This window comes from Grus americana, chromosome 10 (assembly GCF_028858705.1).
Source record: "Grus americana isolate bGruAme1 chromosome 10, bGruAme1.mat, whole genome shotgun sequence".
Taxonomy (NCBI): Eukaryota; Metazoa; Chordata; class Aves; order Gruiformes; family Gruidae; genus Grus; species Grus americana.
In genome coordinates, this window is record NC_072861.1 from 3,315,321 (window position 1) to 3,379,091 (window position 63,771).

General features: G+C 60.0%; 7 protein-coding genes and 1 long non-coding RNA gene across 13 annotated transcripts; 5 read left to right on the forward strand and 3 right to left on the reverse strand.

Moving 5' to 3' along the window:
* Positions 1 to 653: 653 nt before the first annotated feature.
* On the reverse strand, positions 654 to 4,969 carry LOC129210701 (immunoglobulin superfamily containing leucine-rich repeat protein 2-like). 2 transcript variants are annotated; one of them, XM_054836791.1, is made up of 3 exons: positions 4,836 to 4,969; positions 4,330 to 4,566; positions 654 to 3,806 (listed from the first exon to the last, which is right to left on the reverse strand). In XM_054836791.1, the coding sequence occupies exon 3, from the start codon at positions 3,798 to 3,800 to the stop codon at positions 1,701 to 1,703; it is 2,100 nt and encodes a 699-aa protein (XP_054692766.1). In that variant the 5' UTR covers positions 3,801 to 3,806; positions 4,330 to 4,566; positions 4,836 to 4,969; the 3' UTR covers positions 654 to 1,700. The 2 variants fall into 2 exon arrangements, with proteins under 2 accessions (XP_054692766.1, XP_054692765.1); XM_054836790.1 differs by lacking the exon at positions 4,836 to 4,969 and having other exon boundaries at positions 4,330 to 4,621.
* Positions 4,970 to 9,700: 4,731 nt separating this feature from the next.
* PML (PML nuclear body scaffold) lies at positions 9,701 to 17,669 on the reverse strand. Its single transcript, XM_054836789.1, has 10 exons — positions 17,567 to 17,669; positions 16,729 to 16,834; positions 15,516 to 16,080; positions 14,524 to 15,101; positions 14,280 to 14,332; positions 13,757 to 13,837; positions 13,455 to 13,668; positions 12,722 to 12,774; positions 10,586 to 10,742; positions 9,701 to 10,486 (listed from the first exon to the last, which is right to left on the reverse strand). Exons 2-10 carry the CDS (start codon positions 16,778 to 16,780, stop codon positions 9,912 to 9,914), a joined length of 2,328 nt encoding a protein of 775 aa, XP_054692764.1. The 5' UTR covers positions 16,781 to 16,834; positions 17,567 to 17,669; the 3' UTR covers positions 9,701 to 9,911.
* STOML1 (stomatin like 1) lies at positions 16,804 to 23,279 on the forward strand. Of its 2 annotated transcripts, XM_054836794.1 has the most exons (8): positions 16,804 to 16,899; positions 17,957 to 18,238; positions 18,416 to 18,522; positions 18,671 to 18,820; positions 19,226 to 19,429; positions 20,269 to 20,497; positions 21,109 to 21,327; positions 22,423 to 23,279. In XM_054836794.1, exons 2-8 carry the CDS (start codon positions 18,091 to 18,093, stop codon positions 22,623 to 22,625), a joined length of 1,260 nt encoding a protein of 419 aa, XP_054692769.1. In that variant the 5' UTR covers positions 16,804 to 16,899; positions 17,957 to 18,090; the 3' UTR covers positions 22,626 to 23,279. The 2 variants fall into 2 exon arrangements, with proteins under 2 accessions (XP_054692769.1, XP_054692768.1); XM_054836793.1 differs by lacking the exon at positions 16,804 to 16,899 and having other exon boundaries at positions 17,643 to 18,238; positions 21,112 to 21,327.
* Positions 23,280 to 24,318: 1,039 nt separating this feature from the next.
* Positions 24,319 to 32,964, forward strand: LOC129210846 (protein PML-like). Its single transcript, XM_054837149.1, has 7 exons — positions 24,319 to 24,414; positions 25,045 to 25,523; positions 26,445 to 27,022; positions 29,633 to 29,670; positions 30,675 to 30,909; positions 31,294 to 31,403; positions 31,526 to 32,964. The coding sequence occupies exons 1-7, from the start codon at positions 24,394 to 24,396 to the stop codon at positions 31,988 to 31,990; spliced, it is 1,926 nt and encodes a 641-aa protein (XP_054693124.1). The 5' UTR covers positions 24,319 to 24,393; the 3' UTR covers positions 31,991 to 32,964.
* Positions 32,965 to 34,290: 1,326 nt separating this feature from the next.
* On the forward strand, positions 34,291 to 37,763 carry LOC129210748 (zona pellucida sperm-binding protein 3-like). Its single transcript, XM_054836912.1, has 9 exons — positions 34,291 to 34,686; positions 35,562 to 35,680; positions 35,757 to 35,860; positions 36,112 to 36,289; positions 36,387 to 36,507; positions 36,897 to 36,988; positions 37,172 to 37,314; positions 37,474 to 37,563; positions 37,648 to 37,763. Exons 1-9 carry the CDS (start codon positions 34,291 to 34,293, stop codon positions 37,761 to 37,763), a joined length of 1,359 nt encoding a protein of 452 aa, XP_054692887.1.
* Positions 37,764 to 41,230: 3,467 nt separating this feature from the next.
* LOC129210718 (zona pellucida sperm-binding protein 3-like) lies at positions 41,231 to 44,302 on the forward strand. Of its 3 annotated transcripts, XM_054836837.1 has the most exons (9): positions 41,231 to 42,048; positions 42,502 to 42,620; positions 42,720 to 42,823; positions 43,009 to 43,186; positions 43,285 to 43,405; positions 43,498 to 43,589; positions 43,769 to 43,905; positions 43,973 to 44,062; positions 44,143 to 44,302. In XM_054836837.1, exons 1-9 carry the CDS (start codon positions 41,698 to 41,700, stop codon positions 44,265 to 44,267), a joined length of 1,317 nt encoding a protein of 438 aa, XP_054692812.1. In that variant the 5' UTR covers positions 41,231 to 41,697; the 3' UTR covers positions 44,268 to 44,302. The 3 variants fall into 3 exon arrangements, 2 of the variants coding, with proteins under 2 accessions (XP_054692812.1, XP_054692811.1); XM_054836836.1 differs by having other exon boundaries at positions 41,231 to 42,620; XR_008578614.1 differs by lacking the exons at positions 43,973 to 44,062; positions 44,143 to 44,302 and having other exon boundaries at positions 41,231 to 42,620; positions 43,498 to 43,692; positions 43,769 to 43,899.
* Positions 44,303 to 44,515: 213 nt separating this feature from the next.
* Positions 44,516 to 46,119, forward strand: LOC129210668 (uncharacterized). 2 transcript variants are annotated; one of them, XR_008578608.1, is made up of 3 exons: positions 44,542 to 44,749; positions 44,886 to 45,214; positions 45,656 to 46,119. It is a non-coding gene; the product is annotated as an uncharacterized LOC129210668 (long non-coding RNA). The 2 variants fall into 2 exon arrangements; XR_008578607.1 differs by having other exon boundaries at positions 44,516 to 45,214.
* A 3,158-nt stretch (positions 46,120 to 49,277) lies between these two features.
* LOC129210847 (translation initiation factor IF-2-like) lies at positions 49,278 to 51,915 on the reverse strand. Its single transcript, XM_054837150.1, has 5 exons — positions 51,900 to 51,915; positions 51,515 to 51,702; positions 50,664 to 50,925; positions 50,196 to 50,283; positions 49,278 to 49,738 (listed from the first exon to the last, which is right to left on the reverse strand). The coding sequence occupies exons 1-5, from the start codon at positions 51,913 to 51,915 to the stop codon at positions 49,318 to 49,320; spliced, it is 975 nt and encodes a 324-aa protein (XP_054693125.1). The 3' UTR covers positions 49,278 to 49,317.
* Between the last annotated feature and the right edge of the window lie 11,856 nt (positions 51,916 to 63,771).

The following is a 63,771-nucleotide window of genomic DNA, read 5'->3' on the forward strand; positions in this document are numbered from 1 at the left end:
TATACTGAGCATACATATTGTGTGTGCGTACGTATATAGAGCTTATACATATTGTGTGCATATATTGTATATTCTCACTGCATATGTACGTATATAGTGTATAAGCATTGGTATGTACGTAGAGACTGTGTGTTTACGTGCTGGGGGCAAATATTGTTTGTATTTTTCTATATAGGAGTCTGTAGAGAATGTATCTACAGAGTCTATATTGGGTGTATTATCTTTTCATATACATGCCGTATTTAGGTATATGGATGTTGTGTATATAGAGTGAGTACATGCGAAATGTGAGTGCGTATAACAATTATTTGTGCGTATACATAGCATATGTGTATGTATATAAAATGAGTTTGTACGGCATAGATGTGTATCTATAGATATAAAATGACTGTGAATTATATATAATATGTATATACAGAAATACAATATATACACTGCATGGGTGCATGGCGTATGGGTGTAGGAATATATATATATAATTTAGAGTGTGTGTGTGTGCGTGCCTCGCCTGTAGCTGCGGCGATGTGTCTCCGCACCGTCTCCCACCTGCTCGGGGTCCCCTCGGCTGTACCAGGGGGGTGTACCGGGCAGAGCCCGGGGGCTACAGGGCGCAACCTCCCCCTCGCCCCCATCAAGCACAGACCCGCTTCCACTTTCAATCCCTTTTATTGACTCTTTCACAGACAGAAGCTCGCAGAAAGGCGCCCGCGGCTCTCACCGATCCCGGGGATCCCGGGAACCGGAGCAGGGGGTTGGGGGGCGGCGGCGGTGATCACTCGCCTCCCGGGGCCGGGCTCCCCGTGTCGTTCCCCCCCACTCCCCACCCGCCGGCCAGCAGCACGGGCGCGTCTACGGCACAGACACTTGGCTACAAGGCTACTCTACCCAACACACATCGAGGGGTCCCGCCGGGCCGGGGGGGGCGGGATGGGACCGGAGGGGGGGGGGGGGGGGTCGGGCCGTCCCCGCCATCCCGGGGAGCGGGCGGGGGGCGCGGAGCTGTCCAGCCCCTCCGGGTGCTGAACGGGGACCGCACCGGGGTGGGGGGAGCCCCGGTACCCACCGGGGAGCGGCAGGGATCGGGGAGCCCCGGTACCCACCGGGGAGCGGAGAGCACCGCCGGGGAGCGGTGGGGACCCACCGGGAAGAGGCGGGGTTCGCACCGGGACTCGGCGGGGCCGGACCGGGGAGCGGAGGGGACTCACCGGGGACTGAGGGAGCGGCGGGGACCCGCGAGGACTGAACCGTTTCCAGAAAAAAAAAAAAAAAATATTTTAGGATAACGGGTTGTTTTTTTTTTTTTCTTTTACCCGTTTTTTCTCTTTTTTTCGTTTTTTTCCTTTAAGGGAAAAGAAAATACGGGATGAGCGGAGGGCAGAGGCGGGCGGGGGACCGGCAATCGTTGCGGCGTTGCCGCCGAGCCGGTAGCGAGGACCGCCGGTGCCCAAAACGGAAACGAAATCGTGGGAGAAACGTCCCGCTCTCATCGAGCATCCCCGGGGCGAAGTCCCTTCCCCGGGGACCTGCCGCCTGAGGGAGGAAGAAGAGGAGGAGGAAGGTCAGGCGGGCATTGCTGAGGATGCTTCGGTCTTTCCTTGGAGGAGAAGCAGCGGTGGTGCCCCGGGAGGCGGGGGGGGGGGGGGGGAGGGGGGGGGGGGAAGTGGGGACCGGGGATGGAGGAGGAGGGGGTGCGGGGAGGCTCAGCGAGGGCGCTGCCGGTAGTTGCCGTTGATCTCCTGGGAGATGGTGACGGCCTCGGCACCCAGCGGCAGCTTGTCGCTGTACTCGGAGCGGACCTCAAACTCCTCGCCGTTGGCTTTGGATTGCGACTCTGCCATGGAGCTGGCCGCCACGCTCTCCTCTCGCTCCAGCTCCAGAGCCCCTTCGGCTTCTCTCCTTCTCCTCCGCCTGCCTCCTTCGTCATCCTCCTCCTCCTCCTCGTCCTCTTCTTCCGCATCCACTTCCCCCACCTCGCTGGGATTGTAGTTCTTCTCAGACTCCAGGTAGGAGGCGCGGGGGTCAAAGTCAGCAGCCATGTGCTTCTCCATCTGGTCTGGGTTCTGGGCCTTCATGATGAGCTTGTAGGTCTTCCCGTGGTACTTGGAGAGGAGGTGGCACCACGTGGCTCCCATCAGGGGTAAGGTGGCCAGCACCAGCAAGAAGATGCTCACAACCACGATGATGATGAGCGAGGGGATCTCCTTTTTGGTGGTGAAGACCACTTGGACCTGGCAGTCCTCCCCCAGGTAGGTGAGACACACAGAGTAGTTGGTGCCGGGGTTCAAGCCCTGGAACCAGTACGAGTTCACCCCTTCCTCGATCTTGGACCACTGGACCAAGGCGTGGCCCTGGCTGCTCTCCTGGCACAGGTAGAGCATCCTGAGGTGGACCTTCTCAGGCTGCGTGTAGGTGGGTGTGAGCTGCACCCGGGCGTCACGCTCTGACACGTCTAAAGCGATCACCCCCAGGTCGAATGTGTGCTGCTTGAAGTCGCCGCTCTGGTTGAAGGCGTGGTTGGAAATGTACTTGCTGGTTTGTGTGGAGCCACACTTCTTCTCAAAGGGTGGAAGCTGGAAAGGGACTTGCCCGTCTCCCGTGGACACTGTCCCAGCTGCTGAGGATTGTTTGCTCTGCCGGGTGGGACTGAGGGGTTTGTTCCTCTCATCTGGCATGAGCACGCTGTTCTTTGCTCCCTTAGCCCCAGGCTTCTTGTCACCTGGCTGCGCTTTACCCCCCAGCGGGTCCCTCCCTGGCTGCAGCGGGTATTTCTGGGTGCCCGCCACAGCCACGTTGACCGAGGTCTGGTTGCTCCCCATTTCGTTGGTGGCCAGGCAGGTGTAGGTGCCTTCTTCCCGCTTGCTCAGGTGGGGAATCACCAACGTGCCATTCTTGAAGACCAAGAAACGCTCGGGGTCCTGTCTGGGGAGATCTTTCCCAGCGCTCTCCTTCGGATTCCCGTTGAGCTCCAGGGCTTGGCTGGAGGTGCGGATCTTCCAGGTCACTTCAGGCGGTGGGGTGCCCGTCACAGCACAGTGCAGCGTCAGGGTGAAGCCGTCAAAGAGCTCCGTGGTGTCCAGGTTGGGGTAATAGGTGAGCTGCACGGTGGGCGAGGTGCACTGCATGTCCGGGATCTTCCCCACCGGCACCCCTCGGAGCTGCTCCGGGAGGGCACAAGTGATGGAGTCCTTCTCGGGGATGGAGATGAGCGTGCTGTCCATCCACTTCTTCAACCACTGGAGCTTGCAGGAGCACTCAAAGGGATTGTTGTAGATCTGCAGGTGGGAGAGGGAAGTGAGCGAGTCGAAGATACCCTCTGCAAGGGCGGTGAACTTGTTGTTGTTGATGCGCAGGGACCGGAGGTCCTTCAGTGTGTGGAAAGCCCCCTGAGGCACCAGAGCCATGTGGTTATTGTTCATCTTGAGCAGCTGGAGAGCGCTTAGGTTGTAGAGGTCCTGCCAGGGGAAATCCACGATCTGGTTGTGGCTGATGTCGAGGTTTTTCAGCTGCACCAGGATGGCAAAGGTACCGGACTCGATGGAACGGATCTCGTTGTGCGCCAACCAGAGGGAGGTGACCTGGGTCACCTCCACGAAGGAACGCCGCTGCAGCGAGGTGATCTTGTTGGCCGAGAGGCTGAGGGTGGTCACGTTGGAGGGCAACCCCGTGGGCACCACTTGAAGATCCTTGTAGGCGCAGTCGGCGAACTGATGGGCATACTTGTCCACGCAGGCGCAGGGCTCGGGGCACGCCCGGGCCAGGCCGAGCAGGGCCACCAGCCACAGGGACAGCAGCGGGGCCATCTCCCCCTGCCAAGGGACACAGGGGGCTCTCAGGGCTCCCGCCCCCTCTCCCCACCCTGCTCCCGGCCCCGGTCCCCGCCCGGTGAGAGGCGGCGGCGGGGCCGTGCCCCATTGTCTGTGCCCGGCTCCCCCCGGCTGCCGCCCCCTCGCTCCTCGCTCCTTCTCATCCTCTCTTCCTCCTTCCCTTCCTCTCCCCCGTTTTCCTCCCCTTCTCCTCTGGCTCTTCCCACCCTTCTCACTCTCTTTTTCTTGTTTTGTTTTTGCTTTTCTTCCCCTCCAAAAAAAAAAATTAATTAAATCTCGTTTTCTTTCTTCTCTGCTTTAATTTCTCCCTTTTCTACTATTTCTTTTGCTTTTCTTTTTTCTTTCATTCTTTCTCCTTCCAGCCTTCTTGCCCTCTTATTTCCCCCCACTTTTCTCCCTCCCTTCTCCATCTCTCCCTAGTTTTCTCCTTCCCTATTTTCCTCTCTCCCCTGACCCCCCCTTTGCCCATGCCCCCCCCCGCACCGGGGGTGACCCCGCACCTTACCCGCTCCTAAGTGGCGTTAAGCAACACGCAGCCCTTCTCCTCGCCGTTACCGGTTCTCCGCATCCTTCTCCCGACTCACGTCCCTGTGGCACGGAGGAGCTTCCTCCAGCCCGGACACGACGGTGAGGGGCGCGCGGGGGGGGGGGGGGGGGGGACACGAGGGGGGACACCCCACCCGTACCCCCGCACCTCTCCGGGCTGAGCTGCGAGCCGGAGCGGGGCCGTACGGGCACTGGGCTGCCGAGGAGAGAGCGAAGGGAGGAATTAGCATTTCTGCCAGCCTCCCCCTCCGCACGGCTGCCCCCTCCCTCCTCGCCACCCCCTTTCCCATCCCACCACCCACCCACCGCCGCCGCTCGCCAGCCTCCGGCAGGGACGGAACCGGCTGCTTCCCGGGGCGGGCGCGGCACCCCCAACCCCCCCCCCCCAAAAAAAAAAAAAATTTTTTAAAAATAATAATACCCATAATAAAACGCCCTCCCCGTAGAGCAACGAGTACAACTCACAAGCACTTGGCAGCAGCCATGAATTCAGTGTGTGTGTGTGTGTGTGTCCCCAGCCCTCGGTCCCCGTTTTCCCTCCGGGTCGCCTCCCCCGCTCCCCTCCGGAGGGACCGGGATGCCGTCGGGGCAGATGCGGGACACGGTTACCCGCGTCCTCCCGGGACGTGGCGGGGCCGCAACCTTCGGAAACCGTTTTGCGGCCGGAGAACCGGGGCTGGGGAGCCAGCCCTCCCGGTAACACCCCCCCCGGTGCTGCCCCCCCCCCCCGATGCGGTATTTCTGCGGGGCGATGTGCGGCGTGTGCCGCGCCCCCCCCCCCCAGCCCCAGCCCGTCCCGTCGCGGGTGGTTCCCTTTCTGCAGGGCGTGAATGCAATGCAAACGGCTTTTAAGCATTTGAGCGGAGGGAGAAGGAAATTGGGGGGGGACGGGGGGCACGGGGGGCTGCGGGGGGTTCCCGGGCCGGGGCCGCTCTCCCTCATCTTCCTCCTGAAGGTTTCACCCCCGTGGAAAGGCGCGGTAACGGGGAGCCCCTTCTCCCCTCCGCAGTTTTGCTTCGACTTGGGGGTCTGTTCTTCTCCCCCCCCCGTCCCATCAGCCTCGGCCCTGCCCCTCGCCTCTCCCCCCGTCATGAGAAACCCGAGAAATCATTGATTTTGGGCGCGGGATCGATTCCTGCCTCCCGCCACCCCCCATCCTCCCCCCCCCATCCCTCTCCCTCCGCCGCCCGGGAGCTCTGCCCGTGGGGGGGGGGGGGGGGGGGCGGGGACCGGGGAGGGCTCCGCATGGGCTCGGATGGGTCAACCCGGTCCTCCCGGTGTCCCCGGCCCGGTTCTGTCGCGACAGCCAGCGGCTCCGCCTAGAGCTGCGGCCCTGCCCTGCGGGTTACCCCCCCCCCCCCCGCCACGTCCCGGGGGTGTCCGGGGGTGGGGACCCCCGGGGGTGTCGGGCAGGGGGATCTCGCCGTCTCCCTGCTCGCTCGCAGGCAGAGTAAAAACCCGGTCATCTCTTCTTCGGTGGGAGCCCGGCTCCGCGTCCCCGCCCCGAGGCCACGGGGATGGGCGTGTTCTCGCAAGGACGAGGAGCGGGGGGGGGGGGGGTGTGGGGTGGGGGGGAGAAGGGCGGTGATGGCAGGAGGGGCAGACAGGGGAAGGCATCTGACAGCAAAATGCCGGGCCTGATCCTCGATGCCGGCTCCAGGCACCTCTGCCCTCCCAGGAGCCATGTCCAAAGCCCCCCAGCCTGGCGCCTGGTGCCCGGGGGTCACCTCCACCAAAGCGGCTAGCCTCAGACGTGCCTCAGTTTCCCTTCAGCCCTGCGATGTGAGAGCTGGTGGGTGGCTGACACGCTTGGCTGATGTGCTGCCACCAAAACCGCCTTGTTTCTGTGCGAGCGAACCAACACCGTCCCAGAGTTGCACCGTGGCCACCTACACCACGGCTGTCACCATGCTCCCCGGCACAGTTTTGGCCCAGTCCAACTGCCATCCCCCCGAAAAGCCCTGGGCACGGTCCAGGAGACTGTCCCAAGCAGATGGACAAGGCAACCTCACTTTGAGGGGGCTACAGGGGTCTGCAGAGATGTCAAATGGGAAGGAGACATTGCTTCAAATCCAGTGCAGACATCTGCAGGGCAGCGCTTCCGTGTCTCCCTTCCCGCTGGAGCGGTGTTTGAACTGCCGTGGTGCTCTCAGCATCTTCAGGGCTGAGCCATGACTCACTCCCTTCCCATCCCTGCGGCTGGCTGGTCGCCCAAGCATGCCCTCACCCTTACCGTGACACTCTCCCAAGCACTAGCAAGTTGCAGCTCAGGGAATTACGGCATCAGACATTTGGAGTTGTGGTTTATGGGCTTTTTTTTCCCCCCTCCAGTTCTGCTCTGAACGGCCACGGGCTGTCAGCCTCTCCCAAGCCCCATAGCAGTGAGTCCCGTGGTCGGTGGGGCAGCACCTGGGGGCTCAGAATCTCCAAGCAGGTCAGATGTGCCTGCTCCTCACCCCTCGCTGCTGCGTGTCAGGTTCTTGCACGTCCCAAGCTCTCCACGCCGCCACGGGGCTGAGGGACCATGGCTCAGCCCTTGATGGTATTGACCCACGGTTGGGTGTTGGGCTGCAGAGCTCAGGTGGGAGACACAGGACTGCAAGTCTGCTTTGAGGAGCGTGAAAGTAGGTTAAAATGCCACAAGGACGTGGCCAACATGGAGAAGATGCTTGTTTTCTGGCTTGGCTGCTATCCACTGCACTACGCTGAGCTCTTCCCAAGATGCCTTCATTCATCATGTAAGAGGAAGAAACCCAAGTGTCCTAGATACGGTGGCAGCATTTCAGGAGCATTTGGAGGCAGCATGTTGTGCTAGAAATGGGTCACGGGACAAGGCACGTGTGCCGGGATGGATAACACAGCCCTCCTCCTGCTTCTGAGGGCCAGACCTCAACCTATACACTCCTGAGGTCATCGTAGCGTGAAGCTGCATGGCATGGGTTACATCATCCATCCACCTCGCCAGCAGACACAATGTGTGGGGTTCATGTCACCACTCGTGCCTCAGTTTCCCATGGGCTGAGCGTGGGGAATAACAACAGTGCTCTGTGGCAGGTTTTCAGTCCCCTCAGATGAGAGCTCCAAGAGAGGATGGTGGAGGATGGAGGCGTGGATGGATGGGTGGATGGATGGATGGGTGGATGGATGGAAGGAAGAGCAGGCTCTGTGACTGTCCACCTCACCTGCCTCAGCCCCAGACACCCTACATTTCAACATGCTCCTAAAAATGACAAGTGGAAGCTGAGGTGGGGGGTCAGGTCCGCACCTGGTGTTGCCCACCACTGTGGGCAATAAATGAGGGCAGCTTCCCAGCTGGAAGAATCACTGGGTCACCATTGTGGGCAATAAGGGTTTGCTGATTTACACCATTAACCACCAACTGGTGTCTGAGGGAGGAGCCCTCCTCACCATGCTGCTCAGGGACATTGCCTATTTAAGGAGGAGAAAGCCAAGCCCTTGCTTTAGGCTCTCCTGGCTTCTCTAGCTTCTAGCCCCAAGCCAGCTCCTCCAAATTCAGGTGAGTGCATCAAGCCATCACCCTGGGAGCATCCTGGCTGGCCAGAGATGATGTGGCTTCTCCTTCCATCTAGACAAGGCTTCCCCCAGCTTTGCCCCACTGTTCCTCCAAATATTTAAGAGTCCTGACCACCCCGCCCTTGCTCTTGGTGGTCCATGGGATGCAAACCTGTTTGGATGTGAGCAAGATGATGTTTTTAATAGAAATATCATCCAGGTGACCTTTCTCAGGGCGCATCTTGCCCTGCCTTGGATTTCCACCCACCCCGGCCAGCCAACCTGAGCGATCTCGCAGAGCGTAATCGAATGCAGAGGAACCGGCCCTTTGGCTCTAATTAGTTTTGCATGATTGTTGGGGGAAGAAATCCATTTTCATAAACAGAAAGGATTTATGCTGCTGCTTCTTGCCTTCCCCCCCCCCCGAGTCCCAGAGCACTTTGCTCGGGGCTAGCAGGGAGTCGTTTTATGAATGGTTTAGATTGAGCAATGCATTATTAATAACAGCCAATCAAGCAAGCAGCATATTATATATCATTTCAGGAGATTCGCTTAATTCAGTAAAGTTATTTATTGCTCTTAAAAAAAACCCACCACCCAGAAAAAAACAGAGACTCATTCTTTCTTATACCTTTGGCTTGGAGGGGGATTTTCGTGGGGTGGCTGTGGGTGGAAGGAAGGTCCAAGCGGGGCTCGAGTGTGTAGAAGCTGCCTGTTGGAGATGGAAGCTGGTGGGACCTTTGGGGGAGCCCTCACCCCACAGGGTGCAGCCCTTTCTGCTAGCGGTGGGGCTTGTTGGGTGCCGCTGTGCTCACCTCGCAGCCATGAACCCTTTTCCAGCCGGATGAATGAGTTTTATGGCAGCTCAGGGCAAAGAAACAGCTAATCTGGCTCCCGCAGCCCATTGACTTTGTTATTGTTTTACAAGACTTTGATGAGGCCGGTGACAGCGGACAGATGGGGTCTGCTCCCCGCGCACAACCCCGTATCAACCACCAGAGAATCCCCAGGGTGAGGTGGCACGGTTTTGAATTCGGTGACAAACCCTGCGTGCCACCACGCAGTTGCAGGGAAATCCTTTGGGATCGCTCCCTATAAGCTGCTGTGTGGTGCCGGATCCATCCCAATTGTGGCAGGACCCGAATACCCGGGGAAGGCAGCAGGCAGGACAGGCAGGGGGAAGGCAGCCCCCCTTGCCTACCGCCGCCTCGCTGGCCAAGACCCAGCTCCAATAGCCCATAGCTGCGTTTGGGCCACTGCTTGTTCCCGGGGGGCTCCCAGAAGATGGGGGGTCACGCTTCCTCCCCATCCTCCCCCCCCCAAATTTTCCAAGCCTGGCAGCTCCCACCGCACCCTCTCGGAGAGCAGAACTTCACCGCATCCCTTTCCTGCCCGTCTTCACCCACTTCGAGCCACCCAGAGGACCTGGTGGCCCTCCCCACCCCTCTCCTCCTGTGTCCAATGCAGCAGACCAGACGCCCCGGTGATGGTCGCGATACCTTCCCATGTACGGGAGGAACCACCGGTGGCTTCCAGGGGTGCGTGAGTGTGCACGAGTGGGCTGTGCGTGTGCACGAGTGGGTGCGAGCCTGCGTGCAGAAGCAACGGGAACCAGCCCTCGCACACCCGCGCGTGTGCGGCTGTACAAAGAGGACACCTGGCGGTGTGTCCCCAAAACTGCCTTGGCACACCGGCTGGGGACACCGCTGCCAACCTCTGCCTGTCACCACCGGGAGGGGGGGAGGCAGGGTATGTCCCCTCCCACCTGGCTGGGCAAAGGAGGGGTGAAGACGCCCAATAAATTACGCTGGCCTGTGCTGTGCAATTTATTTTATATAGATATTAATTTGATTGATTGGTTTCTTCCCCCTAGAGCTGACCCAGGGTCCTGAACCTTTTAAGCTCCATGCTGGGAGTGGAGAGGGTCTGCAAAAGTCCTGCTTGATGCTGCTGTGAGCATCCCTTGGTGAGCATCCCTGGAGCAGTTAGCCTGAGACCTGGCCAGCTCAGCTCACCCCATGGTTGCGCTCAAGCCTCTTCCAGCTCCCAGAGGATGAGGTTACGCCGGGCCAGGATCTTGGCTGCCCTCCTGGTGAGCAGCTTCTCCTGCACCAAGGACTGCAGGATGGTGTAGCTCTGCAGGTTGCAGTGGGTGAGCACCATCCCCGCGTCGGCGTGGGCAGGGAGCTGCAGGGTCCCCCACAGCTCCTGCAGGGCCTTGGCCGTGGCCAATGCGCTGCCCTCCTTGAGCTGCTGCTGCAGGTGCCTTCTCAGCAGGTTCTTCAGCTTGTAGGAAGGGGCCTTGGGCACCTTTTCTTTGATCAAGGACAACATATCTACGTAACCACCCACAACTTGGCAGAAGTCCATTTTCCTGCCCATGGCATCCAGGGCTTTAAAGAGAGCGGGCAGCTCTGGTGCCCAGAAGTTATAGACGATGAGGATGGGCCTGGGGAGCAGGGAGAGGTACCAGAGGAGGTGCTGCATCCCCACCTCCATGGGGACACCCTGGGAGAGCAGCGCCAGCACCGACTCAGGCGTCTGAATCAGCGTCTTGAAAGTGTGCTCTCCATTTGCTGCTGCCACCTCCGTGATGTGCTGGGCTGCGGAGGCGAAAGGACGAGGCTGGGGTAAGTATTTGGGGGTGATCCTCTCTACCCATCCCCCCCTAGCCCCCTGTGCCTGGAGAAGGCAATGCTCACTTTTCCGGTCAACCTTCAAGCTGAGGAACACCAAGTTGCTCAGCTCCAACCCGTCGTCCCAGGGACTGGTGGGGCCAGTGCTGCGGTGGGGTGAGGTGCTGCTCTCGAACCATGTGGGGCTGGAGGGCTCCTTGCTGTACCTGGGCTTGCTGGAGGCCTGCAAGAGAGTGGAGAAGGGGGCCCAGTCCCACCTACCTGCTTGGACCTGGCTGGGAAGGCATGAGGAGCACCCTTGGGTGCACCATCGGCCACGGGCAAGGACCTGGTTGTGCACAACGCCACGAAACCCGCAGGGTACCAGGGATGGTTTGGGTGCGTGCTGTGTCTCAGGAGTGGGCCGGCCATGGGGAGCCCCGTTGAGAGCCCAAAACCAGGGTCTGGGCCAAGTGAGCAAGAGCAGAGTCCTGAACGCAGCTCGTCCTAAGCGGTGGGTGGGATCCAGGCGGTGGCCAGAGGGACACAACGCACAGGTCCGGGGACTTGCTGTCCCTTTCTGCACATCTCATGTGGATGCAGGTCATGGAGGGACATAAACGTGGCTGAGCGACCTCACCACAGGAGATACCGCTGGACTTAAACATCAGGAGAACGTTCGGTGCCTCTCCAGGCTCAGCACATCCAGTGCCTACAGCGGTGCTTCCCAAGGGTGAGTAAAAGCAGCCACACCGACCGTCCCCTGCCCAGCCTCAGCAGGGATGGACATCCACAGCAAACATTTCCCTACGGGAAGAGTAGGACAGCAATACACCCAACCAACCTTGGGTTTCCTCCCTCTTTCTCCCAGGGACAATCCTGCACCCCTGACCTGGGCACCTTCACCTGCAGACCATCGCTCTGCATTTTTTTCTCACTCAGATGCTATTTTCTCCCCTTTTTTCAGGCTTTAAACCATTTTTGTTTCCCAACTCTCAAGGTTGCATTTTTTTTAGTGCCCAGCACCAGACCATCAGTCAGATGTTTATACCCCTGGAACTTCTCTTTTTTTTTTTTTCAGCCTGCGCCTTTGCTACACCCTTAAATCCACATCATACCAAAGGACACCCGATTCACGCAGGGATTTCTCACAGCAAGCAGCTAACATCCCCAAAAGCCCCAGCCTTGGGATTTTTTGGCGCTAGCAGGGAGTGGGGACAGGGTTTTAGCTCCACAACTCTCTTTTTTTTTTTTTTTTTTCTCCCCCTCTCTGTTAGAGATGACTGAGAAAAGCAAGGAAAAACAGCAAAGAAAAAAAAAATAAGGAAGCCAGCAGTGGGCTGGATTTAATCTGGAAACAGCTTTATTGAAGAGTAAGAAGAGCTTCTGCATTAATTTATACAAAAAAAAAAAAAAAAAAAAGGAAAGGGGGGGGGCTGTTAACCCCATATTAAGCCAGCGCTGGAAACCCAACCCTCTCCGATCCCAAATCAGCCGCGCTCACCTCCATTTCCAAAGGGATCCCCTGCTCGTGTTGGTGCTGGGGTATCTCAGCAGGGATCCCATGCCCTTGGTTCACCTAACCACCTCGGCCAGGGCCGTTTGGATGCCACGCACCAGTCTGCAGCATCGGTGCTGTGAAACGTCACCGCAGGGAGCTCGGAAATGTCACTTTGGGGATGCTCAGATGGTCCCTACCTGCTCTGGTGGCTCCCAGGAGCTTCTCAGCCCCGTGTAGGCACAGGACTGATGAACTCTCGGAGCATGGATGCTACGTTCAACTCGCAAACTTGATTTTTAGATGAAACTTGATTTTTTTTTTTACTTTTTTTTTTTAAAGCTGAGAACAGCCTTCCCAGTGAGGCGGAAAGAAAGAGGCCGTAAGGACCGACTCCAAAGGGCCTGGTGTGGGATCCCACCTCAGAGCAAATCAAGGTGGGGTTCGCTGCCTGCGAGAGAGGACCCCGGCTGCTCCAGAATACCAGGAGGTACCAGCTCAGGAGGACTAGTTTTGGGATGGCCCGGCTTCCCTGATGGTTGGGAGCAACCGAAGGGGAAGAGAAAGGCACGAGGGAGTCTCTGGCTGATGCCAGGAAGGGAGGAGGCTCAGGTCTGAGCATGGCTTGAGGAAAGGGAAAGGCACCCCAGAGATGGTTGGGGTGCAGCTGCCTCTTCTGCCTGCGGCGTGGCTCAGCAAGGAGGGAGTTCTGGCGTTACACTCACCGCTGTGTCTTCCTCGCTGTCTTCTGAGCTGCAGATGATGACGCTGGTATCTTCTGCGGGAGGAAACAGGAGGATGCTGAAGCTTCAAGACTGATTTTTGGATCACACCGGTTTTCCCATGGGGGCACTGATCTTATCTCCTGATTTTTGTAGCAAAGAGCAAACGCTTCTACCAGAACCATGAACCACCCAGCCCTTGGGTGATCTCGGATGCGCCCCAAGGTGGGGGCAACCCCTCCGCTGCTGCTTCACCCCATGGACCCTGTCCCAGCATCTCCAGGGGATGTATTTCATCCTCCCTCCTGTTTGCAGAGTTGAGCCTGGGATCCCTCGCTGGGAGATGCTGCAGCAGGCTGGAGCGGGGCTGGGTGATTTCGGGGAAGAAAATGTGATTTGCTAAAAATGGTAGTGGAAAATCCAGAGCTCCTGGAGCAGGAGGCAGGGGAGTCTCTCTGCACGCTTGCCCTGCTGCCATGCTCTTCCCTAGGCCTGGGTTTTGGCCGCCTCGGAGGGAGGACGTGGAGCTGGATGGAGCATCTGCGTCCACCCCAAAGCATTGCTCTCGTATTTACGCCCCTGGGAACCAGCTCCCACCCTCTGCTTCTCTGACCCGGGGGGGCTGGCCAAGGCTCCGAGTGCACGGGGGTGCGCAGAGGCTGGGAAAGACGGGGACCCCCATAGGGGGAGGAGGAAGAGATGGGGTAATGAAGAGGGCCACGTCCCCGGTCCCCACCTGCATCATCAGTGTGCTTGCTGGCGGCAGGGATCCTGCTGCTGTTCCGGTTCAGGATGGAGGTGCTGGGACCCCTTCTGCCATCCCACTGGTTTGAACTGGGATCGTCGGGGACCGGCGTGTTGTCGCACTCCAGCTTTAGTATCTTGGGTGAGATCTGGCTGCCTTTCTCCATGCAGTGTGACCGTTTGGGCCACGTGGTGACGGGAAAAGCCTGGAAAGAGGAGAGTACGGGGGATGTAAGGTGCCGGGGTGGCATCTCCTGGTCCCCAAAGGCTCCTGCCTGGCCGGGGATTTCTTACCGCGTTCGTCTGCATCATCTCGAGGCTGATGGTGAAGGTGGGCAAGACGTTTTTGCTTTCGGGCTGGACCAGCTCCTCTTGCTGCAGAGAGAGTACGGAGCAGCGTTACGGTGATCCTCGAGGCCATCGACCCCTCTGCAGGGTTGGGGGGTCCCCGAGCGGCAGGCAGAGCTTGGCGAGGGGGCACAGCAACGTCCTCAGCAAGGGGGAAACTGAGGCACAGCCCAGCCCTCCGGCTTGGCTCAAGGCCAATATAAGGGAAAATAAGGGATGAGCAGCAGGCTCGGAGAAGTGGGATGGGGTAGGAGCATGCCTGGGTGGTGGGAGATGATGGCCACCAAGCAGGTGGTTCTCTGCTCGGGGAGAAACATCCCTGAGGGTGTGTGGTTAATGAAGCAATGGGAGTGATGGGCTGGGAAGGGGAAGGCGTTCCCTTGGGAAAAGCTTGCAAAGGTAAGAGGAAAATGGGATCCATGTCTCAGCTGATGCGGCAGCGCGGCGGGACAAAACATGGACATCTCACCAGGTCTTTATCCAGGGCCACCTCACCCATGGGGACGGCTTGGGAATTGGTACCTGCAATGGAGAGAGCAGGGCTGCAATCCCGAACCGGAGCCTCTGGAGCTCCCGCTCGGCCCCAGCAGCAGCCCAGCCGGGAAAAACCTGCCCAGCGGTTGGCTCTGAACCTTGGGTGATGGATTTCTGAGCCGGCCCGTGTCCCCCCTGCCTGTGGAGTGGCTGGATCCATCCCCACAGCAAGTCCTCACCTGGGTGCCCGGTCACACGCTCCACCAGCGCCTCCAGCCGTGCCCTGCACTCGGCCAAGTCCCCAGGCTGTGCTCGGTCCCCGGCCGCCGCCGGCTGCAGCCGCTGCAGCTCCTCCAGCGAGTCCTTGATGAAGGGCTGCATGTCCATCACCTCCTGCTCCGTGGCGTAGAGGTTCATCTTCTCCACCAGCCGCTCGCCCGCCTCCATCCGCTGCAGCACCCCCTCCACGCGCTGCAGCTCCCTCGCCAGCTCCCGCCGGCCCTGCTCCTGCTGCGCTTCCACCAGCCCCAGCAGCTCCTCTTCCTCCTGACGGATCAGCCGCACCAGCTGCTCCACGCGCTCATGGATCAGCTCCCGCATCTCCTGCTGCGCCTGCTCCAGCCGGGCGGCCTCATCCTGCAGCACCTCGTAGGTGGCCTCGAAGGCGCTTCTCTTCTGCTTCAACTCCTGCCTCATGGTGCTCAGCTCCTCCTGCCTGCGCTGGGTCTCGCTGCGGATGTCGCAGAACGGGGCGTGCTGGCTGTCCAGCAGCGCGCACGAGCAGCACAGCGGCTTGCAGCACTTCTTGCAGTAGATGCTGGAAGGAAACGGGAGCGTCCTTCAAAGCCGGTATGTGAGAGGGGGGAGACAAGTGTTTCCACTGTGTTGGGTGTGATTTCCCCCTCCCTCAAGGGGCAGCTGAGGAGTTTAACGAGAGGGGAAACTGAGGCACGGGGTGGGAAAGGGCTTTGCCTCGCATCCCTAGCAGCAGATGTGGGCATGAAGCTGGGTGTTCAACCCAGCTCTGCTCCCCTCCCTCCTCCCAGGGACCTGCCAGCCCCGTATCACACCCTGCTCCTGCCCAGGGTCTCGCCAGGGTTGCAGTGGTCCCTCTCCAAAGGCAGGTGATGAAACCCCCTTAGCTCTGCCCTCCTGGCAGACCTGGTCCTGGAACAGCAACCCCAAAGCCCTCGGTGCAGGATGGGACCTGGAAACAAGGCACCACTCTCACCTGCAGATGTGGCCCTGGTTGGCGTGACCGGGACTGGAGCAAAAGATGTTGCAGGACTTTCTGGTGTCTTCTAGGAACCGATGAGCTGACTCAGCACGAAGCTCCTCTACCTTCCTGGCCTCGTGGCTCCTCTTCTTGAAGAACCACTGGTGGTCCTCAAAGCACTTAGTGCAGAGGAACTCCTCGCACTCGGAGCACCACACCGCCGCCACTTCCCCCTGGCACCGGCTGCAGCTCGGGCCACCGCTGTTGATCATCTTGTAGATGCTAAGCCTGGCTTGCAGGTTGATGAAGAGCAGGTTGTCCGTGTCGGGGATGCCGCTGGCCTGCGGGATGGCCATCCGGCACACGGGGCACTGCCCGATGGGCTTGTTCTCACTCAGGCAACCGAGGCACAAGGTGTGGAGGCAGTTGAGGAGCTTGAGGTTGGGCGATTCCTGCTGGCAGCCCTCGCAGAGGACGAACTTGAAGTCATCCTCCACCACAGGCGGGTGGGATGGAGGGGAGCACGGGGGTGTACCCGCCTGGGGTCCCGTCTCCATGGGGGCAGCAGTACCATCTCCGTCTAAGTGGGATGCCGGGGGAAAGCGTGTGAGCCGGAGGGGACGGGAGGCTTGGTCCCACCCGTGGGGAGCCCACGTTACCCGCCCCACTGCGGGCGAGGCATAAGGGAGCCGTAAGGTGGGTGAGCAGCTCCTCTCCATCCCCCCACCCCGTCGAGGGCAAGCGGGTGGCTGCACCCCGGCAAGGCGAAGGGTGCTCTGCCGGGGAGGTTCTCTGCTGGCTGCAAAGGGTTGTGGGCCCCTCGCAGGGTCTCCTCCCCTCTCCTCAACCTCCTTCCTTCAGGGGAATTTTGGGGGGAGGGGACGCCGCCACCCACCACACAAGCTCCGAAGTGACTTTCGCTTTCCTGACGCGGTCTCTTCCAGCTCCGCCAGCGGGGAAGGAAAGGGGGGGGGGGCTGGCAACTGGTGTCTCCCACCCCCCGGTTCCTGCAAAACCTCCCGGCCAGCACCGCGATGCTGGCACCAGCCCCTGTCCTTCCCCCCCCCTCCCCGACTGGTTTTGCACCCTAAAAAAACAACGCCCCCCTCCCCGAAGCAGGCAATCCCCGCGGCTCCCTTTGGGGGGGGGGGGCGGGAGCCTGGGGCCAGGCTTTGCCTCCCCCCTCCAGGAAAACGGGGATTCCCCCCCCACACACCTCTCCCCTTACCTGCTGGGGGGCCGGGGCCGGGCGGCGGGGGGGCGGCGGGGCTATCGGGCATGGGAACGCTCGGACGGAGCAGCGCTCACCGGAGACTTTCGTTTCTCCAGTCCGCCTGGGGGAGGAAGAAGAGGGAGGAGCTGGTGGGAAGAAGGCGGGGGGGTTCCTCGGGCGGAAGAGGTGAGCGGTGCTTCGGGGGGGGGTGGGTGCTGGGGGGGTGGGAAGGGAGAGAGGCGGGGTTCCCCGCTCCCACCCGGGCAGCGGCCCCCGCCCTGCCTGCTCCTGCCTTGCCTCTGCCCGGGGGTACCCGTACCGGAGGGAACTTCGGGGGGGGGGGGTTGCTGGCACCAGGAGAGGGGTGCAGGCACTGGAGGGGGATGCTGGTACCAGGGGGATGCTGGTACCGGGGGGATGCAGGCACCGGAGGGGGGTCAGATGGGAAAGCTCTGCTTCAGCTGCTAAGGCAGGACCCCCGAGCTGTGCTGGGGTATGTGTCCGGGTGCCGGCACGGCTGTAAGAGCTGCTGCTGTGTCTGGGGCCCCCCCGCTTCAGCCAGGGGGGGTTTAAACCTGCCCTATTGCCACCCCCCTGTCCTCAGCAGCACTGCTCCGGTCTCCGTTACGCCTTGCAGGCCAGTGAGATGGTGCAGGGGCGGGATTTGGTATGGTGAGAAGGCCCCGCCGGAGCGGGAATAGTTGGGAAAAATACCTCTCCCGATTCCCTCTGGGGCTGGGGAACCCTCCGGAGCCCCCCCCCGCCCCAAGGTGAATGTACGATGGAGGACCCAATCCTCCTCCCCATGGCCGGTGGAAAGGTTCCCGGGCAGGGCCTCTCTGGAAAAACTCACCCAGCCGTGAGCCATGAGCGGTTTCGTCCCTGTGCCGTCAGCAGCCACATGACAGGCGGACCAGGAAGCGCCAGCAGCTCCCTCCTTCCCCACCACAGCATCCTCGCCGTGGCCTCCGGTCCCCACGGCCACCGGGGCTGGTGGCTGGGGACACCCCAGGTTTATCTCCCAGCTTCAAGGGGGTGCGAAACAGAAGGCGGCTGCGGGGCCACGGCTTTTGTCTCCCAGCTTGGTTCCTGCCCAGAAGGTCACTGGGAGGATGTGAAGCTCCCAGTCCCCAGCCTGGGTGAGACCCCAGCAAGGAAAGCCCCTGAAGGATTTGATTTCTTCTAGCAAGCATCCTCCTCATAACAGCAGGGCTTGTCAGCTCTTTTCTGGCATCTCTCCCAGGGCGAGGAGGTTGGACCGGGTTGGGGGCAGGCAGAAGCCATGTTGGCTACCGAAGTGGCTGCGATGGCAATGGGAAGAAAGGCTTAGAGGGCTCCGAGCGCCAGGAGTGGGGTCCTGTGCAAGGCACCAGCACCATGTTCAGCCGGTCGGGATACCAGGCCCTTCCCTTGGGAGACTTTGACCGCTTCCAGCAGTCCAGTATCGGGCTCTACGGTGGCCAGAAGGGCTGCTTCTCCTTCGGATCCAAGCAAGATCCTCTGGGACTGGCCGGGAATACCGCAGGTGAGTCCCAACCTCAGAGATGCTGCCTACCCCTTTATTGCCACTTCTGCTGCTGGGTGCCCCCCATGCTGCCGGCTTCCCTGGGGTGCAGGGTCGGGGGGAGAGGCTTGGTTGGGGGTTCTCAGGCAGGGAAGGGTGCTTTGGAGCAAGTACATCCCCCATGTCATCCCCCTGCAGACTCCTCCCAGGGTTGGTTGTCCTGGATCTGCCATGGGATTATCACCTCCTTGGTCTTCTTGCTGATGGTTGTCACCTTCCCCATCTCAGGATGGTTTGCCTTGAAGGTAAGGGAGGGAAGCAGGCGAGGAGTGGGGTGGCAACCTGTTCTCCATGGGGGGTGACACCTTTCCTGGTTGCCCCTAGTCCCATTGCTCCTGGCACCATAGGACCCAGGGTTTTGCTTTTGTCCTGGTCTAAACTTTCCCGTTCCAGATCGTGCCTGCCTACGAGCGAATGATCATCTTCCGCCTGGGACGCATCCGGGCACCGCAAGGACCCGGCATGGTCCTGCTGCTGCCCTTCATCGATCACTGGCAGCGCGTGGATCTGAGGACGAGGGCCTTCAACGTGCCCCCCTGCAAGGTGAGCTGCCATGGGCCTCAGGGCAGGATGGAGACACATCTCTAAAATACCCGAGCCAGGTGGATTTCGGGGGGGTTGGATTTTTTCCCTGCCTGCAGCTGAAAAGCTCCTCTTGACTTTGCACACTTTGAATGTTCCTGGCTGGAGACATCTCAAAAACATCAATCCCTATCCTTCCCAGATGCCTTTCAATAGCAGCCTCGTGGTGGAAACTGGCCTCATCGTTCAGACTAGCCCAAACTTTATCGTTTGGGTTGGTTTTGTCTCTAGTAACCCTCTTCATAAAGAGATCTAGAGCTGGTTGCCCCCGGGAAAGACGTGAACGCCTTTGCTCCCAGGCCCTACGCACAAGGGTTGGGTCATGGGGTGGAGAGGGAGAGAGATCCTAACTCCTCTCTGCCCCAGCTGATCTCCAAGGACGGGGCGGTCATCTCCATGGGTGCCGACGTCCAATTCCGGGTGTGGGACCCTGTCTTGTCCGTCATGATGGTGAAGGACCTCATCGCGGCCACCCGGATGACGGCGCAGAACGCCATGACCAAGACCTTGGTGAAGAAGAGCCTCCGTGAGATCCAGGTGGAAAAGCTGAGGATCGGGGAGCAGCTGCTGGTGAGGACTACCCCAGCCCTGTGAAGAGCCCCCAAGCTCCCCAGACCCTCAGGTTCTTGGCATGGAAGTAACAGTAAGGGAAAGCTGTAGCTGCTGAAAGTCCATCTGGCCATGGACCTGGCCAAGGAGGGGAGCTGGGAAGATGTGGTGATTAGTGGGGAGCAGATACCTTCAGATGTGGGTCTCTGGAGGTCTGTGTCTTATCTCGAAGGGCTTTAGCCACACAGAAAAGCCCACGTGTTGTCGGCAGGTTTAAATTCAACCTCCGTATTTCCACCAGGAAAATGTCTGGAGGGGGACTGCAAACTGGAAAAGGCTTTTGGGGAGAGAAGCAGGACAGGGCGGTGGCCGAGGGGTGATGACTAGTGCCCACAGCTGACCTGGGCCAGGCCACGAGCTTGTGGGTGGAATGTCTACAAGGAAGGGTATAAAAGGAGGGTGGGGGGATATACTGGTATCTCTGGGGTGTCTGGGGTAGTTTGGAGGTCAGAGATGCTGTCTGGTGGAGCACCATGCCAGGCCAAGGTGCCCAGGGGAGAGCGAGGAAAGGGGCCGGCCTGGGATGGAGCCACGGAAAGGGGAACAAGACAGAGCTGTCCTACCTGTCCTGACCTCCTCCAAGCTGGGAGGGCAAATGGGTGAACAGTGTTGAACGTGAGAGTGGACAGCCTGGAGGAGATGGACTATTGAGCCTGGTTCAACACCCTGCATTTAAAGCTGGTGGGCAGTAGAAGTAGAAGCTATGGGAATGGCCATGGTTGGGGTTGCTGTGGTGGGTGGTCTCCATGGTCGTACTGCCTGGGCTGCCAACACCTCTCCCTTTCTTCCCGACTCTGCAGCTGGAGATCAACGACATGACCAAGTCCTGGGGCCTGGAGGTGGACCGGGTGGAGCTGAGCATGGAGGCTGTGCTGCAGCCGCCCCGGGAGAACCTGGTCGGCCCTCTGGCCACCGTGCCACCCATGCCTGGGCTGGAGGGGCTGGATGGCACCATTCAGCAGCTGGCTGCCCATTTCTTCAGCAACACCCTGGCTCTGGCCAGCAGCGGGACCGGTGCTCCAGAGGCAGGTAACCAACCCAGGGCCACAGCTTCTCTGCTGGGGGATGTCCCTCCTGCCCGATGACCTTTGTGTCTGTTGGCTATTTGACAGAGGAGTCAAAGTCTGGAGATACCACGCTCCTATGAGCACAGCACAAATAGGCTGGTAGGGGGGAGGACAGAGGACCGCTTTGGGCACAGCTCCATACAGCACGTGGCACAACATAACCTGCTGAACGAGACGTTGGAGATGGGACTGGGGAGGGCAGGAGCAGATCTGCAGGAGCCTGGGCTCAAGACCAGCTCAGCATTTCCATCAGGTGAACATAGGGAAGGGCCTGAGCTTGATGAGAGAGTCACATCTCAGGGCAACATGGATTTATTTTTTTTCCACCAATTTGTGCCCTGCTATTTCTTTCAGGGATAATTTTCCACCCTCTGGTAGCAGGGGAAGAGTAACCCATGGCAGACAGAGGAGCAGGCAGTAGAAACTGGCAAAACTATGTTGTCCTCTTCTTGCTTAGCTGGAAACTTGTGGATAAGTGGGTTTCTCTGCTCCACAGACCTTCACTGGTGGGTCCATGCAAAGTTCACCACTCAAAGGTGTCCCCTCAACACGCTTCTGTCCCTTTGTCCCCAGCAGACAGCGTGGAGACAGTGAACGAGGTGGAGCCTCCCACCGTTCCCCTCCTCGCTGCCACCGGCAGCACCTGGAGAAAGCCCAGCGCAGAAGAACTGCTCTCAGCAGTGGAGCCCATCCTCTCTGAGGCCCTGGTTGGCCAGGTGGGAGCGTCCTACCAGGTCAACATCACCCTGCCAAGCGGCGCCCGGAGCACCTACTTCATAGACCTCTCCTCAGGTCAACACTCTTCGGGGTTGTTGTGTCGGAGGCGGGAGGGTGTTTCATGCCTGTGCCCCCTTTGCATGCTGCGAACCCCACTGAGCTTGGTGGTAGAGGGTCCCAAACCAAGCCCATTTGGTAGCTCCATGAAAAGCACCCCAGGCTCCATCAGCTGTGCACTGCAGTTTGGTGACTGTGGCCTTGAGTCCATGCTCCCTGGAAGTCAAAAATATAATTTGTTTTGGATTAAACCCATGAATTTTCCTTCAGAAAGAGAGTGTTGATAGAAAATTGGCAGCCAGGTCTCCTTGTGGCTGGCCAAGTGGGATGGCTCAAAGACCTCAGGGTTTGCTGGTTCTTGTATGCCACCAGCCCAAGGGGGTAAGTGATGCAGGGACATGCATGGGCAGCACCTTGGGCCACTGCCATGCTGGAAGACGTCCTCCCAGCACCCTAATCCATTCCCTGATGGGTGCTGATGGGTTTCCTGGTGGCCATGTGTGCTGGTTTTGGCTGGGGTAGGGTTAACATTCTTCATGGTAGCTGGTACGGGGCTGTGTTTTGGGCTTGTGCTGAAAACAGCGTTGATAATAATACAGAGATTTTTTTGTCACTGCTGAGCAGTGCTTACACAGAGCCAAGGCCTTTGCTGCTCCTCACACCACCCCACCAGCGAGTAGGCTGGGGGTGCACAAGGAGCTGGGAGGAGACAGAGCTGGAACAGCTGACCCCAGCTGACCAAAGGGATATTCCATACCGTATGATGTCATGCTCAGCAATAAAAAGCTGGGGAAAGAAGGAGAAAGAGGAGTATGTTTGGAGTGATGGCCCCATACTTAGCTACTATGGAGAAAATTAACTCTATCCCAGCCAAAACCAGCACAAAATGGCAAAAGTAGGACAGGGCCGGGAGGTGGACCACTGTAACAGTACATTGGTGGAGCACCACAAGAGAAATTTATCTCCGTAAGGACTCCTGGCTCCAAAATCCCCCTGGGATTGGGTCATCTGGCCCAACTCAATCCTTATGAAACGGTGGGGGGAAAGGCCAGAAGGCAAGGTTGGATCCTGAAGCCTGCTGCTTCTCCCTCTTCCACCCATTGTGTCCTACAGGCAGCGGGAGAGCTGGCCACGGCGTGCCCGAGGGCAGCCCCGATGTCATTCTGGAGGTGGCAGAGAAAGACCTGCAGGACCTCTTCTTGGGTGACCTGCGCCCCTTGACTGCCTACATGAGTGGGAGGCTGCAGGTGAAAGGTGACCTGCACCTTGCCCTGAAGCTGGAGGAGCTCGTCAAGGCGGTGAAGCAACATAGATAGAGCATGCATGTGGGTGTGTGTCTGTGTGCATGTGTCTTTGTAGGTGTGCAAAAGTGGGGGGGGACATATAGGGGTGCCGCGTGGTGGGGGCCCTGCCCTGCTGGAGCTTCTGCTGCCCTCCCCGTGCAGGTTGTAGGAGCTGGGTGAAGACCTGAATGGGGAAACTGAGGCTGAGCTCCATTGCGTGTCCTTGTCCTTGGCTTTACCAGACTGGAAGGGACGTGAGCTGAGCAGATGGGACTGGGAAGAGCTTAGGGACACTTTGGCCATGGACAGTAGTCATGGGGTGAGGTGGGCAGCTGAAACAAGGCACGAGGGCTGGCTGGACCAGGCTGGGATGCCACCAGCAGGCTGGGGTTGGGGTCCAGCGTGGCACTGCTGATGGGATGCTGGCATTTATGGGGAAGGAGCAGAGGTGGTGATATGGGGAACGACCTTCCTGGAGGTACCTGAGCCTTTCCAACACAGCGGTTTGTCATAAGTGATTGCGCTAATTTGTGCTTCAAAGTGCTTTTGCATGCGTGTTGTGAGGTCTGTCCGCGGGAGTGTGTGGACTGTATATAGGCTTATATAGATATTTATTTATTTTCTAAGCTTCCTTTCTATCAACTCTCGATGGACAATAAACCTGATTTGCAGCCTTGCCCTTGGCCAGCGATGGGCTGATGACTTCTTCAGGCAGATGGGGCTGCACCCTTCGGTGCCTCAGTTTCCCCCAAGGGTCCCCAGCGTGCGGCGTAAAGAGGCCATGTGCTGGCCAGGTTGTGGGAGCTGCTGCCAGTCGAGGCTGTGTGGTGTGACTCCATCTCACCGTGTGGTCGTGATGAACACATGAAGTCCTGCCACGGCGAGGAAGACTTGTCAGGATGTCACACTGTCTCTCTGGGGATGCTCAGCTCCTCTACAGCACCCAGTACCCCAGGGGTTAAAGTGTCTGGGAGCTCCAGGCAGCTTTACCAGCCCCCAGGATGTTTTGCTGGACCAGTGGGACAATCCTGACTGGTCTTGCTGGCCTGGCCTGGCCATGCAAGGGGCTGCTCGCCAATCGAAGCGTTTCCAAAATTGAAATGTTTCAAAAACTGAAATGTTTTGTGGGGGCAATCAGGCCAAATCACCTGCTAAATCTCTTCCTCAAGGCTTGGGGCTGGGCGGCACCAGCCTGGACAAAGCTTTGGAGATCCTACAGGCACCAAGAGCCCTGAGGGGAGGTGACGGCAGTGTCCCACCGTGCCTTCTCCTTTTGGGGCTGCCAGGCTGGGTGAACCCCACGTGCTCCTGGTAGTCCGTCCCCTTTTTGGGGTGGTCTGTCCCCTTTTTGGGGTGGCCCCCATGGTGCAGATGGCTGGGGGGGTACCGATGCCCTGCAGGAAGGGGCAAAGGCAACCCAGGACCCAGCCAGCCCCCCCCGAGACCAACAGGGATGTGGAAATGCTCCCCGGTGGAGGGGGGGGGGGCAGTCCCTGAGCCCCCTCGCAGCAGGGCACTGGGGCCCCGCAATACATTTCCCGGGGGCTGCTGCTCCTTGGGGGGGGATTTAGGGGGGGTGTCGTCGTCCCCCCCCCCCGCATTTCTTCCCTCCCGGGGAAGGGCTGAGCCGGCTGGGAAGCGCTTTTCGGGGCTGGGGGGTTGGGGGGGGCGTGGAGAGGGATGTGCCGGGGCTGGGAGCGGGCTCTGCGCAGCTTCCCCCCCCCGCCAGGAAGGAGGAGTTATTTGCAACGCGGAAGAAACCGAAAGTGCAGGCGGAGGGGCTCGCGCTGCCCGTTCCGCAATGGCCGGCTCCGGTACCCGGGTGAGGGCGGCTGGTCCAGGGATGGATGTCGGGGGGATGCGGACGGTGTGTTGGGGGGGGAGGTCCAGGCCACCAGGAAGTCCCCAGCCCCGGGGGCGAGGGACACGACACGATGGGGATAAGAGTTTTGGGGTGTTTCCCCCCCTCCCCGGTTTGGTGGGTGGCCCCCAATCCAGCCCCCCCCCAGCCCAGATGCGGGAGAGAGGGAGGCAGAAAGCCGGAGGGATGGGCTGAGCGAGGGAGATGGGTGGGGAGATGGCAGGGAGGATGGTCCCCACCCTGCCAGGGTGTCACCCAGGGGTCTTGAGATGCTTCCTCCATGCCCCATCCTCTGCACTGCCCCTCTGCAGCCCTCCCCAGCCCCATAGCCAGGGGACCATCCCGGTTCCTCTTTGCTAGAGGGAGAGGAAGCGCTCGGCAGGGCCCTGTCCGTCCAACCTTAGCACTGGGCATGAGTCATCTCTGGCCTGCTTACAGGGCCTGGGCATCGCTGGTGGGAAGTGGCGGCTCACTGGTTGCTCCAAGTAGGGTTTGCAGGTCACCTCTCCCCCCGCTCCAGATGTGGTTTCAGAAGCTCTTAAAAGCACACCGTGGTGCTCATTCTTCTCCCTCCCTGCCTCCCTCCCCAAGCTCCTAGAAGATGATTTCCAGTTCATCCTTTGCGAGGGCTGCCAACAGGAATCGCCCAACCTCAAGCTCCTCAACTGCCTCCACACCTTGTGCCTCAGTTGCCTGAGCAAGTACAAGCCCATCGGGCAGTGCCCCATGTGCCAGACGGCCATCCCGCAGGCCAGCGGCATCCCAGACATGGACAACCTGCTCTTCACCAACCTGCAGGCCAGGCTCAAGGTCTTCAAGAAGATTGTGGATGGAGTTGACTTGTTCTGCGACAACTGCAAGAAAGCCGGTGAGTTCTGGTGCTCTGAGTGCGAGGAGTTCCTCTGCACCAAGTGCTACGAGGCCCACCAGCGCTACCTGAAGAAGGAGAGCCACGATGCCAAGAGGCTGATGGGCATCAGGGCAGGGTCTGCTAAGGACTTCCTCGAGGGCACCAGGAGGACCAGGAACTTCTCCTGCTCCAACCCAAACCACAAGAGCCATAATGTAAGGTAGGTCTAAGGAGGTCTGTCCCTGTCTGGGTGGCTTCTTGTCACAAATCTCTTTGGGCTAGTCTATGATGGGACTGAGCAGGGCGTCCCTGCCCCTCTGCTGCCCTGATTGCCACCATGTTGTGGAGAAGATGGGCGGGAAGTAGTGACCAGTGGGCTCTAGGGCACGGAGGAAGGGTTTGGATGAAGCTGGGTTTGAGCTGATGGTGGGAGAGTGGGGACAGGGTAGGCTGAGGGAGGAAAGTGGATGGGGTGCTCCTTGCTAGGGTAAGGAGGATGAGGTTGATGGAGCTCAGCAAGAAGGCCTGCTGCTTCAGCTGCTGTGATGGACACCAGAGAAGGGTGTGTTTTGCTGGTGGTGCTAGACCAGCCTAGAGAGGATCTGGGGAACAGCACGGGTGCAATGCAGGACAAGGTTTAAATGCCCTCAAGGGAAAGTCCAAACGAGAGGGGAGGGGGCTGGAGGCCAGCACTGATGCTAGCCACAGTGGCCCAGATGCAACCCCTGCCTCAGCATGTCCTTAGCCCACCATTTTCCAAGGCTACCAGGACTTATATGAGGGATGGATGATGATATCAACTCCCCACTTCTTATATTCTTGCCTTAGGTATCTTATGGAGATAGGATACTCTTTGGTCTTATATTCTTATACATAACCCCAATACGCGCTCGAGGGAGGGCAGAGAGCTCGTTTCTTCGCTGCCTTCATGGTGCATGGGTGAACGTCTGCCATAACACTTGCATAGTCACTGCGGAACCAACATATTTTTTTTGCAGTTGGGAGAGTATAAAACCAAATGCCTGGCCCAAACCTGGTGGCAACTTAAATTCAATGAAGGAATGAATTTGCAATTTGATAAATGAATGAATTGTGAAGCGCGTGGTCTGAATTACTGCTCTGCTTGTGCTTGGCCTCACAGCATCTACTGCAAGAAGTGCTGCAAGCCGCTGTGCTGCTCGTGCGCGCTGCTGGACAGCCAGCACGCCCCGTTCTGCGACATCCACAGCGAGACCCAGCGCAGGCGGGAGGAGCTGAGCACCATGAGGCAGGAGTTGAAGCAGAAGAGAAGCGCCTTCGAGGCCACCTACGAGGTGCTGCAGGATGAGGCCACCCGGCTGGAGCAGGCGCAGCAGGAGATGCGGGAGCTGATCCATGAGCGCGTGGAGCAGCTGGTGCGGCTGATCCGTCAGGAGGAAGAGGAGCTGCTGGGGCTGGTGGAAGCGCAGCAGGAGCAGGGCCGGCGGGAGCTGGCGAGGGAGCTGCAGCGCGTGGAGGGGGTGCTGCAGCGGATGGAGGCGGGCGAGCGGCTGGTGGAGAAGATGAACCTCTACGCCACGGAGCAGGAGGTGATGGACATGCAGCCCTTCATCAAGGACTCGCTGGAGGAGCTGCAGCGGCTGCAGCTGGCAGCGGCCGGGGACCGAGCACAGCCTGGGGACTTGGCCGAGTGCAGGGCACGGCTGGAGGCGCTGGTGGAGCGTGTGACCGGGCACCCAGGTGAGGAGGCACTTGGCCAGGTGGGCTGGGGAGTGGGGAGACCAAAAGCAGAGTTGAAGGTTATAATCCCTGGTTAGACCATATTTTCCATGAGTTTCAAGTCTCCTTCCACGCGGTGACTTGATGGACCTGTGTCTCCAGCCTTTGCTCATGCAGTGGGCACACTCCAGCCTCCCTCAAGGACGGGATGCCGTTGTTGCATCCATCGCTTCCAAAGCAACGCTTGTCTCTGGCCCTTGCAGAGTATGGTGGTCCCCCAAATGCAGTGGTATTGGGAGGGAACGTGGTGACTTGCTTGGGATGGAACCATGCTGTGGGTTGAAGAAGAAGGGAGGTGAGTGGCACCTGGAGACGGGGTGCGTGGAGCAGGGGCTTGCAGTGGCTGGTGTTGGCAAGGAGGGAGCAGGCGGAAGGGTTGGATCAACTCTGCATCCTCTCTGAGAAACATTTCTGCTGGTGACACATACAGGTCCCTCAGGGGTCATAACTGTCCTCCAGGCCTTAGCGTCCTGCCCCCCAGTGACCACTTCTGCTCCTCAGATCTCCAGCCAGTTTGCCTGTGCTCAACCTTTGTGCACAACCGTCCTGGGCAATTCCCCTTTTGGGTTGTTGATTACCTACCGCCTTGGGATGGCGTATCCAACCGGGAAGGCAAAACGGTCCCCGAGAGCAGTCCCCGACAGGGATGGCAAGAGGTCCACAACCACTCCTGGGTTTGTCCAGGTCTTCCCCCAGCTCTTCGGCAGCAGTGCTGTGGCAGAGCTGCTGGTGGTTTGGGAACAGTGAAGGCCTTGGTATCTGTGGTGTGTGCAGGGATAACATGCTGGAGGATCCAGGTTTGGTCAGAAGGTGGTAGCATCCTTCCAGAAAATGGGAGGGGAAAAAAGCAATGGGAGGAAGAGACTTTGCGGGGTCTTCTGCTCCATCCCCCTGCTGCTGTCTTCAGACCTGGGCTATGACCAGTGTCCTCCTTGGCCCTTTGTGGGCTTCCACCACAGAGCTCCCTGGGGCAAGTTCGTGGGCTATAGTCAGTCCATAGAAGAGCCCAGGAGTGATGTCCTGCATGGAGCTTGGGGTTTCCTGGGGACAAGCTGCTTCCCACCCCACTCCTTGCATCTCCATTGCATGGTAGGCATTGTCCCTCTGTCTCCACTCCCGCCGAGGCAGGCTGGGAGGACCCTCCAAGCCCTGATTCTCCCCTCCTGCTCCCTTCAGCCCCCCTCCCCGTGACAGGTACCTCCGCTCCCCAGCACAACTCCCTGTTCGAAGATGAGACCACCCTGATCCTCGACCTTGAGCCTCCCAAGGAGCATTGCCAAATGCATGGAGGTCTCTCCATGGGGCTGCCTGCCCACCACCAGCCCTGTGCCCCCGTGTCAGACCCCTCCAGCAGCAGAAGACGCATGTGTCCAGACCAGGGAGGGGATATCCCCCCCACCCAACCCACTCCTCCAGGCCTTCTGATGCAGAGGGATGAAGAAGCAGAGGAAGACTCGAGGTCAGCCCATGGGGACACCGTGCCTCTTCCCAGGAGCGTCCAGGACTCTCTGGCCTCCCTGCAGGAAGATTTCGGTGTCTGGGCCAGGTCCAACGTGCAGCAGGCAGACGAGCTCCTGAAGACTGGCGATCGCCTCCTGCAAGCTCAGCACGTGGCAAACAAGCACCTGATGTCCATGACCCAGGAGATCCAGGCCATGTCCCGCTCCCTGGCCTCCATCGCCTCTGCTGTGGGACCAACGATGCAGCCCATGGCCAGCCCACGGGACCCGCCCCCCCCAGACATGGACTGGCCATCGCTGCCCTCCAACCTGCTGGAATTATTCCCTTCCAGCACCCCACAGATTAACAAACCGTTAGTCCCAGCGGCTGCCACGGCCCCTTCCCCCAGCAGACCCCCTTCTGCCTCCCCCACTGCCAGCCCAGCGTGCTCGGAGACCCCCAGCCTAACCTCCGAGGGGGAATGCCCCAAATCAAGGCACCCCACCAGGGGCAAGCGTGGTGGGAAGCCCAGCACCAGACTTCGGAAGCGGAGGAAGAAGTGAGGGTCTGCAAACCAGAACATTTGCCATGGACTGTGGCTGCGTGGAAAACCCTTTAGAGGTCCCTACGGAGACCAGGTTCTCCATCTCACCTTGTTCTGCCAATAAATCCTCCTGGGATGAACGGTGCATTGGTCTTTTGCTGGGTTTGGGAAGGCAGCATCTCCCCTGCGAACGAGCCCTCGCCACTGCATGGCAATAACTTGCTCGGGAACAGCATGATCCTACTAATTTTCTTTTTTCTTTCCTTCCCAGCACGTGGGACCTCCTGGCTTATGGGTCTGGGATGGGTGGGAGGGCAGCAAACCCGTACAGGAGAGCTGGAGGAAAGGCTTTAGTGCAAGGATGGGTGAATGAGCTGGTGGGTGGCCGGGCAGAATGGGCACCTCTCCCATCCCAGCCTGCAAGCTCACTGCTGGATTTCAGCCTCGGTAGCATCTCCAAGAGGTGACCTTCCAAGGAGGTGGCCCCAGAGCCACCTGCACCTTCTGCAGAGTCTTTTGTTGCTGCTCTCTGACGTCCCCAGCGTTACTCACCCTCCTCTCAGCTTGCTGGGTTTTTCTTCTTTCAGAAGCCACCCCACCTCCAGCCATGGAAAACTCCCACCAGGTGAGACTTGGTTTTGCTTGCACAGCTCTGGGATTTCTGCCTCGTGGGGTTACCCATCAGGAATTTGGGGCTACCCCCAGCCCTTGCAAGGTTGCTTGAGCTCTGGCATTTGTTTGCTGCTTTCCAGGTTCTCTTTTGAAAGAGGAGCTCAGCCAAGCTGGCTGGGAATAGGGCTGCAGAGCCAGGGCACACTGCGTTCCCTGAAGGCACCTTTCTGGCTAAGGTGCAAACATCTCAGGATGAGACATGTTGGTGTGGGCACTGTAAAGAGCTCTTGTAGGCACCGTGGCTTGCGAGTCGTTTCCTGCCTTCACCCTGCCCTGCCCACACCCAGCGCTGGCGGGGGAGATACGCTGCAACTGGTGGTGATGGATGTGGGGCCTGCAAACACATCTCCAATGAGAAGGGCAGCGCCCCACTCGAGCAGAAGTGGCCTTCAGCGATGTTGAAGGCAAGGTCTCTTTTGGTTTCCAGTCCCATAGTGTGTGAAGGACTTGTCTAGCATCAGACCTGTCTGCCTGGGACAAAACAGCCATCACAGGACTGGGGCTGGTGACCGCCGGGCTGCCCATCTGCAGCACACATTCCCAGCCCGGGATCAGAAGGGCTTAGTCCTGCCTGCAAGCCCTGCAGAGCCTGGGAGCCTCAGGGCTGGAGCGGGAAGATAAAGATTATTTATTCCCCCAGCTCAGTAAGGGGAGGTTCCCATCTTCTCCTTGGCAGCCGTTAAACAAAGCAGAAAGTTTTCCCGATCCTTGTCAGGCAGAGGGGACCTTGACCAAGGTGGTTGGATTGCCCACAGCCCAGGAGAGCCAGGGGCTTCATGCCAGAACTGAGGATGTGGTGCATCCCAGCAGAGACCATCTGGGCAAGCCGAGCACTTGCTTTGGGTGGGGACAAACCCATGTGGTCAAGCTTGTTCGGCTGTGCTCTGGTAGCAAAAAGACATCTCCATCCCTGACCACGCAGGACCGCTCTCACTGGGCTCCTCTTTGCACACTTAGGTCTCTACCTCCACTCCCGCAAAGAGGAAGAAAGTCCAAAATGTGAATGTCCTGACATCGCCGGTGAAGGTGAAGGTTGAAGACAACGATGATGGGTGGAACCAGATGGTGCCGCAGCAGCCGAGCTGCTCGGACCAGCCTGGGACCGGCTGTTCCGTGTTCCCCATGACTGTTGCCAAGGAGGACAGCCTGCTGGAAGACGTGCCAGATGGCAACAGCGGGCTTCACAAATCAGGTAAGCAGTGTCCAGAGTGGTGAAGCGACAGGTAGACTTTACGGGGTGTAGGCATCGAGGCAGAGCAGTTTGCAGCATCTCCATAGACCTCCCAGGAGGATAGTTATGTCCCAGCGGATTGTCTTGTTCAGAGACAAGATGTTTGGTGGAGACTGACGGAGAAACCAGACTTTGTTCCTTCAACTACTCTGTATCTGTGGCTTGAGGGGCAATCAGTTCTTTTTCAGGTGGACCCTGAGGGCAGGGTTGCTCCCTGCTTGCCCTATCCAGGGCCACCTCTCAGCACGGTTGGTGATGCCAATCAGGGGACCATCAGCCCTGGCATTCACTGCAGGGTGGACAACCCCACATCCGAAAGGTGACACGTCTTTCCTCCCTTGGCAGATAGCAATGTTCTCTGCTTGGACAACTTTGAAGAGGACAGCACCGATGAGGAGTCAATGGTGAGTACAGCTAAAGGGCTTTCAGTGCTTGGCCCTGCATTGCTCACTGTTTAAGCCATGAGGACTGGACCACTTGGTGCTTCCAGACCTTCAGGAGCATCCCATAATTCCCCTTAGAGCCTGGCAAGGAGCTTGTGAAATCCTTCCTGAGTGCCAGAATAAAACCTCTGTAGCTAGCAAGAAGAGGCAGTCTTGCCTCTTTACTCCACCTCCAGTGGCACTTTGGTGACTGCAGCGCCATGGAGAACGCCAACGTCGTGAAGTACCTGTGCAAGGTCCTGGACATTGACCTGGTGAAGAAACCCAGGCTGATCCTCAGTCAAGCCAGCCTGGAGTCCTTCATCTCCCTCCAGCCCTTGCTGGCCGAGAAGCTCCTCACCAAGCGATCAGCTCAAACATTGGCCACCCACAACATCAGCCTCTCTGAGCTCTGGTCCTGCTACCAGCACAACCCCGAGAAGGGGCTCCAGAAAGTGTGCTGTCTCATCAACGCTCGCTGGCACGGCTCCAAAAAGGAAGTCCGAAACCTAAGCAAGGTCAAGGTCTACTTCCAGCACCAGGAGCAGCGGGCTGAAAGCCAGAAGACCCTGACATGCAGCAATTTCCCAAGAGCCATAAAAAGTGAGGAAAAGTGTTGAAAAATGCTGATGCCTCTCCAGTACTCAATTTCCCTCTCACCCCAGGGGAATGAGTCCTGGAGCCTAACCCTGGCTCACGTCAGTAGTTTCGACTTCAATATTTCCTGCCTGCTCTTGCCTGAGGTATGAGCCTGAGTCTCTGGGGTGTGGCAGTCTCTTGCTGTCCTCTCTCATCTGAATTTGTGCTAAGGTGAAGAGGTGAGGACACCAGCTCGGCTGGGAGATGTCCTGGCTCTGATCCGACACCCTGCAGCCACGCCGTGCCTTTGTTTCCCCCCCGGATGGATCAAGCCATCTTGGGAGAATCGTTTCTGGTCTGAGGTTTTTTTTTGGGGGGGTCAATGGGATCCGAAGCCAGCTGGAGAAACAGCAGGTGGGGAAACTGGTTTGGAAGGACCGAGGGTGGTGGTCATTGCTGGGAAGGAGGTTGGGCAGAGCCACTCTGTTCCTGGGTCACGGCTGAGGGAAGAACTGAAAATCCTCCTTCGGTCAGCGGGATCCAGCCCCTCTAGCCTGGGGTATGAACCTCCTAAGTGGGCACACAGGGTTGTGGTTTTCCAACTTCTCCCTCTACTTTCCAAGCTCAAAGACAGCTAGAGAATTTATTGATCAGGGGATGCACCTCATTGTTCTTTGGCTCCTGTGCCTGCCTACAGATGCAGAAGAAATAAATCATTTTCCTAATTCATTGTGCATTGCGAATGATTTCCTTTTGCTCCCCGTTCCCACAACACCCACCTGCTCAAGGAGGCAGATGTTCAGGGTGGTGGGTGCTGCGGCAGTGGGTGCCTTTGCAGCATGATGGAGCCTTGAGCCCACAATGCAGCTGAGAGAAACACGATGAGCATGGGACGACCCATGTGCGTGAGACGTGCAGCTGTCCCCAAGATAGGCGTTGGCTTGAAGACAAGCAAAAGAGCACCGAGAGGTCCTGTTTGCTCAGGGAGGTGCCGAGAAAGCCCGTCAGCCTACTCGCTGTGGGAACAACCCGAGTCATTTCCCTTCGGGTGGTACATAGCTGTCCTGCCCGCCGGCAGCTGCCCAGTTTGGATCGTGCCAGAACAGCTCGATTCAGCCACGGCATCTCACCTGGTCCTCACCTCCATGTGCGAGCAAAGCCACGAGCACACCAGCATCCTTGTGCTTTCCCTAAAACCCCGTACAAGGACTCCTGTCCAAAGCCGTGCTCCTCCCCGGTGTCACCTCGATACACAAACGGCTTTTCCTCCTGATTTATAATCCCCAACCAGGCACAAAGAAGCTTGCAGGGGGATTCAGGTGGGTCAACCTGCCCCGGTCCCCTCCCTCTGGGGACCACGGAGGGGACAACCTGCTGCTGAATCATCCCAGGAAGGGATGGACCGCCCAGGCACTTTGGGGACCGTTTTGCCCCAGGTCTAACAATTCTAATAATTATTAAAAATTCTAATATTATTCCTGATAAGGATTATTCTGTTCGTTATTTTACTACCACTCATTTCAACACCTCTCCTGCCCAAGAAGCCGGTGGCTCCAGAGGACAAGTCCATTCAGTGAACAATTAAACAGCTATGCGTGTGCACAAGCGTTTTCCTCCTTTTTTGCTAAAATCCCGGGAAACGCAAGGAAACACGGGTGGCCTCGCAGGCACGGACGCCACCGTGTGGACTCTGGTCTTGCAGGAGCAGGGATGCGGTTCAGGGCAACTGATGGACATCTCCTCCACGATCCCCCCCTTTTTCTTTTATTCTTCCACTTAATTCAAGTTTAAATTTCCCCTTCTCAAAAAAAAAAAAAAAAATCTTTTGCTGAGTAGTGAAGAGTCCATGAGTTCTTCACGTCCTGGAAATCCCCAATTGCCCTTGACATGAGAAGCTCCGTGAGGATCATCACCGCCTTGAAGGAGCTGAGGACAGGGACAAGTTTGGGCACCTCAAGAGTGGGTTTGCCTTGGGAAAGTGTCACCCCCCCCAAGCCATCCCCCAGTGACCCCACTGCAGCAGGGCCCCATGGTCTGGAGGTGGGACACATCTTTGTAGATCTCACAGAGCTGGTTTTTTACCAAAAAAATGGGGGGAAAAACTGCAGTTGGCTGCACAGCAGGCTCAACATCTCTCCTGTGGGCAAGGGACCCAATCCAGCACCTCATGAGAGCCCACCATGATGGGTTCTCCAGGGAACTGGGTGCTCTCAGCTGTTGCCAATTGCCATTATGGGAGGTGTGCTGAGCATCACCTGGGGTGGGAGCGGCGGTGGGAGGTGTGGGCTATAAAAGCTCCCTGGGCAGTAGTTGCTCCTTGTGCTGGACCCTGGTAGGCAAGATGAGGCCTGGAAGCAGCCTGGGGTTTGCTCTTTTCTGCTGGGCTTTTGGGGAGGTGGTTGCTTACACCCCCTGGGGCTTCCTTAGAGGGGAGGCAGAGCTATGGAGGTATGGAGGAGATCCTTCCTTGGGGCAGCCCCGTGCCTTCTCCCAGCCCTGGGCATGGGTGGATGTCTCCCAGCTCCAGGCTGCGGCCCCGCTGCACCCCGTGGCCGTGCAGTGCCAGGAGGCGCAGGTGGTGGTCACGGTGCACAGGGACCTCTTTGGCACGGGACGCTTGGTCAAGGCTGCAGAGCTGACCCTGGGCTCGGCTGCCTGCCCGCCTGCGGTCTGGAGCACTGCTGAGACCATGGTGACCTTCATGGCTGGACTGCATGAGTGTGGTAGCACCCTCAAGGTAAGGCTGGAGCGGGGGCTGGAGCTCTAGGGTGGGGGTCTGCATGTTGATGTGCACCTCGGTGCCTTGGGATGCTAAGACTGGCGGGGGGTTGTGGTGTAGTTGAGCTCAGGGAAATGCTCCAAAGCCTTTCCTAGAGGCTGAACATCTTGGTCTGCTTTTCAAGGGCAGAAGAAGCTGTGTTGTCTTGTCTGGGGCTAGCTCTGGGGTGGTGTGACCAGGGAAGGGCACACAAGAGGCAGGGAAATTAAGTTGTGGGGTTTTTTCCTGATGAATACAGAGGTAGCTAAATCTTTCTGGACTCTTCGTGCTGTTGCTGCCACCTCCAGGATAAAGCCCAGATGACCTGGTGCTGGGAGGTGCTGCAGCAAGCCAGCAGCTGATGCCAACCTTGAGGCATGTGGGTGCTGCTTGAGTGTAGCATGAAGCTACTTCACAGAAGACTTAAATTTGAAGTAGCCTCTCTCCCCTGGGAAAAGCTTGGGTGAGCAGGTACCCCCCCCCCTGCTCCAGCCAGTGGATATCTTCATTAAACCCCCCTGAGCAGAAGACACCCTCTGATATGCTGAGGGACAGACCTTCCTGTCTGTTGTTCTGGGGCATGGAAGCTAGAAGGAAAAAAATAAGAGCTGGTTTGAGCACCTCTGCATCCAGCTCTGCTGCTGACCAGAGACTGTCCTGGGAGCAGCTTCCCAGCCCAGAGCATCCCTGCGGCAGGATGAGTGCCGCTTATTCCCTCTAGCACAAATACTGCTGGCTGATGTCCAGAAGGAACATCTCAGCACCAAGTCTCCAGGCTTAAATGTGCTGCTCTGTGTGTGCGTGGCTGAAATAGGGTTTTTAATGACTGGATGATGTGTCTTGTTCTTCCACAGGTGACCCCTGACGCTCTAGTCTATAGCACGAGCTTAAATTACAGGCCAGTTCCTGCTGGCAACCCTGTCATTGTCCGTACCAGCCCTGCCATGGTTGCTATTGAGTGCCACTACCCAAGGTGAGCCAATGCGGATGAGGACCAAGCAAGCTCTTCTGCTGCTGCAGAGCACTTAACCTTGGGCATCTCTTTCCAGGAGGGACAACGTGAGCAGCAATGGTGTTAAGCCCACATGGGTGCCCTTCCACTCCACACTGTCTTCTGAGGAGAAGCTGCCCTTCTCTCTGCGCCTCATGAACAGTAGGTTTTGGGTGAGGGTCTCCTCTGGTGCAGGGCACCCTGGGCTGGCCTCTGAGATGGCCACGCTTCTACTAGATGGTACAGCTGGTGTTGGTATTGCCCCAGTGCTCCTGGAGCAGATGGGGTTTGGTGCAGTTTTGGTGAGTACCCAGGGCCTTGTGCTAGTTGGGGTTTTCCTTGGGTGGAAGCAGTGAAGCACAAGGAGCCAGCTGGCTTTCTGTTCGTGAGTGCCTGGTGACCTCTCCTTCCAGATGACTGGAGCGCTGAGAGAGTCTCCACCATATTTCAACTGGGAGATGTCTTCCACTTCCAAGCTGGTGTCAAGACAGAGAACCATGCACCTCTGAGGCTCTTTGTGGACAACTGTGTGGCCACCCTGACCCCAGACAGGAGCTCTTCTCCCCAGTATGCTTTCATTGACTTCAGTGGGTAAGAGCTGGCTGTGCCTTTACTTAGAGATGCCTTTCTGCAGGTTATGAGATATCTCTGACAGTGGGATCCTGCTGGCCCTCACTTTTGTGTCTAGGTGCCTGGTGGATGGGCAACTGGATGATGCCACATCGACTTTTATATCCCCAAGACCCAGGCAAGATGTGCTTCAGTTTGCAGTAGATGCATTCAAATTTGCAGGAGACTCCAGCAGTCTGGTAAATACTTCCAAAAGCAAGTGAAGTCCCCTGTCTAGACGGGGCTATAGCCTCACTTTGTTAAGAAAGTTAATGTGGTTTTGTCTAGAATTACATTCCCAAGTCAACAGCCTCATAGCAATGTATGAATGAGGTCACCCTGTATTACTGCTTCTGGATCATGGCCCTCTGAGCCAAGGATCTACCTTGAAGACCAGTTCTGATACTGGTCAAGACAAGCCCTTCTGATGGGCTTTGATACTTGAACCCTTCAGTGGCTTGAAGGAAGCAGAGGGGCTTGAGCTGCCCTGGGGAGTTGGTGGTCCCACTGGAGACCAACTTCATGATGCATGGGAAAGCCCTAAAGGCAAATGACAGCCTGACCCCTCTGCTCTGCCTGGCCTCTCCAGATCTACATCACCTGCCACCTGAAGGTCTCCCTGGCTGACCAAGCTCCAGATCCTCTGAACAAGGCTTGCTCCTTCAACAAAGCTAGCAACCTGTGAGTAGTTGGAACAGCAGCTTGCTCAAGGGTGAAGAGCTTGGGCTTCTCATCTGGTGTGTTACCTTCTAGGAAGGTGGGGTTGACCATCTGGGTGGGAGGGTTTTGGTCTCTCCTAGGAGACCCCGAAGCACGTGAGGGTTTCCTACCATAGGGTGGGCTGGTCACTGGGATCTCTTCTAGCTGGGCTCCTGTGGAAGGCACCCGGGATGTCTGCTCCTGCTGTGAGATGAGGAGCTGTGGTTTGCCCAGGCCCTCCAGGAGGCTCCATGCTCCCTCCCGATGGCAAGGAGGACGTGCCCGGAGAGAACTGCCTTCCCAGCTTGGTATGTCTCTGTATGCCTCTTGGTCACCCTGTTGGTAACTTGCTCAGAGCTGGGTCGGTGAAGCTGCCTCACTACCCGTTGGCTCCTCAGTGCTAATCCAAGACTTGAGAGAGCTAGGTGTTCAGATGAGTTGGAGTGCTCAAAGGTCCTTCCTTTCAGATCCCTCAGTGAAAGAAGCAGATGTTGTAGTTGGACCTCTTTTCATCCACAGCTGGCAGGATCACCAAGTTAGGAGGATGCCTTCACAAGGTAGTGTGCACCCAGGGAAGGGGCATGGTTTGCGTGGCAGGTCCTGGCTCTGGCTGTAACCACCTCCTTACTTCTCCTTCCTAGATGTGGATCACTTGTGGATGATACTGGGGCTGGCTGCAGTTGCTGGTTTGGTCATCCTGATCCTTGCTCTTCTAGGAGCTCTGACTGTCTGCCGGAAACTCAGCAACCCCGTTTAAGTCACCGGTTTCAACTTTTATAGCCTATTCAATAAAAGAAAAAATCACTTGAAGGACTTGAGAGGCTTGGTGGGGGGAATGAAGAAGTCTGGAGAGGGAGAGACAAATCAAACCTTCATGCTGGCTTTAATGGTGCTTCTTTGCCTCCCTAAACCCAATTTGAGTATCCTGTTCTCCCAAAGCCCTGTGTCCTCAGCAGAGCTTTGTACAGCCTTATTCCCCACCCCCCCCCCCCCCCCCCCCCCCCCCCCGAACTTCTCCTAGTTGGGAATGGATGCAAAAACCCACCACCTAGATGCTGTTTTCTTGTTTGTAGAAGCATGGGGTTGTGTTTAGCCTCAAAACATTTTACCTTTTTGTGGAGCTGCTCCATACTGGTAACTCCTTACTTAATAAGCCGCGGCTTTAATAAAACTTGGACCACTCTCCTCCTGCCTGAAGCTGTTTCTGGGAGAGAAATCAAGCTTTGCTGGATGGGGAAGGGAACAGAACTGGAGGGTTGGTGGCTTGGGCTCTTCCTGGGACAGACAGAGGCAGAAATTCCAGTCCCTGCCCCAAGGACTGTTTACACATAGTTCTATGTAGCAAGCCTTGGCGGAGATGTATAAACAGTCCTTGGGGCAGGGACTGGAATTTCTGCCCCCCACTTCCCCCCTGTCCCCCTCCAGAAAGGGGCTTTCTGATATGCCTCAGTCATATTTGCTTGGGTTTTTTCCCTTCTATTGCTGTGGGATTTAGGCTCTTCTGCTCAGCAGAGCAGCCATAATGGCAAGATGTTCCTGCCCCAAACCCAAGACCTCTTGCTTCCCCGCTAGCTGGGAGAGGTTCCCACTCTGGAACTGGACCAGCTGAACATCTTGGGATGCGGTGTTTGTTGTCAGAGCAAATTCAGGTGGCTGGGCTCATGGAAAACTGAGATCTGTGAGGAGCTGGGGTGTGCTCGCAGCATGGCCACCTCTTGAGCTGGTTTTGGGGGGGGGGGGGCAGGAGGACTTCTGCAACCAGTAGCCTGTTCCAGGGGAGCTTGGGCAGCTCTCTTTGGTCATAGAAGACAGGGGAAAGTGAGATCTTGCACAAGCTGCTGTGTCTTTGAGTGTCATCCAGCACCCTAGGGACCCTCAGCCGGATTTCCTTTGCTAGATGTCATCTTGCACCAGGATTTCTTTGGTACAAGGTGCCAAGCTGGACTTGAGACTTTGGGTCACCTAAATCCCTGTCCCATCCTTTTCCTTGCTCTCAGTTTGGCTGCTCATGGTTCTAAAAGCAAATTAACCCTCCCTCAAAATGAAAAGATTAGTTCTGGCTTGGATCAGGGAGCTGCACCGACTTTGGGTTGGGGTTGTCAGCGTGGCTTCTTTCCTCACTCGTATAATCTGTGAGCCTTGCTGGGAGGGTTTGGTCCTTGTGGGACCAAGGTGGGAGGCAGGAGCTTTTAGAGGTATAGCTGGGAGGAGCCTTTGCTGTCCCTTGTGACGTGTCAGCTTCTGGGGCAGGAGGAAGAGGAGGAGAGCACGGAAACATGCGTGGAAGGGGTCTCAGAGGGTCTCCAGTCCATCACCAGATGAATCAGCTGGCAATGTCCATAGGTAAAGATTCCCCTGCCTCTGCCCAGGGCTGCACCACCTTCCTGAAGAAGAAATATTTCCTCACCCAACCTGAACCTCCCAGACCACAAGTTGTGGCTGCTGCTGCGTCTTACAACTTCACATAACCGATTCCTCCTTGATCAGCATCTTCTCTAGACGTTCAGCGCCCCGACCATCCCTTGGCACACGTGCTCCAAGACGCGCAGAGGAGCCTTTGAAATGAAAACCCTTCTCTGTGCCGCTCCATGGAGCTGCCCTGCAGCCATTCAACCAAAATACTTCTGCTGGTTCCGGGAAGGAAGATGAATGTCAGCAAAATCTGGGCTACAAGGAAACTGGGGCAAAGGCTCTCTGGCTTTCCAGACCGGTTGTCCCGCTCCAGCAGCTCCTGTCCCTTCCTGGGCAGCATCCCCAGCGAGGCTCAACGGCAGCACTGACTGCCATGTGACGTGAGATTTTTTACTTAAAACTACGTTATAAGGAAAAACGAGATGTGCTTTAAAGCCCCCTTTATACAACGAGGGAAAACCACTGGGTTTTGTGTTCGCCCAACGCCCTGGACCTTCCTGGTCTCTGCCTCCTCCTCCAAGAAAAAAAAATGAGCTCATGTTCTTTCCCAACTGCGCTGGTCCACGGCCAACGTCGTGTTGTGCTTGGAATGAAGATGGGACGGCTGGTCCTGGCAAGGGCTAACCCAGGAGCAGAAAACCCCTTTTTTCATAGTCAAGTATGTCCTCTCCTCTGAACCTGGGTGTGTTTCTCCACCTGGGATTCACTCCTGCTGATTTTAGCTGTGTAAACACAAGGCGACCCCATCAGGGGGATTTATTTCTCCTGCTGGGATCAAGCCCTGGTATCCAGAGACCCACAACCTTATCCCAGAGCTGATCCCTGAGCTGCGGTTCTCCGGGATGCGATGGGGTGAGACCAAGCATCTCCCATGGTCCTTGCAGCCAAGGACCTGGCGATGCTCTTCCCTCGGGAGGGGACCAGCCGCTTATTTACTGATTCAGCATCGCCCGCTGCCGTTATCTCCCTGACGCACGGAGCTCGGCCTGCTGGAATCCCTGGCATTTCTACGCAAGTGCCAGTCTCAAGGTATTGTAAAAAATGAAGGAGAAGTCCCAGACCTGCTGACAGCAGAAATTTTTCCTCTGCTCTGTAATTTTTATTTTTTTTTTTTTTCTAGAATTTCTGCTAGGAGCAGGCTGGCCAACATCTGCCCCCCAAAAACTTTCTGTTTCTTTTCATTTTCCCACAAATGGCTGAGCTCAAACGTCCAAATCAGAGGCTTTTGACTCTGTCCCTAAGGCTTGCCAGGGACATCCCGAAAGACGGAGAGGGATTTGGGATATTAAACAGAGCATCCCTCCTACAGAGCCAACGGAAAACTTGCAGAGCCCTGGCAGGGAAAAAGAGTTCAAGAAGCTCAAAAGAAAGGACAGAGACTCCAATAATAAGGTTTGGGGGAAAAAAAAAATAGGGTTTATTTTAAAGCAGTTTTCCCTGGTTCCTAGCTGTGAGGAGCTGGGAAATGTCCATCCCCGCTCACAGGGGGAAGGGAGCGATGGGTGGAGCGCTTCGCCTCCAGCTTCTTCTACCCTGAGTCCGTTTCCTTGAAGGCAACAAAACGAACACAACCCAAAGAGCCGGTGAAGGGCAGCAGAGATAAAAAAAGAAAGGTCGCAGCTAACGACCTCACTGCCGAGGCTGAAACGGGGGTTTGTTCGGCCCCAGCTGAGAACAGCCGCGCTCGTGTCAGTGGTGAGGGCTCACCATCCGTTACTGCTGACCGAGCGTCCCAGTCCCGGTGAGGAGCGGGGGGATGCTTGAAGCCCCTCTTTGGGCTGAAGCTGTGAGCACATGGGCTCTCGGCCCCCCCCCCCCCCCCGGCACATCAGCATCCGAGCGGAAAACCAAAGTCCCAGGGGGGCTGACAGCACCGGACGAGGATGGTCCCCGCAGAGGAGATGGAAAGCACCCGGATTGCGATCACGGACCCTGCTCTTGTCACCTCCCCGGCAGCCTTGAAAAGCCCCTTATCACCTTCTAAACCTAAACAAGCCACTTTGTACCAGTCTCCCCGTCTCCGGCTTCTGCTGAGTTTTATAAACAAGTTCCCCAAAGAGGCTGACGAGGATGTTTTCTCTCGCCTTGGGCAGTCCGGGAACGGGGGGTCCCTGCGCCCCGGAAATGACTCGGCCGTGCCTCCCCTCTCCCCGCACCCATGAGGGCTGGCCTTTGGGTGCCATTGGTCCCCAAACGGGAGCCCAGGGGCGGACAGGGGATATAAAGGCTGGAAGAACAGCCCCGGCTCTCTGTGCCGGGTTTTGCTGGAAGAAGGAAGGATGGGACCCAAAAACGGCTTGATCCTCACTCTTCTCTGCTGGGCGGCGGGTGAGGTGGCTGCCTACCCACCCTGGGACTTCTCCTGGGGGGCACAGGCGGACCCCCACGCCTGGTCCTGGGTGGAAGACCCCCATTCTCGAGCCATCTCCAGCCAGCAGCCGGTGATGGTGCAGTGCCAGGAGGCTCAGCTGGTGGTGACGGCGCACAGGGACCTCTTCGGCACCGGCCGCCTCATCAACGCGGCCGACCTGACGCTGGGACCCGCGGCGTGCAAGTATTCCTCGCTGAACCCTGCCCACAACACCGTCACCTTCATCGCCGGCCTCCACGAGTGCGGCAGCGTTGTGCAGGTAAGATGGTCTCCATTCCAGTCGTCCCCCTGCCATCCCACCACCACGGAGCAGCTCCAGGCTGCACCGCTGCGCACCGGGCATTCCCTGCGATGCCGGGGCGGGGGGGGACTCTGGGTGCTGGACCCGGAGGAGCACCTTAGGGGAAGGACAAGTGGGTATTTCCCCCAAAGCAAAGCATTTTTCCCCAAAACTGCTTTGCCCTTTCCATCAGACACATGCCAAAGGTGCAGACCTCCCCCCCCGTCAGACCCATTTCACTCCTATTTTGGCCCATTTAACTCATGGAGAAGGGAGTGGGGCTTCTTCTCCATCCCCTTTTCCCCAACTTTTCCCCCCCCTTTCTTTGGATTTCCCCAGCGTTTCCCAGTTGGGAAAGGATGGATATGTGGCTTGGTGGTGGTGGGAGGTGGGGTGTCCTCTCTGCCGGCTTCTCAACACTTTTCTCCCCAGATCACGCCGGACTCCCTCATCTACCGCACGCTCCTCAACTACGACCCCAGCCCCGCCAGCAACCCCGTCATCATCCGCAGCAACCCGGCCGTCATCCCCATCGAGTGCCACTACCCCAGGTAAGGGCTCCCCATCCTCGGTACCCCGCCACCACCACCACCCCGGTCCCCAGGGACCAGCGCGGGGCCGTATTCTGATGCCCGGTGGTCCTCGCCCAGGAGGGAGAACGTGAGCAGCAACGCCATCCGACCCACCTGGGCTCCCTTCAGCTCCACGCTGTCAGCGGAGGAGAGGCTGGTGTTCTCCCTGCGCCTCATGAACGGTAGGTGGGAAGCCATCCCGACCTACCAACGGGGGTTTTTCCACCCTTTTCCCAGTGTGGAGGAGCTCAGGGACCCAGAACCCCACTGGGGAAGCCAACTCACCCCACAGCAAACAGCTCCTGTTTTTGGGCTGAGCCTCAGCTCTGGTGCCCCTCGTCTTCATCACCCCGGCATTGCCTTGCAGAGGACTGGAGCGCCGAGAGACCCTTCACCGGTTTCCAACTGGGCGACGTCCTCAACATCCAAGCGGAGGTGGGCACCGAGAGCCACGTACCGCTGCGGTTGTTTGTGGACAGCTGCGTGGCCGCCCTGAGCCCCGGCACCGACTCCTCACCCCACTACACCATCATCGACTTCAACGGGTGAGTCCTAGCGACCCGGTGGCCGTGGCGCTGAGTGGGGGGACCACCAGGATGCTGACCGCCCCCCCGCTCCCTGCCCCATCTCCATCCCACCCCAGGTGCCTGGTTGATGGGAGGTCGGATGACACCAGCTCTGCCTTCATCACCCCCCGGCCCCAGGAGGACGTGCTGCGCTTCAGTATCGACGTCTTCAGGTTCGCTGGGGACACCAGGAACCTGGTAAGGCTGCGTGTGTGTCCCCCGCCAGCCCCAAACCAAGCCGGTGTCCTCCACGAGTGTGCCCCCATCTCTCTGCCCTGTCTTCCCCGCAGATCTACATCACCTGCCACCTGAAGGTGACCCCGGCGGACCAAGCCCCGGATCCCCTGAACAAGGCTTGCTCCTTCAACAAAGCCAGAAACACGTGAGTAGCCACTGCATGGGGCCGGGACATGTCTGGGCAGGTCCCCACCAGCATCCCGCAGCCCTGGCGTGGCACGGGGATGTGGCACGGAGCCAGATTCGAGGTGTGTGGGGGGGTGGGCATAAATGCTCCGTGGGTACATGGGGGACTCTGGTGACAATGCTCCCACCCCGCTGCAGTTGGTCGCCTGTGGAAGGCACCCGGGACATCTGCAGCTGCTGCGAGATGGGTAACTGCGAGTCCCCCGCGCTCTCCCGGAGGCTCAACCCCCTGGAGCAATGGCCCGGCCGCCGCTTCCGTCGCCATGATGCCAACGGTAAGGGTCCCGCGGGGACACCCTGGGGTTGTGAGACGAGCCCGTCTCATCTCTCCTTCCTCCCCAGGGAAAGAAGCTGAAGCCGACGTGGTCATCGGCCCCGTGCTCCTCTCGAGGGACCCAGGTGCCGTGGGAGAGCGGCAGGAGGGAGGTCAGGGTGAGTCCCCGCCAGTCGCGGCCCGGTGACACGGCCCCGTTGATGAATGCTAACAGCCCCCCCCCCCCCCGATTTTGCAGGCGGGGTGACGGCGGTGCCCGCCATGGGGACAGGCCTGATCTGCGTGGCAGCCAGCATGGGGCTGGCCGGCGTGGCGCTGGCCATCGGCGTGGGGCGCAGGAGGTGCGCCCACGCTTCGGCGTGAGCGTGAGGGCGAGAGCCGAATAAAGTTTGGGAAGGTCAAACCGCACCCGTGCTGCTGGCTCTGTGATGGCACCCTGGGGACACGGCCGGGCCGGGACCCCCCGGGGTGGGGGTGGGGTGGGTGGGTGGGGGTGTGTGTCTGTGCGCGCGTGTGTGTCCCGCCAGCCCCGCCCCCTCGCCCCGCCCATTTAAGCCCCGCCCGCCCCGGTCCCGGCCAACCCCCGGGGGGGGGGAACTGCGGGGCGGGAGGGGCCGGGCAAGGGAACGGAACGGAACGGAAGGGAACGGAACGGAAGGGAACCGGGAGAGGGACCGGACTCCGCGGGGCAGGAAGCGGCGGCCAGGGGCTCCGGGAAGGGCCCGGGTGAGCGGCGCCTCCGGGTCCCGGCAGCCATGCCCTTGTCTCCCTCCCGGGCACGGAGCCGGGGCCCGGCGGGGCGGCGAAGCGCGCCGAGGGACCGGGAGCGGCAGCACCGAGCCCAGGTGAGGGACGCCGGGGGTTCCGGGGCTGGGGGGGGGCGGTCTGGCGCCGGGGGAGCCCTGTCTCCCTGCCCGGCCCCGGCCCTCTGCCCGCCGGGGCTGGCCGTGCAGCCCAAGGCTCCCACGCGCTTCATTGCAGCTCCCGCCTGGCCCAGCTCCGCTCAGGGACGCTCCGGCTCGGCACCAGCTCGGCTCCAGCCCCGCGCTCGGCGCTTCGGCCCCGGCTCCGGCCCGGAGGCGTCTGCGCTCCCGGTGCTGGGCGCTGCGGGGAAGAGATGCTGCTGCTGCTGCTGCTGCTGCTGCTGCTTCCGACAGCTCCGGCTGAGGGGAACCCGGGCTGCTGCCCTCTCTGGCCTCAGGAAAGCTCCGGCTTGTTCCAGCTCCGGCTGATGGACGCTCCAGCCCCGCATGGCTGCAGCTGCAGCTCCAGCCCCGTGTGATTTCGGCTCCCGATGCCGCCCGCTCCAGGTAAGAGACGCTCCGGCCGACGGACGAGCTGTCTCGCTCCCCGTCTCCCCGGCCGAGGCGGGAGCCCAGGCTGCTCAGCACGGCGTTACCCAGGGGGTTCAGTCCCTCATTTTTGCCATAAATATGGTAAATGCGGCTGTGCGGAGCGACGGAATCGCCCCCCTTAAGGGCTGGGCTCCTCGGTCACCGCCGCTGCTCGGGTCACCGCTCCGTGCCTGTCCCGTGCGGGGGCAGGGGGCGGGGGGCGGGGTGTCCATGGTCGCCGCTCCAAACCCGCGTCCCGCAGGGGGTTCTGCTGGATTCCGGCCGTGGCTTTGTGCCCGCTGTCACGGAAGGGTCGGTCTTCTCTGGGGTGTCCTCGGCTTGGGTCTGGGGGTCACGTGGGGTTGGGGGGGCCCAGGGAAAAGCTCCGACCCCCAGGCAGCATTCGTTCTGTCGCAGTTTCCAGCTCGCCTTTCGCACGGGCTCAGGGACCCGCCGGCTTGTTGCAGCTCCGGCTCCTCCACGCTCCGGCCGATGGACGTCCCACCTCGTCCCACCCCTGCCCGCTCCGGCCGAGAGACGCTCCTGCTCCTGACAGCCCCGGGGGCTTTTGTCCAGCTCCGGCCCTGCGTCATTTTGGGCCCAGCCGAGACACCGGACGTTCCCGTTTCTCGCAGCTCCAGCCCTACCCGATGGAAACCTCGAGCCCTGCATGACCTCCTGCTGCTTCCAGCTCCAGGCGCCGGACGCTCGGCTGGTTCCCCTCCCGCTGAGGGGCCCCCAGCTCGGAGTCAGAGCTGCTCCCCAGCTCTGGGGGCTGGTGACGAGGTCGTAAATCAATCACTGTCATCGCTCAAGTACCACCCCTGTCTGGCCCTTGAATAAAGCCTCGGTGCCCCCATTTTCGCCCAGAGACTATCTCAGACGTTGAGTTCGGCCTGGTGCATGCCAGCGTCCCGCACTTCGGGGGCAAACGCGACCGGACCCCCACCTCCGGTGAGGGTCCCGCAGCCCTGCCCTCCCCACCCACCGACTTCCCCCCCACCCCCAGAGCTGGCATTTGGGGGCTGGGAAGGGCTGCTCAGGCTCCAGTTCCCAGCCCCTAAAGGCAGCGCTTGGGCTGGTTCTGAGCCCCAACACCCTGCAGACCACCCCCCACCCCCCACCAGCTTGTTTTCAGGCCCAGAAACGCAGCACTGGGCTCCATTTCCAAGCTCTGAAAACGCAGCACTTAGTCTCTTTTTTGGGTTGAGCTGTTCAGCCCCAAACACAGCACTTAGTCCTCGCTTGGGGGGGCTGGCTGGAAACACCCCCCGGGGCTGCTGCTCCTCTGGCCCATGTGTGAGGGGGAAGAGGGAAGGCACCCACCCACAGCCCAGGGCAGGGAGTGCTTGGGAACTGGGCAGGGGGCACCTCCCGCGGGGAGGAACCGGCCCCGGGGCACTGGGGGCAGCAACCACCCACCCCCCCCCGGGGAAAGCTTTATTGCACTGGATTACACTTTATTATCGCACCGTTACGGTTACACAGCGTGCTTACAGGACCATCACAAACCAGCACGAGTTCTTTATTCTCTGTAGTTGCAGCAGTATTTAAGCCCCAGCCTCCACACCCCCGCTCCCCACAGCCGCAGCCCCCGCAGGAGCCGGGCCCGGTTCCCCCCAGCCCAGCCGCACCCCGGTCCTGCTCGGGACGCGAACCGGTCGTCGTGTCCCCCCCACATGCCCCGGGCAGCGGCCGGCGCCCTTCCCGCCCCTGCGGCACCGGCACCCGCTCGGCGCCGCTCCGGCCTCCGGGGCCGCCGCTGCCCGACACAAGCGGGGAGCAGCCGCCGGCACGGGGACCCGCTCCCACCCACGGCCCGGACCGGCACCCCCGACCCGGGACACGGCCCGCCCGGGCCCGCGTCTGACCGGGTCTCCACCGCTCGGCACCCCCGGCCCCGGCACACACCGCGGGCGGGCCCGCCCGCGCGAACGGAGGCCCCGGCCCGGCCAGACACGCGGGAACCGCAGCCGGAAACTGCGGCCAACCACCACCACCGCCGCCGCCGCCAGCCACCCCGCTCCCAGCGCCCCCCGGCCCGGCTCACCGGCGCTCCTGGGCCCGCGGGGGACCAGCACCAGCACCCGCCGCCGCTCCCCGCCGCCGCCCGCGCACTACTGCCGGCGCCCGCGCACGCGCCCTACAGCCTCCGGACCCGCCAATCCCGGCCCGAGACACCCCCCGGACGCGCCAATCCAGCCCGCCGAGCCGCGGACCGCCCATCTCCGCTCGACCCAATCCCGACCCTTCATGTCGCGCCCCGCCCATCTCCGCTGGGCCCAATCCCAACCCGCCATTTCAATCCCCCCAATGTATATGCTCTCCGCTCCGCCCAATCCCGGCCCGCCATTTCAATCCGGGCCCGCCCGCCTTCCCCGGCACACCATCAGCGGCTGCCGGGGCTACCGCAGCGGAGCCGCGACCCCTCGAGTCTCCCGGAGCGGCGGCGGGATCGGAGCCTCCGGTGGGACGGGTGGGGCGGAGACGGGGGGCCAGAGGGGGGCCAGAGGGGGGCGGGCCCGAATTGAAAAGACCGGGGATAAACCGGGGCGGATTGAAATGGCGGGCCGGGATTGGCTCGAGCGGAGATGGGCTGGGCGCGACATGAAGGGTCGGGATTGGGTCGAGCGGAGATGGGCGGGGCGGGGCGCGACATGAAGGGTCGGGATTGGGTCGAGCGGAGATGGGCGGGGCGGGGCGCGACATGAAGGGTCGGGATTGGGTCGAGCGGAGATGGGCGGTCCGCGGCTCGGCGGGCTGGATTGGCGCGTCCGGGCGGTGTCTCGGGCCGGGATTGGCGGGTCCGGAGGCTGTAGGGCGCGTGCGCGGGCGGCGGCAGTAGTGCTGAGTAGCAGCCAGTGCTGGTCTCGGTCCCCCGCGGGCCCAGGAGCGCCGGTGAGCCGGGCCGGGGGGCGCTGGGAGCGGGGTGGCTGGCAGCGGTGGTCGGCCGCGGTCTCCGTTCGCGCGGGCGGGCCCGCCCGCGGTGTGTGCTGGGACCGGGGGTGCCGAGCGGGGAAGACCCGGTCAGACGCGGGCCCGGGCGGGCCGTGTCCCGGGTCGGGGGTGCCGGTCCGGGCCGTGGGTGGGAGCGGGTCCCCGTGCCGGCGGCTGCTCCCCGCTTGTGTCGGGCAGCGGCGGCCCCGGAGGCCGGAGCGGCGCCGAGCGGGTGCCGGTGCCGCAGGGGCGGGAAGGGCGCCGGCCGCTGCCCGGGGCATGTGGGGGGGACACGACGACCGGTTCGGGTCCCGAGCAGGACCGGGGTGCGGCTGGGCTGGGGGGAACCGGGCCCGGCTCCCGCGGGGGCTGCGGCTGTGGGGAGCGGGGGTGTGGAGGCTGGGGCTTAAATACTGCTGCAACTACAGAGAATAAAGAACTCGTGCTGGTTTGTGATGGTCCTGTAAGCACGCTGTGTAACCGTAACGGTGCGATAATAAAGTGTAATCCAATGCAATAAAGCTTTCCCCGGGGGGGGGGGGGCTGGGTGCTGCCCCCAGTGCCCCGGGGCCGGTTCCTCCTGCGGGAGGTGCCCCCCCCCCCGCCCAGTTCCCAAGCACTCCCTGCCCTGGGCTGTGGGTGGGTGCCTTCCCTCTTCCCCCTCACACAGGGGCCAGAGGAGCAGCAGCCCCGGGGGGTGTTTCCAGCCAGCCCCCCCAAGCGAGGACTAAGTGCTGTGTTTGGGGCTGAACAGCTCAGTCCTGGGGTTCAGCAGCTCAACCCAAAAAAGAGACTAAGTGCTGCGTTTTCAGAGCTTGGAAATGGAGCCCAGTGCTGCGTTTCTGGGCCTGAAAACAAGCTGGCAGGGGGTGGGGGTGGCCTGCAGGGTGTTGGGGCTCAGAACCAGCCCAAGCGCTGCCTTTAGGGGCTGGGAACTGGAGCCTGAGCAGCCCTTCCCAGCCCCCAAATGCCAGCTCTGGGGGTGGGGGGGAAGTCGGTGGGTGGGGAGGGCAGGGGTGCGGGACCCTCACCGGAGGTGGGGGTCCGGTCGCGTTTGCCCCCGAAGTGCGGGACGCTGGCATGCACCAGGCCGAACTCAACGTCTGAGATAGTCTCTGGGCGAAAATGGGGGCACCGAGGCTTTATTCAAGGGGCAGACAGGGGTGGTACTTGAGCGATGACAGTGATTGATTTACGACCTCGTCACCAGCCCCCAGAGCTGGGGAGCAGCTCTGACTCCGAGCTGGGGGCCCATCAGCAGGAGGGGAACCAGCCGAGCGTCCGGCGCCTGGAGCTGGAAGCAGCAGGAGCTCACGCAGGGCTCGAGCGTCCATTGGGCAGAGCTGGGAGGAGCTGTAGGGCTGGAGCTGTGAGAAACGGGAACGTCCGGTGTCTCGGCTGGGCCCAAAATGACGCAGGGCCGGAGCTGGACAAAAGCCCCCGGGGCTGTCAGGAGCGGGCAGGGGTGGGACGAGGTGGGACGTCCATCGGCCGGAGCGTGGAGGAGCCGGAGCTGCAACAAGCCGGCGGGTCCCTGAGCCCGTGCGAAAGGCGAGCTGGAAACTGCGACAGAACGAATGCTGCCTGGGGGTCGGAGCTTTTCCCTGGGCCCCCCCAACCCCACGTGACCCCCAGACCCAAGCCGAGGACACCCCAGAGAAGACCGACCCTTCTGTGACAGCGGGCACAAAGCCACGGCCGGAATCCAGCAGAACCCCCTGCGGGACGCGGGTTTGGAGCGGCGACCATGGACACCCCGCCCCCCGCCCCCGCACGGGGCAGGCACGGAGCGGTGACCCGAGCAGCGGCGGTGACCGAGGAGCCCAGCCCTTAAGGGGGGCGATTCCGTCGCTCCGCACAGCCGCATTTACCATATTTACGGCAAAAATGAGGGACTGAACCCCCTGGGTAACGCCGTGCTGAGCAGCCTGGGCTCCCGCCTCGGCCGGCAAAGGACCGAACTTGGCGCCGGGGAGACGGGGAACGAGACAGCTCGTCCGTCGGCCGGAGCGTCTCTTACCTGGAGCGGGCGGCATCGGGAGCCGAAATCACACGGGGCTGGAGCTGCAGCTGCAGCCATGCGGGGCTGGAGCGTCCATCAGCCGGAGCTGGAACAAGCCGGAGCTTTCCTGAGGCCAGAGAGGGCAGCAGCCCGGGTTCCCCTCAGCCGGAGCTGTCGGAAGCAGCAGCAGCAGCAGCAGCAGCAGCAGCAGCATCTCTTCCCCGCAGCGCCCAGCACCGGGAGCGCAGACGCCTCCGGGCCGGAGCCGGGGCCGAAGCGCCGAGCGCGGGGCTGGAGCCGAGCTGGTGCCGAGCCGGAGCGTCCCTGAGCGGAGCTGGGCCAGGCGGGAGCTGCAATGAAGCGCGTGGGAGCCTTGGGCTGCACGGCCAGCCCCGGCGGGCAGAGGGCCGGGGCCGGGCAGGGAGACAGGGCTCCCCCGGCGCCAGACCGCCCCCCCCCAGCCCCGGAACCCCCGGCGTCCCTCACCTGGGCTCGGTGCTGCCGCTCCCGGTCCCTCGGCGCGCTTCGCCGCCCCGCCGGGCCCCGGCTCCGTGCCCGGGAGGGAGACAAGGGCATGGCTGCCGGGACCCGGAGCCCAGCTTGTGCCCCGCGCAGCCGCGGGGGCCGCTGCCGGGAGACTCGAGGGGTCGCGGCCCCGCTGCAGTAGCCCCGGCAGCCGCTGTCGGTGTGCCGGGGAGAGCGGGCAGGGGCTCCGCAGCGAGGCCGCCCCCGGTTCCCGTTCAAGCCCCTAAAGCCGGGAAGGGCCTCAGCTGCCGCCGGGACTGCCCGGGCCGGGCGCCCTCCGGGAGCGGGGCTGAGAGGGAGAACGGGGCGGGACCCGGAAACCGCGACTCCTTGCGGGTCGGCTCTCCCGGAGCGGGTTCAGCGGGGCCGGAGTGAAAGGGCGGGCCGCGATTGGGCGGCGCGGAGATGGACGGGATGGGGCGTGGCCGGAGGGAAAGGGCAGGCCGCGATTGGGCGGAGCGGAGATGGACGGGATGGGGCGTGGCCGGAGGGAAAGGGCAGGCCGGGATTGGGCGGCGCGGAGATGGGCGGGGCACGGGTGGGCTGGTCGGGGGTGGGGGCGGGGCCCGAGAGGGTAGAGCGCTTGCGCGGGCCGGCGGCGCTGTCAGTGTGTGGCGGCGGCCGTGGGGAGCGGACGTGGAGCTGGTGCTGCTGCCGCCCCGCGGGCTGAGGAGCGCCGGTGAGCCGGGCCGGGGGGGCGCTGGGAGCGGGGCGGCGGGCAGTAGTGTCCGGCCGTGGGCCCCCTGCGTCTGACCGGGCCCGAGCCACTGTGCGGGCGGGTTCGCGGTGTGTTCCGGGGGCGGGAGCCTTGCGGTCGACGGCGCCGGGCGGGAGGTGGTCGGGGAGACGCGGCCCGGGCGGGCGATGCGATGCGCTGGGACGGGGGTGCCGCTTGGGTCCGTGCCCGGCGTGACAGCCAGGTCGCGTTCTGTTGGCTCTTCCCCGCTTGTGTCGGGCAGCGGCGGCCGGAGCGGCGCCGAGCGAGGAGGGGCGCCGGCCGCTACACGGGGCGGGTGCCGAGCCCCAGCGGGGGTCGGGTGGGGGGTCGGGGCGCGGCCGGGCTGCGTGGGGGTTCCCGGGCCCGGCTCCCCGCGGATGTTGCCGCGAGTGGGGGGGGTGGGGGGAGGGGGGCGTGCTTGGCTTTTAAACAATACTGTAACTAGTACTGCTAATAAAGCTATTGTGTTGGTTTATTACAAGAAGTGTAATGCATAACGATAATTGAAAAATCAAGTGGAATAAAGTGCAATAAAGCTTTCCCTGTCTGGGTGGGTGCCCGCAGTTCCCAAGCACTCCCTGGGCTGTGGCCCCCCTTTCCCTTCACACATGGGCCACAGCAGCAGCCTCAAGGGTGTTTCCAGCCCCCCAAAGGAGGATGAAGTTCTGTGGTTGGGGCTGAACAGCCCAGCTCAGTCCTGGGGTTCAGCTGCTCCAAAAGTCCCCAGAGTGCTGTGTTTCTGGGCCTGAAAACAAGCTGTGAGGGGGGGGTGGGGGCTCAGAACCAGCCCAAGTGGTGGCTTTTGGGACAGGGAAGAGGTGATGCAAATTTCGGTCGCGAGTGATATGAGGCGCAATGTTGAGCCCTTACTCGGCAAGGTGAGGCGGCAGCTGCAATGTGAGTGGTGGTGTGCGAGGGCCGCTGAGGGAGGTTTGAGGGCAGGCACCCGTTTTGGGGCTGGCCCCTTTGGCCTGGGAGCAGGGTCTCGACGTTTCCAGTTTGGTGGATTTGGGCATATTTTTGATGATAGTGACCTGAGGTGCTATGTTGAGGCGTTGCTCGGCTAGGCGGGCCTGCAGTCCCAATGTGAGTGGTGGTGTGCGAGGGCCGCTGAGGGAGGTTTGAGGGCAGGCAGCCGTTTTGGGGCTGGCCCCTTTGTCCTGGGAGCAGGGTCTCGACGTTTCCAGTTTGGAGGATGAATGCTGATTTTTGATGATAGTGACGTGAGGTGCTATGTTGAGGCCTTGCTCGGCTAGGCGGGCCTGCAGCCCCAATGTGAGTGGTGGTGTGCGAGGGCCGCTGAGGGAGGTTTGAGGGCAGGCACCCGTTTTGGGGCTGGCCCCTTTGTCCTGGGAGCAGGATCTCGACATTTCCAGTTTGGTGGATTTGGGCATATTTTTGATGATAGTGACGTGAGGTGCTATGTTGAGGCCTTGCTCGGCTAGGCGAGCCCGCAGCCCCAATGTGAGTGGTGGTGTGCGAGGGCCGCTGAGGGAGGTTTGAGGGCAGGCACCCGTTTTGGGGCTGGCCCCTTTGTCCTGGGAGCAGGGTCTCGACGTTTCCAGTTTGGTGGATTTGGGCATATTTTTGATGATAGTGACGTGAGGTGCTATGTTGAGGCCTTGCTCGGCTAGGCGGGCCTGCAGCCCCAATGTGAGTGGTGGTGTGCGAGGGCCGCTGAGGGAGGTTTGAGGGCAGGCACCCGTTTTGGGGCTGGCCCCTTTGTCCTGGGAGCAGGGTCTCGACGTTTCCCGTTTGGAGGATGAATGCTGATTTTTGATGATAGTGATGTGAGGTGCTATGTTGAGGCCTTGCTTGGCTAGGCGGGCCCGCAGCCCCCAATGTGAGTGGTGGTGTGCGAGGGGTGCTGAGGGAGGTTTGAGGGCAGACACCCGTTTTGGGGCTGGCCCCTTTGTCCTGGGAGCAGGGTCTCGACGTTTCCAGTTTGGAGGATGAATGCTGATTTGTGATGATAGTGACGTGAGGTGCTGTGTTGAGGCCTTGCTCTGCTAGGGGGCCTGCAACCCCACTGTGAGTGGTGGTGTGCGAGGGGCGCTGAGGGAGGTTTAAGGGCAGGCAGCCGTTTTGGGGCTGGCCCCTTTGTCCTGGGAGCAGGGTCTCGACGTTTCCAGTTTGGTGGATTTGGGCATATTTTTGATGATAGTGACGTGAGGTGCTATGTTGAGGCCTTGCTCGGCTAGGCGGGCCCGCAGCCCCAATGTGAGTGGTGGTGTGCGAGGGCCGCTGAGGGGGGTTTGAGGGCAGGCACCCGTTTTGGGGCTGTCCCCTTTGTCCTGGGAGCAGGGGCTCGACGTTTCCAGTTTGGAGGATGAATGCTGGTTTTTGATGATAGTGACGTGAGGTGCTATGTTGAGACCTTGCTCGGCTATGCGGGCCTGCAGCCCCAATGTGAGTGGTGGTGTGCGAGGGCCGCTGAGGGAGGTTTGAGGGCAGGCACCCGTTTTGGGGCTGGCCCCTTTGTCCTGGGAGCAGGGTCTCGACGTTTCCAGTTTGGTGGATTTGGGCATATTTTTGATGATAGTGACCTGAGGTGCTATGTTGAGGCCTTGCTCGGCTAGGCGGGCCTGCAGCCCCAATGTGAGTGGTGGTGTGCGAGGGGCGCTGAGGGGGGTTTGAGGGCAGGCACCCGTTTTGGGGCTGTCCCCTTTGTCCTGGGAGCAGGGTCTCGACGTTTCCAGTTTGGTGGATTTGGGCATATTTTTGATGATAGTGACGTGAGGTGCTATGTTGAGGCCTTGCTCGGCTAGGCGAGCCCGCAGCCCCAATGTGAGTGGTGGTGTGCGAGGGGCGCTGAGGGAGGTTTGAGGGCAGGCACCCGTTTTGGGGCTGGCCCCTTTGTCCTGAGAGCAGGGTCTCGACGTTTCCAGTTTGGTGGATTTGGGCATATTTTTGATGATAGTGACGTGAGGTGCTATGTTGAGGCCTTGCTCGGCTAGGCGGGCCTGCAGCCCCAATGTGAGTGGTGGTGTGCGAGGGGCGCTGAGGGGGGTTTGAGGGCAGGCACCCGTTTTGGGGCTGTCCCCTTTGTCCTGGGAGCAGGGTCTCGACGTTTCCAGTTTGGTGGATTTGGGCATATTTTTGATGATAGTGACGTGAGGTGCTATGTTGAGGCCTTGCTCGGCTAGGCGGGCCCGCAGCCCCAATGTGAGTGGTGGTGTGCGAGGGCCGCTGAGGGGGGTTTGAGGGCAGGCACCCGTTTTGGGGCTGTCCCCTTTGTCCTGGGAGCAGGGTCTCGACGTTTCCAGTTTGGAGGATGAATGCTGATTTTTGATGATAGTGACGTGAGGTGCTATGTTGAGGCCTTGCTCGGCTAGGCGATTCCGCAGCCCCATTGTGAGTGGTGGTGTGCGAGGGCCGCTGAGGGAGGTTTGAGGGCAGGCACCCGTTTTGGGGCTGGCCCCTTTGTCCTGGGAGTAGGGTCTCGACGTTTCCAGTTTGGTGGATTTGGGCATATTTTTGATGATAGTGACCTGAGGTGCTATGTTGAGGCCTTGCTCGGCTAGGTGACCCCGCAGCCTCAGTGTGAGTGGTGGTGTGCGAGGGCCGCTGAGGGAGGTTTGAGGGCCGGCAGCCGTTTTGGGGCTGGCCCCTTTGTCCTGGGAGCTGGGTCTCGACGTTTCCAGTTTGGTGGATTTGGGCATATTTTTGATGATAGTGACGTGAGGTGCTATGTTGAGGCCTCGCTCGGCTAGGCGAGCCCGCAGCCCCAATGTGAGTGGTGGTGTGCGAGGGCCGCTGAGGGGGGTTTGAGGGCAGGCACCCGTTTTGGGGCTGGCCCCTTTGTCCTGGGAGCAGGGTCTCGACGTTTCCAGCTGGGAGGATGAATGCTGATTTTTGATGATAGTGACGTGAGGTGCTATGTTGAGGCCTTGCTCGGCTCGGCGGGCCTATAGTCCCAATGTGAGTGGTGGTGTGCGAGGGGCGCTGAGGGGGGTTTGAGGGCAGGCACCCGTTTTGGGGCTGGCCCCTTTGTCCTGGGAGCAGGGTCTCGACGTTTCCAGTTTGGAGGATGAATGCTGATTTGTGATGATAGTGACGTGAGGTGCTGTGTTGAGGCCTTGCTCGGCTAGGCGGGCCTGCAGCCCCACTGTGAGTGGTGGTGTGCGAGGGGCGCTGAGGGAGGTTTGAGGGCAGGCAGCCGTTTTGGGGCTGGCCCCTTTGTCCTGGGAGCAGGGGCTCGACGTTTCCAGTTTGGTGGGTTTGGGCATATTTTTGATGATAGTGACGTGAGGTGCTATGTTGAGGCCTCGCTCGGCTAGGCGAGCCCGCAGCCCCAATGTGAGTGGTGGTGTGCGAGGGCCGCTGAGGGAGGTTTGAGGGCAGGCACCCGTTTTGGGGCTGGCCCCTTTGTCCTGGGAGCAGGGTCTCGACGTTTCCAGTTTGGAGGATGAATGCTGATTTGTGATGATAGTGACGTGAGGTGCTATGTTGAGGCCTTGCTCTGCTAGGCGGGCCTGCAGCCCCACTGTGAGTGGTGGTGTGCGAGGGGCGCTGAGGGAGGTTTGAGGGCAGGCAGCCGTTTTGGGGCTGGCCCCTTTGTCCTGGGAGCAGGGTCTCGACGTTTCCAGTTTGGTGGGTTTGGGCATATTTTTGATGATAGTGACGTGAGGTGCTATGTTGAGGCCTTGCTCGGCTAGGCGGGCCCGCAGCCCCAATGTGAGTGGTGGTGTGCGAGGGCCGCTGAGGGGGGTTTGAGGGCAGGCACCCGTTTTGGGGCTGTCCCCTTTGTCCTGGGAGCAGGGTCTCGACGTTTCCAGTTTGGAGCATGAATGCTGATTTTTGATAATAGTGACGTGAGGTGCTATGTTGAGGCCTTGCTCGGCTAGGCGGGCCTGCAGCCCCAATGTGAGTGGTGGTGTGCGAGGGCTGCTGAGGGAGGTTTGAGGGCAGGCACCTGTTTTGGGGCTGGCCCCTTTGTCCTGGGAGCAGGGTCTCGACGTTTCCAGTTTGGTGGATTTGGGCATATTTTTGCTGATAGTGACGTGAGGTGCTATGTTGAGGCCTTGCTCGGCTAGGCGGGCCTGCAGCCCCATTGTGAGTGGTGGTGTGCGAGGGCCGCTGAGGGGGGTTTGAGGGCAGGCAGCCGTTTTGGGGCTGGCCCCTTTGTCCTGGGAGCAGGGGCTCGACGTTTCCAGTTTGGAGGATGAATGCTGATTTTGATGATAGTGACGTGAGGTGCTATGTTGAGGCCTTTCTCGGCTAGGCGGGCCCGCAGCCCCAATGTGAGTGGTGTTGTGCGAGGGCCGCTGAGGGAGGTTTGAGGGCAGGCACCCGTTTTGGGGCTGGCCCCTTTGTCCTGGGAGCAGGGGCTCGACGTTTCCAGTTTGGAGGATGAATGCTGATTTTTGATGATAGTGACGTGAGGTGCTGTGTTGAGCCCTTGCTCGGCTAGGCGGGCCCGCAGCCCCAATGTGATTGGTGGTGTGCGAGGGGCGCTGAGGGAGGTTTGAGAGCAGGCACCCGTTTTGGGGCTGGCCCCTTCTTCCTGGGAGCAGGGTCTCGACGTTTCCAGTTTGGTGGATTTGGGCATATTTTTGATGATAGTGACGTGAGGTGCTATGTTGAGGCCTTGCTCGGCTAGTTGAGCCCGCAGCCCCAATGTGAGTGGTGGTGTGCGAGGGGCGCTGAGGGAGGTTTGAGGGCAGGCACCCGTTTTGCGGCTGGCCCCTTTGTCCTGGGAGCAGGGACTCGACGTTTCCAGTTTGGTGGATTTGGGCATATTTTTGATGATAGTGACGTGAGGTGCTATGTTGAGCCCTTGCTCGGCTAGGCGAGCCAGCAGCCCCAATGTGAGTGGTGATGTGCGAGGGCCGCTGAGGGAGGTTTGAGGGCAGGCACCCGTTTTGGGGCTGGCCCCTTTGTCCTGGGAGTAGGGTCTCGACGTTTCCAGTTTGGTGGATTTGGGCATATTTTTGATGATAGTGACCTGAGGTGCTATGTTGAGGCCTTGCTCGGCTAGGTGAGCCCGCAGCCCCAATGTGAGTGGTGGTGTGCGAGGGCCGCTGAGGGAGGTTTGAGGGCCGGCAGCCGTTTTGGGGCTGGCCCCTTTGTCCTGGGAGCAGGGTCTCGACGTTTCCAGTTTGGTGGATTTGGGCATATTTTTGATGATAGTGACGTGAGGTGCTATGTTGAGGCCTCGCTCGGCTAGGCGACCCCGCAGCCCCAATGTGAGTGGTGGTGTGCGAGGGCCGCTGAGGGAGGTTTGAGGGCAGGCACCCGTTTTGGGGCTGGCCCCTTTGTCCTGGGAGCAGGGTCTCGACGTTTCCAGTTTGGAGGATGAATGCTGATTTTTGATGATAGTGACGTGAGGTGCTATGTTGAGGCCTTGCTCGGCTAGGCGGGCCTGCAGCCCCAATGTGAGTGGTGGTGTGCGAGGGGCGCTGAGGGAGGTTTGAGGGCAGGCACCCGTTTTGGGGCTGGCCCCTTTGTCCTGGGAGCAGGGTCTCGACGTTTCCAGTTTGGTGGATTTGGGCATATTTTTGATGATAGTGACGTGAGGTGCTATGTTGAGCCCTTGCTCGGCTAGGCGGGCCTGCAGCCCCAATGTGAGTGGTGGTGTGCGAGGGCCGCTGAGGGAGGTTTGAGGGCAGGCACCCGTTTTGGGGCTGGCCCCTTTGTCCTGGGAGCAGGGTCTCGACGTTTCCAGTTTTCTGGATTTGGGCATATTTTTGATGATAGTGACGTGAGGTGCTATGTTGAGGCCTTGCTCGGCTAGGCGAGCCCGCAGCCCCAATGTGAGTGGTGGTGTGCGAGGGCCGATGCCGGAGGTTTGAGGGCAGGCACCCGTTTTGGGGCTGGCCCCTTTGTCCTGGGAGCAGGGTCTCGACGTTTCCAGTTTGGTGGATGAATGCTGATTTTTGATGATAGTGACGTGAGGTGCTGTGTTGAGGCCTTGCTCGGCTAGGCGAGCCCGCAGCCCCAATGTGAGTGGTGGTGTGCGAGGGCCGCTGAGGGAGGTTTGAGGGCAGGCACCCGTTTTGGGGCTGGCCCCTTTGTCCTGGGAGCAGGGTCTCGACGTTTCCAGTTTGGTGGATTTGGGCATATTTTTGATGATAGTGACGTGAGGTGCTATGTTGAGGCCTTGCTCGGCTAGGCGGGCCCGCAGCCCCAATGTGAGTGGTGGTGTGCGAGGGCCGCTGAGGGGGGGTTTGAGGGCAGGCACCCGTTTTGGGGCTGGCCCCTTTGTCCTGGGAGCAGGGTCTCGTTTCCAGTTTGGAGGATTTGGGCATATTTTTGATGATAGTGACGTGAGGTGCTATGTTGAGGCCTTGCTCGGCTAGGCGGGCCCGCAGCCCCAATGTGAGTGGTGGTGTGCGAGGGCCGCTGAGGGAGGTTTGAGGGCAGGCACCCGTTTTGGGGCTGTCCCCTTTGTCCTGGGAGCAGGGTCTCGACGTTTCCAGTTTGGAGCATTTGGGCATATTTTTGATGATAGTGACGTGAGGTGCTATGTTGAGGCCTTGCTCGGCTAGGCGGGCCTGCAGCCCCAATGTGAGTGGTGGTGTGCGAGGGCTGCTGAGGGAGGTTTGAGGGCAGGCACCTGTTTTGGGGCTGGCCCCTTTGTCCTGGGAGCAGGGTCTCGACGTTTCCAGTTTGGTGGATTTGGGCATATTTTTGATGATAGTGACGTGAGGTGCTATGTTGAGGCCTTGCTCGGCTAGGCGGGCCTGCAGCCCCAATGTGAGTGTGGCTGTGCGAGGGCCGCTGAGGGAGGTTTGAGGGCAGGCAGCCGTTTTGGGGCTGGCCCCTTTGTCCTGGGAGCAGGGGCTCGACGTTTCCAGTTTGGAGGATGAATGCTGATTTTTGATGATAGTGACGTGAGGTGCTATGTTGAGGCCTTTCTCGGCTAGGCGGGCCTGCAGCCCCAATGTGAGTGGTGTTGTGCGAGGGCCGCTGAGGGAGGTTTGAGTGCAGGCACCCGTTTTGGGGCTGGCCCCTTTGTCCTGGGAGCAGGGTCTCGACGTTTCCAGTTTGGAGGATTTGGGCATATTTTTGATGATAGTGACGTGAGGTGCTGTGTTGAGCCCTTGCTCGGCTAGGCGGGCCCGCAGCCCCAATGTGATTGGTGGTGTGCGAGGGCCGCTGAGGGAGGTTTGAGAGCAGGCACCCATTTTGGGGCTGGCCCCTTTGTCCTGGGAGCAGGGTCTCGACGTTTCCAGTTTGGTGGATTTGGGCAGATTTTTGATGATAGTGACGTGAGGTGCTATGTTGAGGCCTTGCTCGGCTAGGTGAGCCCGCAGCCCCAGTGTGAGTGGTGGTGTGCGAGGGCCGCTGAGGGAGGTTTGAGGGCAGGCACTAGTTTTGCGGCTGGCCCCTTTGTCCTGGGAGCAGGGACTCGACGTTTCCAGTTTGGTGGATTTGGGCATATTTTTGATGATAGTGACGTGAGGTGCTATGTTGAGGCCTTGCTCGGCTAGGCGAGCCCAGCCCCAATGTGAGTGGTGGTGTGCGAGGGCCGCTGAGGGAGGTTTGAGGGCAGGCACCCGTTTTGGGGCTGGCCCCTTTGTCCTGGGAGCAGGGTCTCGACGTTTCCAGTTTGGTGGATTTGGGCATATTTTTGATGATAGTGACGTGAGGTGCTATGTTGAGGCCTTGCTCGGCTAGGCGGGCCCGCAGCCCCAATGTGAGTGGTGGTGTGCGAGGGCCGCTGAGGGAGGTTTGAGGGCAGGCAGCCGTTTGGGGCTGGCCCCTTTGTCCTGGGAGCAGGGTCTCGACGTTTCCAGTTTGGTGGATTTGGGCATATTTTTGATGATAGTGATGTGAGGTGCTATGTTGAGGCCTTGCTCGGCTAGGCGGGCCCGCAGCCCCAATGTGAGTGGTGGTGTGCGAGGGCCGCTGAGGGAGGTTTGAGGGCAGGCACCCGTTTTGGGGCTGGCCCCTTTGTCCTGGGAGCAGGGTCTCGACGTTTCCAGTTTGGTGGATTTGGGCATATTTTTGATGATAGTGACGTGAGGTGCTATGTTGAGGCCTTGCTCGGCTAGGCGGGCCTGCAGCCCCAATGTGAGTGGTGGTGTGCGAGGGCCGCTGAGGGAGGTTTGAGGGCAGGCACCCGTTTTGGGGCTGGCCCCTTTGTCCTGGGAGCAGGGGCTCGACGTTTCCAGTTTGGAGGATTTGGGCGTATTTTTGATGATAGTGACGTGAGGTGCTATGTTGAGCCCTTGCTCGGCTAGGCGGGCCCGCAGCCCCAATGTGAGTGGTGGTGTGCGAGGGGCGCTGAGGGAGGTTTGAGGGCAGGCACCCGTTTTGGGGCTGGCCCCTTTGTCCTGGGAGCAGGGTCTCGACGTTTCCAGTTTGGTGGATTGGGCATATTTTTGATGATAGTGACGTGAGGTGCTATGTTGAGGCCTTGCTCGGCTAGGCGAGCCCGCAGCCCCAATGTGAGTGGTGGTGTGCGAGGGCCGCTGAGGGGGTTTGAGGGCAGGCACCCGTTTTGGGGCTGGCCCCTTTGTCCTGGGAGCAGGGTCTCGACGTTTCCAGTTTGGAGGATGAATGCTGTTTTTGATGATAGTGACGTGAGGTCCTATGTTGAGGCCTTGCTCGGCTAGGCGATCCCGCAGCCCCAATGTGAGTGGTGGTGTGCGAGGGCCGCTGAGGGAGGTTTGAGGGCAGGCAGCCGTTTTGGGGCTGGCCCCTTTGTCCTGGGAGCAGGGTCTCGACGTTTCCAGTTTGGTGGATTTGGGCATATTTTTGATGATAGTGACGTGAGGTGCTATGTTGAGGCCTTGCTCGGCTAGGCGGGCCCGCAGCCCCAATGTGAGTGGTGGTGTGCGAGGGGTGCTGAGGGAGGTTTGAGGGCAGGCACCCGTTTTGGGGCTGGCCCCTTTGTCCTGGGAGCAGGGTCTCGACGTTTCCAGTTTGGTGGATTTGGGCATATTTTGATGATAGTGACGTGAGGTGCTATGTTGAGGCCTTGATCGGCTAGGCGGGCCTGCAGCCCCAATGTGAGTGGTGGTGTGCGAGGGCCGCTGAGGGGGGTTTGAGGGCAGGCACCCGTTTTGGGGCTGGCCCCTTTGTCCTGGGAGCAGGGTCTCGACGTTTCCAGTTTGGAGGATTTTGGCATATTTTTGATGATAGTGACGTGAGGTGCTATGTTGAGCCCTTGCTCGGCTAGGCGGCCCTGCAGCCCCAATGTGAGTGGTGGTGTGCGAGGGCCGCTGAGGGAGGTTTGAGGGCAGGCACCCGTTTTGGGGCTGGCCCCTTTGTCCTGGGAGCAGGGTCTCGACGTTTCCAGTTTGGAGGATGAATGCTGATTTTTGATGATAGTGACGTGAGGTGCTATGTTGAGGCCTTGCTCGGCTAGGCGGGCCCGCAGCCCCAATGTGAGTGGTGGTGTGCGAGGGCCGCTGAGGGAGGTTTGAGGGCAGGCACCCGTTTTGGGGCTGGCCCCTTTGTCCTGGGAGCAGGGTCTCGACGTTTCCAGTTTGGTGGATTTGGGCATATTTTTGATGATAGTGACGTGAGGTGCTATGTTGAGGCCTTGCTCGGCTAGGCGGGCCTGCAGCCCCAATGTGAGTGGTGGTGTGCGAGGGGCGCTGAGGGAGGTTTGAGGGCAGGCACCCGTTTTGGGGCTGGCCCCTTTGTCCTGGGAGCAGGGTCTCGACGTTTCCAGTTTGGTGGATTTGGGCATATTTTTGATGATAGTGACGTGAGGTGCTATGTTGAGGCCTTGCTCGGCTAGGCGGGCCCGCAGCCCCAATGTGAGTGGTGGTGTGCGAGGGCCGCTGAGGGAGGTTTGAGGGCAGGCACCCGTTTTGGGGCTGGCCCCTTTGTCCTGGGAGCAGGGTCTCGACGTTTCCAGTTTGGTGGATTTGGGCATATTTTTGATGATAGTGACGTGAGGTGCTATGTTGAGGCCTTGCTCGGCTAGGCGGGCCGCAGCCCCAATGTGAGTGGTGGTGTGCGAGGGCCGCTGAGGGAGGTTTGAGGGCAGGCAGCCGTTTTGGGGCTGGCCCCTTTGTCCTGGGAGCAGGGTCTCGACGTTTCCAGTTTGGTGGATGAAGGCTGATTTTTGATGATAGTGACGTGAGGTGCTATGTTGAGGCCTTGCTCGGCTAGGCGGGCCTGCAGCCCCAATGTGAGTGGTGGTGTGCGAGGGCCGCTGAGGGAGGTTTGAGGGCAGGCACCCGTTTTGGGGCTGGCCCCTTTGTCCTGGGAGCAGGGTCTCGACGTTTCCAGTTTGGTGGATTTGGGCTTATTTTTGATGATAGTGACGTGAGGTGCTATGTTGAGGCCTTGCTCGCCTAGGCGAGCCCGCAGCCCCAATGTGAGTGGTGGTGTGCGAGGGCCGCTGAGGGGGGGTTTGAGGGCAGGCACCCGTTTTGGGGCTGGCCCCTTTGTCCTGGGAGCAGGGGCTCGACGTTTCCAGTTTGGTGGATTTGGGCATATTTTTGATGATAGTGACGTGAGGTGCTATGTTGAGGCCTTGCTAGGCTAGGCGGGCCTGCAGCCCCATGTGAGTGGTGGTGTGCGAGGGCCGCTGAGGGAGTTTGAGGGCAGGCACCCGTTTTGGGGCTGGCCCCTTTGTCCTGGGAGCAGGGTCTCGACGTTTCCAGTTTGGGGGATTTGGGCATATTTTTGATGATAGTGACGTGAGGTGCTATGTTGAGGCCTTGCTCGGCTAGGAGGGCCTGCAGCCCCATTGTGAGTGGTGGTGTGCGAGGGCCGCTGAGGGAGGTTTGAGGGCAGGCACCCGTTTTGGGGCTGGCCCCTTTGTCCTGGGAGCAGGGTCGACGTTTCCAGTTTGGTGGATTTGGGCATATTTTTGCTGATAGTGATGTGAGGTGCTATGTTGAGGCCTTGCTCGGCTAGGCGAGCCTGCAGCCCCAATGTGAGTGGTGTGTGCGAGGGCCGCTGAGGGAGGTTTGAGGGCAGGCACTCGTTTTGGGGCTGGCCCCTTTGTCCTGGGAGCAGGGGCTCGACGTTTCCAGTTTGGAGGGTGAATGCTGATTTTTGATGATAGTGACGTGAGGTGCTATGTTGAGGCCTTGCTCGGCTAGGCAGGCCTGCAGCCCCAATGTGAGTGGTGGTGTGCGAGGGCCGCTGAGGGAGGTTTGAGGGCAGGCACCCGTTTTGGGGCTGGCCCCTTTGTCCTGGGAGCAGGGTCTCGACGTTTCCAGTTTGGTGGATTTGGGCATATTTTTGATGATAGTGACGTGAGGTGCTATGTTGAGGCCTTGCTCGGCTAGGCGGGCCCGCAGCCCCAATGTGAGTGGTGGTGTGCGAGGGCCGCTGAGGGAGGTTTGAGGGCAGGCACCCGTTTTGGGGCTGTCCCCTTTGTCCTGGGAGCAGGGTCTCGACGTTCCAGTTTGGTGGATTTGGGCATATTTTTGATGA

Excerpts from the sequence above, each read along its gene's own strand:
- LOC129210846 (XM_054837149.1), top strand. The coding sequence starts at position 24,394 with ATGGCCGGCTCCGGTACCCGG. Across the intron at positions 24,415-25,044 it reads TGGCCGGCTCCGGTACCCGG|CTCCTAGAAGATGATTTCCA; the intron begins GTGAGGGCGGCT and ends TCCCTCCCCAAG. Across the intron at positions 25,524-26,444 it reads CACAAGAGCCATAATGTAAG|CATCTACTGCAAGAAGTGCT; the intron begins GTAGGTCTAAGG and ends TTGGCCTCACAG.
- LOC129210718 (XM_054836836.1), top strand. The coding sequence starts at position 41,698 with ATGGGACCCAAAAACGGCTTGATCCTCACTCTTCTCTGCTGGGCGGCG. Across the intron at positions 43,406-43,497 it reads CTGGGGACACCAGGAACCTG|ATCTACATCACCTGCCACCT; the intron begins GTAAGGCTGCGT and ends TCTTCCCCGCAG. Across the intron at positions 44,063-44,142 it reads GCGGCAGGAGGGAGGTCAGG|GCGGGGTGACGGCGGTGCCC; the intron begins GTGAGTCCCCGC and ends CCGATTTTGCAG.
- LOC129210701 (XM_054836791.1), bottom strand. The coding sequence starts at position 3,800 with ATGGCCCCGCTGCTGTCCCTGTGGCTGGTGGCCCTGCTCGGCCTGGCC.
- LOC129210847 (XM_054837150.1), bottom strand. Across the intron at positions 50,926-51,514 it reads CCCGCCCGGCGCCGTCGACC|GGGCTTGAACGGGAACCGGG; the intron begins GCAAGGCTCCCG and ends TCCCGGCTTTAG. Across the intron at positions 50,284-50,663 it reads AGCGGCAGCACCGAGCCCAG|CTCCGGCTGATGGACGCTCC; the intron begins GTGAGGGACGCC and ends GGCTTGTTCCAG.
- STOML1 (XM_054836794.1), top strand. The coding sequence starts at position 18,091 with ATGTTCAGCCGGTCGGGATACCAGGCCCTTCCCTTGGGAGACTTTGAC. Across the intron at positions 18,821-19,225 it reads TCAACGTGCCCCCCTGCAAG|CTGATCTCCAAGGACGGGGC; the intron begins GTGAGCTGCCAT and ends TCTCTGCCCCAG. Across the intron at positions 20,498-21,108 it reads GACCGGTGCTCCAGAGGCAG|CAGACAGCGTGGAGACAGTG; the intron begins GTAACCAACCCA and ends CTTTGTCCCCAG.
- PML (XM_054836789.1), bottom strand. The coding sequence starts at position 16,780 with ATGCCCGATAGCCCCGCCGCCCCCCCGCCGCCCGGCCCCGGCCCCCCA. Across the intron at positions 14,333-14,523 it reads GCGTGTGACCGGGCACCCAG|GTACCAATTCCCAAGCCGTC; the intron begins GTGAGGACTTGC and ends TCTCCATTGCAG. Across the intron at positions 10,743-12,721 it reads ACAGCGAGGAAGACACAGCG|GCCTCCAGCAAGCCCAGGTA; the intron begins GTGAGTGTAACG and ends ACTCTCTTGCAG.
- LOC129210748 (XM_054836912.1), top strand. The coding sequence starts at position 34,291 with ATGAGGCCTGGAAGCAGCCTGGGGTTTGCTCTTTTCTGCTGGGCTTTT. Across the intron at positions 34,687-35,561 it reads AGTGTGGTAGCACCCTCAAG|GTGACCCCTGACGCTCTAGT; the intron begins GTAAGGCTGGAG and ends GTTCTTCCACAG. Across the intron at positions 36,989-37,171 it reads TTCAACAAAGCTAGCAACCT|CTGGGCTCCTGTGGAAGGCA; the intron begins GTGAGTAGTTGG and ends GATCTCTTCTAG.